Source organism: Pinus tabuliformis, chromosome J (assembly GCF_031772625.1).
Source record: "Pinus tabuliformis cultivar Carrire ecotype Pingquan chromosome J, CPIR1, whole genome shotgun sequence".
In the NCBI taxonomy this organism is placed as follows: Eukaryota; Viridiplantae; Streptophyta; class Pinopsida; order Pinales; family Pinaceae; genus Pinus; species Pinus tabuliformis.
This window is the reverse complement of record NC_142295.1, coordinates 844,896,867-844,968,955: the sequence shown is the minus strand read 5'-3', so window position 1 is coordinate 844,968,955 and position 72,089 is coordinate 844,896,867. Positions and strand designations below refer to the sequence as shown.

Below are 72,089 nucleotides of genomic sequence, written 5' to 3'. Positions count from 1 at the left end.
TGTCGTTGTGGTTGTTCAACGATCTATCTCAAGTGTCGCACTTGTCGATCGCACCTATTGGTCAGTCACACTAAGTGTATGTTGTCTTGTTGGTTCGAGGTGTCTTGTCGTCAAGTCATGTTGAGTGTGTGTTTGCAAGGTCATGCATGCACAAGTTCATTCGTTCACACACTTAGTCATTTTTCCGATGATTTGTCGACCAGACCACCCTCCACCCACAGGATGTCCACTGAGCTGCATTGCGCAGTCTCAACCCTTAGTGATCATCTACTACTACCCAGAATTGTGGAGAGCTTGAAGCTGCTTCCCAGGCAGTCTGCACTACACAATCCTGGAATCGACCTGACTGACTGTCCCCCAAAACAGACAGAATTTGACCAAGAAGTCATCTCAATTTGCGCTGCCCATAAGACAATCTATCAAGCCTCCTGCTAGTCAACCAGAGAGTTTGACTGGGTAGTGACCTTGGGCTTCACTCCTCCAAAAAATTGGGCAAAAGCTGTCAGTATGCCTGCCTTCGCTGACTGAAGAAATTTCATAGACATGAGGGACAAGCACTTGGTGCCTCTTACTGCACTGTCCTCGAAATTTGCATAGTTCTGTCAGCCAATCCCTCTGTTAGTTGGTTTGTTGCTCCTCCTGAAAACTACACATTTTTCTTGGACTGTCCTCCACCTTCCCGACACCCCGCTCAGCTTGGAAGTTGCGGAGAAATGTCCTGCATGCCTCCCTCCAAGTTCTACGCAGTTTTTGCTAGCAATCTCCTGCAGCCCACTCCCAGCCTCCCCTAAGAATCTGTGAAATTTTCACTACCAGTTTCCTCCCTGCAGCCCACCCTACCTCCCTGAAAAAATTGCGCAGGTCTGCCCCATAGTTGAGCCAGATCCCGCAAATTGTCACTGTTGTTCCGAACTACTCATCTCAGCCTCCCAGTAACCTCTGCGAAATTTTCCTTAACAGTACCCTGACGCCCACATCTTGGCCTCAAATGTGTTATGCGCAGTTTCAGAGCCTTGTCCTCTCTCCCAGTCACCTACACCCAAAAACGAAAGATGATGCATCATGGTAGACTAAGAGATTTTTGGATTTGATGTTGTCTCGTCATAAGTGATTGCAGATACAGGTACATGGATGCGACATGGCGTGACGACGAACAGGATGAACAAGGAGCACATGCTAGGAGACTTGTTTGCGAACAGATGAACACATGAAGCAAGAGAAGTACCAGCAAAGGGGATACATGCATGTGTAACATCAAGTGAACACCAAGACCATTGAAGACTCCACACACCTTTCCATGTGGAGATGAATCTATGATACACCAAGAGAACACTCATCACTAACAAGCACTAAAACTCGACATGAACACCACCATCACCATGAACATACCAGCACTGTCGTGTCGAGTCATGCCATGAGTCATCTCAACCACATCATTATTGTGGGATATACTATTGTAATCAATGTAATGTAATGTGGAAGTGTAAGAGACCCACATCTAAAGTTGAAGAGTCATGTTAGTTGAAGAGTCATGTAAGTCAAATAGCCATGAGGGAAGTCGAAGAGTCATAAGGGTCAAGTTCACCCTTGGCTAAATATACCCCTCATTTGTACATGCAAAAGACTTTTCACCTTGGCTCCTCCCAGATAGCCTTGAGAGTCTATAGTATTTTCTTAGAGGAGCGAGTAGTGGCTCCAATGCCACGCTATCAGGGTTAGTGATGTATGGTGTACAGATGTGTCTTGGAAATTTCACTTAATTCAAAAGCCTGTTAACAGGCCAGCACGTTTTCACACATGTATCGTATTCATTTGTAATACTATTCTTTGGATGCTTCTAATGCATGTTGCTTTAACCTATATTAAAACAGTTGAACTATTTCAGTTGTTCTAGTACATATGCTATTGGAAATGTGTTGTATCATTTGTTAACGTTGTCTCGCCCATGTGGACTATTCCACTAGAAACTTGATAGATTCATTCTCGTAAACTTGTTATAATGATCGTTGCACTCATGTGGACCATTTCACAGGGTGTTGTACGTGTTATATGTTTACCTTGCATTTTTTTATTGCCACATCCCTGTGGACTACTCCACTAGAAGTTGTGCATGTCATGTTGTGTTGTGTGTCCCTAATAGAGTTGGGACTATTCCATTTTGACTTGAGACTCACTCTCACCTTCTCCCTCTGTACTGAAATAATCTTGACACAACCGACACTAAGCCCTCACTCGACACACAAACATCGTTGTTCGAAGATAAAGGAAACCACTCTCATGTGCTGACAAGAAAGAGCTAAGGAAAATATTTAAGATAATGGAAATCGGGTCATCATATCGGATGGGACTCCTACACCAGACGGTGTGAAGTCTAGTTGGGACTTCATACTCAGGAGATGCCCTTAATGTTGGCAGATCCAGTACCATCAACATTTATGGCGCTAGAAGGAGGGCTGCCAGTTGTTTATGGCTGAATGTCATCTCACCCCCACTCATCAATCATTTGGTCAAGGAAATAACTTGCACTCCCTCTCACTTATGCAAAACTCTGAAGTTGGTTACTCCTCACCTCCCAGACGTGAACAAAAAATTTCGTATCAGCACCTTTGCTCTATCCGTCCCATCCCCCCACGAGAGTTGTTGTATCATCAGTGGAAGAAGTAGTTCTTTCCATGTTCAAAGATCTGGCAAAAGTTGTTGAGAATGGAGAGGAACCTCCAGTCTTCCAACAGGGAGAACATGACACCCTCATGATCTTGGGCTCAGACTCCAGTACAGGAGGTGGAGGGGAAGTCAGCGGAGGAGGTAGAGGCAGAGATGAGCCTATAGACTCAGAGACGGAACCGTCAAATTCTGAAGAAGAGAAGGAGGACAAAGAAGAAGAAGACATGGCTGACCAAAACTTGGAATGGATGACTCAGGGACCATTGGCTCTCCTGGGTGCTTTGCACGGGATGCCAAAGCGTTGACAGAGGATGTTGACAAAGTATGACCCTGACAGAACAGTTAAGGCAGAAGACCCCTTGGACAGATTCTACCTGCAACTGCAGCCACTCAAGGTACGACATGACGACGTTGCATGCAGATTGTTTCTGTGTACCTTGGATGGGCGAGCAACGTTATGGTATCACAGCCTTCCTATTAATTACATCCATGACTGGGGTATGTTCAAAAGGTTGTTGTTGGAAAAAAAATTTGATGACAAGACCCCGACCATGTTGCTCACAGAGTTGGGCAGTCTGAAGATGGAGTCGAAAGAGAAAGTAAAAGATTTTAATCAGAGGTTTTTGTGCATATTGAACAAGTTTGCAGTAGACACAAAATTGCATGACTCCATCACGATCGACTATTATTTGTCTACACTGCCAACCAGTGTTGCGCAATTCTTCAAGTGAGTTGCGAAATCAATGTTACTTGAGAACTACAAAGAGGTGATTGTTGTGTAAAAATACCTGTGCGTAATTGGAGTTATCAAGGATGATGAACCAACAAAATAATCCATAGATGCGAGTAGGAAGCCCTAGGTTGCGGTGAGCGAGGGTAAAGACAAGGAAGCAAGTGACATTGAAACCCTTACTTGTCTCATCAAGAAGTTGACAACAGAGGTCTCTGAAATAAAACAACGAGCAATTGAAACATCTGCGGGAAACCAGACTCCTAGACAACAAAAGGGGAGCATGTCGTCAACCAACAACCACTTCCTAGCTAAAACTGCACAAAGCTCCAGCTCAGTGTTCCAAACAAAATTGTGCTTGAACGAAGATTTTTTCTCATTCCATGAAGACCATCACTTGGAAGGAACTTTTCCGGAATGGAAACGAGTTGCGAACTTAGTATGAAACCGTATGCCAAACGTGGTAAACAATTCACAATACCAGTAGAGAGATGAAGAAGATGAGGAAGATGTTGCATCTGATGAGGTACCCAACAATGGGCAGGTGATCAACATGTATCAATGCTCGCAAGCAGCACATAAAAGGAACAACGAGAAGCAACCCCCAAAACAAAGTGGTTAATATAATCTCAGAAGTCAAGGGGCTCCCCCTACGATTGAGGAGATGCAAGAAAGGCTTGAATTGTTGAGGAAGGTTAATCCACTAGCTGTCCAAAAGCCGAAAACATAAAGAAAGCCTGAGAAGATAGATGCAAACAAGAGTACATGCATGAGTAGTAAACTTCAAAACACCCCGCTGGATAATACAAACACAAGTCTAACACTGGACATCTCGGTGAGTTTACCCAGTCTTGATTACAATATTGTGGAAGATATGAAGAAAACTCGTGCAAACATCTCTTGGTTCGAGTTAGCTAAAATCCACGGTCAATGGGATATTATGTTACGTGCATTGGGGAAAACATCAACACAACCTCTACGAGCAAGGGAGCAAGCACATCTCCCGGTTCACTCACAACTGTGCTCAACACACTCCAGATGGAAGAAGAAAACTTTGTCTGCCATCCATTCTTGCTTTCATTTGAAATTTTTAGTTGCAATGTTCACAACTATTTGGTTGATTCTAGCGCATCAGCCAATGTCATCCTACTCTCCATTTCCAAGCATATCAATGCGCAATGGAGTAAGACATCTGCGTAGATCATCCAAATATATCAGACGTGCATACCAACGATTGGTGAACTTCGGGATGTGATCATTCGATTATCTCATGACGACCAAGTTCACCAATGCATTAACATTGTCACTGTGGACATACCAGAATCATATGGCTTACTGCTTAGTAGAGACTGATCCAACAAGTTGAAGGGGTACTTTTCCACATACTGGTCACATTTGTGGCTTCCGAACCAGGGTAAAAGCAATCAAATTTGGGTGTTATCCGAGAGATACATGAGACACAATGTCATTCCCATCAATGGTGAGAACAAACCGTTGGGTTTCACGTAACTCATGTTCGACAACTGCCTCTTGGAAACACAACTGGGTTGTTATCTCGCACAACTAGCTCCAACCCCACCAGATACGCAATTGGGTCTCCTTCCTTGCCCAACTGATGGAAATGAAACTTGTACAGTACATTGTAACACTAGTAGCCGTAGTAGTAGCAGTAGCAATAGTACAAATGCGTCAAGCGATCCGTGTACAAACGAGTTGTGGACCATGTATTTTGATGGATCAAAGACATAGGATGGTTCTAGAACCGGCTGTGTCTTGATAGACCCAAAACACAGGAAACATTTGATCTCAAGCCGCTTGGATTTCAAGTGCATGAACAACCTTGCTGAATACGAAGCATTCATATTAGGCTTGCACAAGGCCATTAGTCTCAATGTTGTCATGCTCAAAATGGTAGGTGATTTAGAAATCATGGTACGAGAGGTACGTAACACCATACATTGTTTATCACCTCATATCAAAAGTTACCAGTAAGAGGTATGGCAACTAATTTCTAACTTCCAAGCTTTCAATATCATTGTTGTGTCTAGAATGTGTAATGCAGCTATAGATTCCTTGGCAAACACAGCTTCTAGGATGTGACCGCTTACAGATAGATTCACTATTGAAATTTTGTTTAAGCCTTCTATCTCTGATAACATAACTAATCTACGTGTTTTTTACGATGATCAACAGATGGCTAACACTGATGTCTTCAAGGACACAACAATTGATGAAGATGAGCATGAGCAGTCTTTGCAAGCCATAGCTGATGACAAGAAAGGAAACCTCATTCCTAATGGTGTGGTATTAGAACCTCTTTCAGGGGCCAAGGAATATTAGAACCCATAGTTCCACCATGATGCATGATTAGATAAACCTGGGAACATAACAAGATCCGAAGTTCGTTAATCTCGGTATGTGTTACACACACTAGGAGTGGCAAGCCTTTCTCTGCTTGTTCAAACAATAACGGGATGTGTTTGTGTGGACATACGATGATATGAAAACATACGACATGCGAATAATTCAACATGTGATTCCAATCAAACAAGGGGTCAAGCCATTTCAGCAGAAGTTGAGAAAAGTACATCCGTCACTTGAACCCCTCATATAGAAAGAACTAACTAAGCTGTTGGATGCATGGATCATTTACAAAGTTCATCATTCCACGTGGGTTTCTAACTTAGTTCATGTACGTAAGAAGTCTGGGGAGATCCCCTTATGCATTGATTTTTGGAACTTGAATTGTACCTCGGATAAAGACAACTACCCCGTGTCGTCAATGGAGCACATTTTATAGACAGTATCTCGGGAAAAACTGTTTTCCTTACTCGACAATTTTTCATTGTATATCCAGGTTTTGGTAGCGGAACCTGATATAATAAAGACTACCTTTCGTAGCAAGTGGGGTACATTTGCATACAAGAGAATCCCATTTGGGCTCATGAATGCAAACACAACCTTTCAATGTGCCATGGACATTTCCTTCCATGGACTCATCACACAAAGCATAGTGGTGTACCTTGATGACGTGACTGTCTTTTCTATAAAACAGTCAGACCACATACGCCATCTGAACAAGATATTCGAGCGATGCCGAAAATACGGGATTTCCTTGAATCCCAAAAAGAGTGTATTTACAATGTTTGAGGGGAACCTCCTTGGGAACATCATTGCCAGAAGTGACCAGACTGAGTTCAGATGATTACATAGATTCCTCACCCAACCAATAAGAAAGCAATGCATTCCTTCTTTGGAAAGATAAACTTCCTCCTAAAGTTCATATTAGATTATGTGAGATAGTGAAACCTATGCAAGATATGATCAAGAAGGATGCAGTCTATAGCTGGGGAAAGAAGGAAAAGAATTCATTCACCCATATCAAGCAGGCTATAGCAGATGCGCTTGCACTTTACAACCCATATTTTAACAAAGATTCCTGCTATACACCTTCGCCTTTGATAACTTGTTTGCTGTAGTACTCACTCAGAAGGATGAGTTGAATGACGAACGTCCCATCTCCTTCATGAGCGCAAGCATGCAAGAACTTGAACTCAACTACCTTGCCATTGAAAAAAAAGAATATGCAGTATACAAGGTGGTGAAACAATTTAGACCCTATTTTTTAAAGAACCATTGCACAATCTTTGTGCTACACCCAACAGTGTATTCACTTCTTGCACAACAAGAGCTAGGTGAAAGACACGTGAACTAGATGATAGTCTTGCGACAGTATGATCTTGACATCAAGCCAATTCACATCGTCAAGGGTCATGGTCTCTACAGACTCGTAGTTGAAGCAGTCCACGAACAGGAGGAGGAAGAAGATCTCACTGGCTGGGAACAAGAAATCGAGATGTATGATGTAGAGCGAGCACCACCCACTTCATGCAGAAACTCTTAGTACGAAGATATGTGCCAGTACCTTGATCATGGCACCATACCCTCTCACTTCTCCATGAGACAGAAGAGGGCACTTTGCCTCAAAGATTTATCTTATCAGTTGGTGCACGGAGTGCTTTACAAAAAGCACAGTAACAGAATTTTACTCAAGTTCCTGGAGGCAAATGATTCAAAGAAGGTCTTGCATGATCTACATGACGAACTAGCTGGGGGCAACTTCGCAGGAAATACCACTGCACACAAAGTTATGTGAGCCAGTTTCTACTAGCCAACATTGTTCAAGGATGCACATGATTATGTTCTCAAGTGCCCAGTCTGTCAGTGACGTGCCCACTAAACATGAAGGTTAGCAACCCCTCTACACCCTATTATAGTGACTGAACCATTCCAACAATGGGACATGGACATCATTAAGGAAATATTCCCACATTCATTGAAAAAACACCACTACATCTTGATAGCTACAGATTACTTCACGCGGTTGATAGAAGAGTTCTGCTTAAGCAAGTGAATGACCACGAAGTCATCAGCTTCCTCCAACAAAACATCATCTTAGGATTTGGCGTTCCAGTATCACTTGTGTTTGACAGTGAAACTTAATTTTCGTCTCTAAAGCTTTATGATTTTGCATTGCAGTATGGTATCGTGCTTAAACACTCATCTAACTACTACCCGTAGGTAAATGGTCTCGCAGAATCTACAAATAAAAACCTTACCCGCATTATCAAGAAGGCCTTTTTCTCTAAATAGCGTAACTAGCACTCCGCTTTGATGAATGCTTTGTGGGCTGACCGTGTGACACCCAAACCCTCTCTGAACACTTTTCCATACTTCCTAGTTTATGGGAAAGATGCCATCCTTCCACCAAAAATTTACTTGCTTGCGCTCCAAATGTCCTAAGAATCCCAAGGCAAGCCTTGTCTGCTAGTTCAGCATAGGATGGATACACTTCACAAGTTGCAGGAAGAAAGAATGAAAGAAAAAGAAAAATTCACACTCCACCAAAACCGTATCAAGAGATGGTTCGACAATAATTATGCAGATAATGCTAACTTCGAAGTGGGTGACTTAGTCTTGAAGTGGGACAAACCCATGAAGACAAAGGCAGCCACATGAAGTTCCTATCCGTGTGGATTGGTCCATACATTGTTTAGGAGAAGCTTGGCCCACACACATACCGTGTGCAATCACTTGATGGGAGGATTGACAACCTTCCTATCCACGACCAAGATCTCAAGCACTACTTTCAATAATACGGGCCGGTGACCCGTGTCATGTACATAGTTTGTTTATTGTTTGTTGTCTTTTCACTATGCTTTACTATTTTTGTTCTATTTTGTTTTGTTTGTTTAATATCATGCTATTTTTTGTTTTTTCAATAAGTGTTGCCCACTACTAATTTGTGTCTTTTGAATGAGTATGTGGCTGAGATCTAAAGAGTCTTGTGACACTGCAACACTTGGCCAGCCTTGCATTCATCTTCTTTGTGCTTGGTCATAACCTTCAGTCGATGATGTCTTGATGGGAAATACGAGTTGTCTATAAGGGAAGATCTGGTCCAACCAAGAACCTATGTCCACACTAGGGAACCCCATGCTTGGACTTAGCCTTCTACTTTGTGTGTTCAAGCTCATCCAACTAGTAGAAACAGAGCAGGGGAAAATCTAAATGAGAAAACCTATGTCAATGGTCTTACATGCTTCTCTGAAGGAACAACCTCTTCTTCTCTCAATAAGTCGGGATCCCTCTTTCACCCTAAAAATAAATAAGTTCCTATGCACAGTCCTCTTTTAAAAATACAAGGGTGAAAGAAGAGAAAGGCTTCCTACATAGAGAGGTGAACCATGGAACTTCCCCAGGGTACTGACCAGGCTCGCTGGCAGTGGATCAATGTGTGTGTTCCTGCATGAATCTGCTAGGGTACTATCCAGATCTACTGGCAGCGGAGCAACAAAAAAGATGAAAACCTATATTCTGAAAATTTTAAACTTGTGAACTAAACTACCCTTCCCAATTTTGAAACACTGTGATCAAGTTGAAACTTTTTGTTGTGTTTGACTGAGTTGGAAAAAGGTGAACCATGTTTTTCCATGGGGTAAGTGGGGAAGCCGAAGAAACCAGCACAATGATTCAATACTCCCTGATGGACCAAGGCCCTGTATTATCAAGGACTAAAATAGAGAAGGTGGTATTCAACCAGTGTTTCACCAAGTGTTGTAACGGCTGCAACACCCTGCAAAATTTTGGCCTGCATCCAATTTCAGAGCCTTCCTTGTTTTTTTCCTTGATGTTTGCAAACACTTGAGCTCATCCCATGAGCTTGTGTCGAGTCTTTACACCCTCCTCGCTTGACCATTCACCAAACATCTTTTAGCATGTTGGTCACAATGTGATTCTTGCAGTCATGTTCTGGATATGTTTAAGGTTTGTCTTCGTGTGTACAAGTTTTATTCACTATGTAAGCATTTGTCACATTCACACACGAAGTTGTATGCAATGTCTCTCAAGTGTCGTCGCGATCGTTCAATGATCTATCTCAAGTGTCGCACTTTTCGCTCACACCTGTTAGTCAATCACATTGAGCGTATGTTGTCTTGTTGGTTCGAGGTGTCTTGTTGTTGAGTCATGTTGAGTGTGTGTTTGCAAGGTCATTTATGCACGAGTTTTCTCATTCACACACAATCATTTTTCAGATGATTTTTTTACCAGACCACCCTCCACCTGCCGGACCTCCATTGAGCTACACTACGTAGTCTCATCCCTCAGTGATCATCTCCTACTTCCCAAAATTGCGCAGAGCTTGAGGCTACCTCCCAGGCAGTCTGCACTGTGTAATCTTGCAATCAGCTTAGATGATTGTCACCCAGAGAGTTTGACCAGGTAGTGACCCCAGGCTTCACTCCTCCAAAATATTGCGCATAGGTTGTCAGCATTCCCACCTCCACTGACTAAAGAAATTGCACAGACATGAGGGACATGCACCTGGTGCTTGTCACTGAATTGTCCCTGAAATTTGTGTAGTTCTATCATCTAGTTCCTCTGTGATCCGGCCTACTGCTCCTCCTAAAAACTAGGCAATTTTCTTGGATTGTCCTCGAGCTGCCCAACACCCCGCTTATCTCGAAAATTGTGTAGAAATATCCTGCATGCCTCCCTCCCAGTTCTACGCAGATTTGGCCAGCAAGGTCCCTCAGCCTACTCCCATCCTCCAATGAGAATCTGCACAGTTTTCACTGCCATTGTCCTCCCTACTACCCGCGCTCCCTCCCTTAAACAATTGTGCAGTTCTGCACCCCAGCTGAGCCAGATACTACAAATTGTCACTATTGTTTCAGACTTCTCAGTATCCCAGAGCCCACATCTCGACCTGAAATGTGCTCTGCAGAGTTTCAGAGTCGTGTCCTCTCTCCCGGTTACGTGCAACCAAAAACGAAAGATGGTAGAATAGGAGATTTCTAGATTTTATGTCCTCTCATCATGAGTGATTGTAGATACAGGTACATGGATGAGACATGGCATGACAACGAACATGATGAACAAGGAGCACATGCTAGGAGACTTGTTTGTGAATGAATGAATACATGAAGCATGCCAAGTACCAACGAAGGGGATACATGCACGTGCAACATCAAGTGAACACTAAGACCATCGAACAACTCGCACACCTTGACATGCAGAGGTGAAGCTATGATAAACCAAGAGAACACTCATCGCTTAACAGCATTGCAGCTCGACATGAACACCACCTTCTTTGATCCATAATGAACTAAGAAAAGTCTTTTGGTAGAAATCACATAAGATAGTTTTTTGGTCGACATAATATTTGGTTTTAATATATTAATAAATTAATATCATAGTTTAAATATTATTCTTCAAATATAACTGTTACTTGAAATTATTTCTCTACATTGCTCTCTATTTAAGCCTTTTCCATGGTCTGTCTCTTCATGTGGTCCTGATGATGAACCACACTTGCTGGTCTGAAATGTGTCAGCCAAAAATTTCTCTTATGCGATTTATACCAAAAGACTTTTCTTAATGAACACCACCATCAACATGAACATACCAACATTGTCGTGTCAAGTCATGTCATGAGTCATCTCAGCCACATCACTACTATGGGCCATATTGTTGTAATCAATGTAATGTAATGTGGAAGTCCAAGAGACCCACATGCAAGTTGAAGAGTCATGTAAGTCAAACAGTCATCAGGGAAGTCGAAGAGTCACAAGGGCCAAGTTTACCCTTGGCTATATATACCCCTCATTTGTACATGGAAAATACTTTTCACCTTGGCTCCTCCCACATAGCCTTGAGAGTTTGTAGTCTTTTCTTTGAGGAGTGACAAGTGGCTCCAATGCCCGGATATCGGGGTTAGTGATGTATGGTGTACCGATGTCTCTTAGAACATTCGCTTAACTCAGAAGCTTGTTAACATACCAACACATTTTCACACATGTATTGTATTCGTTTGTAAGACTATTCTATGGATGCTTGTAATGCATGTTGCTTTAATGTGTATTAAGACAGTTGAACTATTTCTAGTACATATGCTATTGGAAATGTGTTGTATCATTTGTTAGCAATGTCTCACCCGTGTGGACTATTCCACCGGACACTCAACATATTCATTCTCGTAAACTTGTTATAACGACTGTGGCACTAGTGTGGACTACTTCGCTGGGTGTTGTACGTGCTATCTATTCACCTTGTGTTTTGTGACTGCCGCATCCGTGTGTACTACTCCGCCGAAAGTTGCACATGTCCTACTATGTTGTATGTCTCTAACAAAGTTAGGACTATTCCATTTCGACTTGAGACTCACTATCACGCTCTCCCTCTATAATGAATGAACCTTGACACAAGCTACACTAAGCACTCTTAAGGAACATGAACCTTGTTGTTCAAGGACAAAGTAAACCACTCTCATGTGCCAACAAACAAGAGCTAAGGCAAATATTTAAGATAATGGAAATCGGACCATCATACCTGATGGGACTCTGACACCAAACGATGTGAGTTCTAATTGGGACTTCATACCAAGGAGATCCCCTAAATGTTGGTGAGTCCAACACCGTCAACACACATAATCATTTCATCCATTGCTTGCTGAATGAAACTCAAAGCTAAGGAATAATTAAACATAGGAGATGGTAGAAGATCCACATGACACCAATCAACCTTGATTTCTTCTTTGTCTTCCGCTAGACTTCTCAGTTCCTCGGTTGCGGCCTGAACCTCTCTCATTAGGGGAATTTTGAGGTCTAAAATCGGTCTCCTAAGAAAAATGTATAAACAAAATAAACTTTTAAACGAACCGACTTTCAAACCTTCAATGACGTCATGGCTACGACCCTTTAAAAAAATTGTTTTGAAATTTTTGTTTTTCAACTCGCCCAAGCACATATGGTCTTTGCCCATGCTAACATGCTTTGAATGGTAATGCGCTTGTGTGCTAACACCTTCTCGATGGTGAAGGCCTGTGTTAGTGATCTAAGTCTACAAACGACAAAGAAAACCCTCGTGTTTGCAAAGTGTGATAACTTTGAGACCTTGACGCTGCTCAGCACTAAGCCTTTATGCGTTATAACGTTTTGTGTACTGTTGCAAGGCACATTGTTGTTAATTAGTTTTTTAAGTTGTTTGTAACCTTGATCTTATACTAATTTGTTGGAAAAGTAGAGTAGGTAAAGCAAAAATTTAACACACAAATAAGACGAGTTGTGGCTCTTCTCTATTGATCATACAAACTTATTTTACAATGAATTCAGTGAGGGGTATTTAAACCATTTTGGACTAGCTACTTGCTCAAAATAACTCAACATGAACACACACTCTAAATTCGAATTTTCCGAAACTATAACTTAACTTAAACTCACTTAACTTGACTCAATTAAGACTCCTAAATTTAAACAACTCCTTCGGACTAGAGTAATTACAATTTCTAATCAATAAAGCCCTTTTTATTCTCATCGATGCTCTATCAATGATAAAGAACAACAATGGATTGTTTCTTCTCATGTAGTCTCGCTCATGGGACATCCCAAGTGTCAGAGAGGAGTTCTTAGATTCGTCACAGGGGTAAACCCAACCCTCGTCACCCAAGAAGGTGCAAAACCTCCTAGAAAACACAACCCTAAGCGAACAAAACAACGACAAAGCACAAGAACAAGATGGCGCTAGTGGAAGCAGTGTATGAAGTGGAGATATGGATGTCATTGTCGATGGAAGAGAGGAGGAAGAGATTGATGAGCAACTGAATAATAACAAGAATAATGAGACATTTGTGTGCTTTGTCGAAAGCCATTGTAATCCATGTTACAACCGAGCATAAGTCCAGATCTACATTCCCAAATCAAGTACAGCTGAGTCGTCTATCAGACTTCATTTCTCAGTTGTAAAGTGAAGGGAAATCTCCACCTTGATGGACTCTATGGCCATGGCATTTCATGGGCCTCGCTTGCGCAGTAACAGATATTATGTCCAAATATCTATAATTTTTCTGATGATGCAGTTCTATATCCAGATTGAATTCAATTGCCAAAGCCGAGCAACTGACCCACCGTCAACCCTCGGTTTTGTTTTGCGTTCATCCCATTTAACGTGTTTCGCCATCGCAGGCGGAAACCATTGATGTCTCTTAAAATTAAAACAAAAAAACCCAAACTCGATTCAATGACCGTATATTGACTGTAAATGAGAATGTAATTCCCAATCAAAATGGTTCAAATTCAAATAAGTGAATGGTGGGATTCAAGGTTTGTTTTGCTAGCTGGTTCTCCTCCAAATTCAATGAAATCCGCCACCCTCCATAGTGTGTCGTGTCATAATAACTCATGTACTGGCAAGAATTAAACAAACTTTTTTTCTGACCAACGAAAATTTCCAAGCGAAATGATGAGTTGACTAGAGTACTCCTTACTCCTGCATGACTTTTTTTTTTCTAAAGCAAGAGTGTTCTTTGTTTCTCATTCAAAGGTATAAAAAATTTACAAAACTATGTTACAAGTCCCGGACATAGTCAACGGGCACAGCTGGGGACCGCCAAACCCTAAACACAGGGCTGCAATCCTTAAAACAAACAACCCACTAAAAAACAAACTCTCGTACAAAAAAGGAGAATAGACTCAAAGCCCAGAAAAAAGTAGGTCCACCCTGTGGGATAAAACTCGTGCAACTAAGAGATCCGCCAGTCAGGAGCCAACAAGTAGAACTCGAAAAGCACGAAGGATAACTCCTTGAACTAGCTCAACGTACTAGAGCCGTTGATCTTCCCTCCCCTAATCCGACAACTAAGGAGAATATCGCACGGAGAAGAAGCACGAGGATAACCCACGCGATATGGGCGGTATTCTCTCTCCGCCCGCTGCCACGTGTTGATTGATGTATGGCATTGGAGGCAAACCTTGTAAAACCACTTTAGGGCTCGGATGCGTGCGATAAATCACAATACTGCTTTACCTGTAATTCCTCTGTGAACGAAAACCACTTGTACATCGCCTCCTGCCATCCAAAAGAGAGCCTTCAATACAACGCAATTGGGAGCAGAGTCTAGATGAACCCTGGTCCGCCATCCTCTTCCCTGCCCATCTTGAGAAAAATCTCATTGTCAGCGCAAGCCAAACTGTAGCATTCTTCTCTCAAATTCCCTGCAGGCATCATTTCCCATTTGTAAAAACTGTATTCATTCTTGCAGAGCATCCCTTCATTAGCCAGTCGGTCTGCTACTCTATTAGCATTTCTGTGCACATGAGAAAAACTTAGGGTTCTCAGGATTCTCAGATGTGATTGAATACACTGATAAACCTGCAACAGTCTCCAGTGGTGCAAGATTTTCTCCGGGTCTGAGCCATTAGCTATTCTTTTTAAAGAGTTGATTGTTAATTTAGAATCAACTTCTATTATGGAGTTCTTCATGTTGAGATTTCTCAGAATCTCTAGGCCCTATTCTATGGCCACAAGTTCTGCCATGTTGTTGGTAGCATTCCCTAAGTAGCTGTGGAAGATGACTATTAAATTCCCCTTGTCATGTCTGATGACACCTCCATACCCTGCTTCCCCTAGGTTACCTTTCTAGGCACCATCTATATTTAATTTTAAGTACCCAGGGGGGGATGCCAGAAGTCTTGCCTCATAGTAGCGCGAGATACAATCTGGATTGAGCCCTGGGGAACCATCTTCTATAGGCCCAAAAGAAGAAGAATTTGAGCGTCCTGATGAGAAGGCGGATTCTCAGGAGGGTGCTTCTGAATGGTATTGATAGTCTCTTTGAGCTGCCTGAGGAGCTGATTTATGATGATTTGGGGTGGGATGGATTTGTCCTTGAAAATTTGTTATTGTGTTCTTTCCAAACATTCCAGATAAAGAAGCCTAGGATCAGGGTCCAGGTTGAGTTGACAGTTTCATTCTCTGAGAGTTTTTTCTTCCAATTCTTTAAGGTTTTGGAGATGTCGTTTTCATATCTGTCAGTTTGTCTAAAGATACAGGCTGCCCAGTTCCATAGGGTAGAGGTGAAAGTGTAGAGGCTGAGAAGGTGATCCCTCGTTTCTTCCTGGATACCACATAAGTGGCATCTGGAAGATCCTGCAAAACCTTTCTTTCTGAGATTTTCCAAAGTCAAAATCTTTTTGTGATGAACCCTCCACAAACAGTTTGATTTTCATCCATTGAGGGTGCTTCCATAGGTCCTTCCAAGTGTTATCCGGATTTGAAAAATTGTAGCTAGTGACCACTTCTTTGGCTTCTTTGAGATTGAAATTGCCCTCACTACTTCTTCCCCATCTAAGTTGATCTGGAGACGACAAGATCAAAATTTTCCTTTTTTCCAGGATTTTGGCAAGAGTTTCTACTTGGGTCTTCAAAGGAGATTCTTCACTATTAATTGGTATTTTCCAAGTTCTCCACTTGCCACTATTTCTATTTTTATCCCAAAAGTCGCTTACCTTTTTTATTCCTTTGTTGACAGTTTCCTCTCTGAGAATGTCCATTCCTTCTCTACTTAAGTTGGATTATTGCTGCCAGCTATCCTCCCAAAACCAGGCGAGGTTTCCATTCCCAATCTCCCAAAAGTTGTGATTTTGAACTAAAGCTCTGTTCTCCCAAGCATTATTCCAGATGTGGGGAACCCCTAATGTGCCCTGTCATTCTGATCAAGTCCCCCTCCCTCTAGTTTTTTGCATATTTTTCCTTCTAGAGCTTGGCCCATGGGTTGCTGGATTCCTTCACCCATCTCCACCAGAGTTTGGCCCCCAAAACGTTTTTAAGAGTTTCCGGGTCATGGAGACCAAGACCCCCATGAGGTTTGGGCATGCAAAGTTTGTCCCAAGCTACCAGCACCCATTTCTTCTTTTCCTCACCTTTTCCCCATAGAAAGTCTCTTTGCATGTTCCTGATTTGCTGGGAAACTCCACCAGGGATAGGAAGAGCTGAAAACATATAAATTGGAAGAGATTGCAGGACCGCCATTGTGAGAACGAGCCTGCCAGCAAGGTTTAAAGATCTACTTGTCCACTTGCAGATTTTGTCCTTTAGTTTATTGATCAAAGTTTCCCAAACCTCCTTGCTCTGAGGTTTGTCAGTGAGAGGTATTCCCAGATATTTGGAGGGGAGTTGGTCTCTCTGAAATCCAAGAATTCTGGAGAGGTTTCTCTGAATTGCAATATTTGTATTGAAAAAAAACACTTTAGATTTTGAGAGACTTACCTCTGTACCAACCGCTAAAGCAAAATCCTGCAGGATTTGTTTGTAGGCTTTGGCTTCTTTGACCATTGGTATGCCCTGTAACATAGTGTCATCTACAAATTGCTAATGAGTTAACATGTCCCCTTCCTGTGTGAGCTTGAGACCCTGGATTGTGCCCTCCCTTTTGTGGAAGTAATCGCTTTGCCTAATCCTTCCATCATGAGAATAAATAGAAATGGAGAAAGTGGATCTCCCTGCCTGAGGCCTCTCGAGGGCCGAAAGGATTTGGAGGGAGAGTTGTTGAGGAGGATGGAAAAGCTAGCTGAAGTTACCAAGGCCATAACCCATGTTATCCAATTCTGGTCAAAGCCATAAGCTATTAGAACTTCTTTGATATATAACCAGCTCAGCTTGTCATAAGCTTTTGCTAGGTCTAGTTGAATGATCATCCCTGCTTGCTTATTATTCTTGAGAGAGTGGACAATTTCATGTGCTTGAATGATATTGTTGAGAATTTGCCTTCCCTCCACATAACCAGTTTGCTCCTTCGAAACTAGTGTTGGTAGGATGGGCTTTAGTCTATTTGCTATAACTTTGGAGATGATTTTGTATATCACATTACAAAGGGCTATGGGCCTGAACCGATCTGGAGTCATTGCCTTATCCTATTTAGGAATGAGGGCAATGAAAGAGGTATTTAGTGCTTTTAGGATTGTTTTTGAAATCCTTGAGTCCTCCACCACTTCCAGAATATCCTTTTTGACTATTTCCCAGCTTTCTTTGAAGAATTCTACGTTAAACCCATCCGGTCCAGGCACTTTCCCATTGTGCATCTCATTTATTACTTCTTTTACCTCTTCTTCTGATACTGGTCTGTTGAGGTTGAAATTGTTTTCCCTGGTCACTAGTTTCAGAATATGCTTAGTAAATTTTTTGATAGCTAGAAATCTGTTTGAGATAGGCTCCTCTGAGAAAATATTGTACCAGAGCATCCTCCATATCTTTGTGTGTGTTGAGCTCTCTTCCTAGCGGATCGATGAGCTTTGTGATCCAATTATGCCATATGGGCCCAGTGTTCCATGGTAGATTTGTGAGAAAACCTTGTGTTTCTTTCTCCTTCTTTGAGCCATTGTACTCTTGATTTTTGTTTCCAGAAGATTTCCTCTTGCTGACATCTGGTGTCCCATTCCTGTTGTAGTGAGTTTACTTGCAATTTCCTTTCCTCGGTGAAGCCTTCCTTGATAAGAGTTTGGTTAATATTCTGAAGCCTTTGTTCAACTTCTCTTTTGGATTTAAAAATATTTCCAAACTCACTTTTGTTCCAATTTTTGAGTTTAACCTTGATGTGCTTGAGTCTCTGTTGCAGTATGAACATTTTTGTTCCTTGAACCGGTAAATCTTCTTTCTACTACTTATCAATGTTGGATAAGAAATTAGGGTGAGTAAGCCAAACATTTTCAAACCTGAAGGGTTTGTTCCTCGGAGTGCCAATAAAAGAGGCTTCTAGCTGAATTGGCCAGTGGTCCGACCCTCCAAAAGGTAGGATAAAAGAATTCAGGTTAGGCCTCGAGAGGAAGAGGTTCTCCGAGATGAGGAATCTATCTAGTTTTGAAGCAACCTGTGAAGCTCCTTCCCTCTTATTGTTCCATGTGAAGGTCCCATTTGCTATTTCTAAGTCCACTAGCTTCAAGTTGATGAGGAAGTTTTGAAAGGAAATAGAATCCTTGCCCATTAGTCTAGTTCCTCCTTTTTCTTCTGTAAGGGATTTGATCATGTTGAAGTCTCCACCCAGAATCCAGGGTATTGCTGGGTGTCTTTGTCTAAGCTCCTCCAGTGAGGTGAGAAACTTGAGTTTATCTTCAGGATTTTGAGGACCATAGACATTAGTAACCATATAAATGTCCTTGTCACCTAAAGGTTGGATAACCATTGATAAATAGTTCCTAGATGCTTCCACATCCAAAATGTCAAATTTATGGGGATTCCAGAGAGTGAGAATCCCTCCTGCTATGTTATTGGCTTTTACTTCTAGGTATTCATTCTTACTGAGCCATTTGCTATGTATCTTCCGGACTTTGTCTATTGAACATTTTGTTTCTTGTATGAACACCATATCTGGGTTTTCTTCTTTTAATCTGCTGCTAAGATTCCTCTGTTTCCTTTTACTTCCTAGACCCCTGATACTCCAAGTTGTGAGCTTCATGATGATGGGTTTTTGAAAGAGTAATCAGTAAGATCTTTCATCTTACCTGAGTTGATCATAAGCTTTCCACACTCTATTAGCAGTTCATTTTGTCTCTTTCTGCCTCTTTTCCTACCTGGGTTCTTAGCTGATTGTCTTGATATTTCCTCCATTGATTTGACTCCTCCCTAGTCCTGGCTTTTATGGCTTCTTTTGTTTCCGGAGGTTTTTGTCTGAGATCGCCAGAGGAAAAGTTGTTGAACTCTGTCAAACTTCTCTTGTGGTAGGGAATCTATCCCTTTGCTGGTTCCCTGGTTTAAGAATTTCTCTAGATCAAGATTCTCCCTCTCAAGAATCTCATGTAGTTCTTGGTCCTCAGTCCCAACTTCACTAGGGGTCATCTCTTGATCCCTGCTTTGCTCCATGTTGTTTGGGATGGTTTCCTGTAGTTTGTTGTTGTCCTGTACTATTTCCATGTTGTCTTCCTTTTCTGTTTCTTTAGGATGATTGTCTAGAGTAACATATTTTCCACTTTTCCCCTCTTCTTCCTCTAAGATTTCAAAACTATTGCGACTTGTTGTCTTGTTATCACTATGTTTTTTCTGATACCTTCTTCCTCTGCCCTTCCCTCTGCCTCCTATCTTGGTGAATCCTTTGAGATCTTTGTGTATGTTGGTCCTTAGATTCTCCTCCTGCTTGTTTTGTGGGCAATCTCTGAAAAGGTGTCCGTGTTCATAACATTTCTGGCATCTAAAAGGGATATGTTAATAGTCCACCGCCTATACCCATTCCTCATCATAAACTTCTAAGACCATTTCACCCGGGAGTGCTCTCGATAAATCCATTTCCACACATATTCGTGCGAAGGAAGTATATTTCCCTCTCAAAGTTGCCTCTGAAATTTTTAGAAAATGCCCTAATTTATTTCCTATAGCTTTCAAGGATTCAAGCAACCAATAATCTAGAGGTAGGGAGTAAAGTCTTATCCATACCGGGACCGAAGTGAATGTCTCCCGCTCCGGGACAAAGTTCATTACCCAAGGTCGCATATAGAGTCCTGTAGCAGCATAGAAATAAGGTCCTCCTTCGAAAACTCTATCTTTATCCTCTAGGCTGTTGAAAACCACTGTGAAGAAGCCCTTGGACCCTAGATGTAGAGTTATATCCCCCTTTGGTTTCCAGTTGTTTCTAATCCAAGTATACAGATTCTTCTCTGTGGGCCATAAGCCCATAAACTTACAGATAATAGCATAAGTCGTCATGTGCTCTCTGTGCTCCTGCAGTGCAGGATCATTCAGAACTACCCTAGGTTTGGTGGCAGTCTTGGGCTTACAGGGTCCCTCTGCCGAGTTGTACCCTTTTTTTTCTGATTGTTGTCCTCTGGTATCTTCTCCCTTCTGACCATCCCATGAGTTTCTTCTTGAACATCATCTTTAATACTTTTTGGTTATGTTGAGTTTTCCGCCTCCCAAGGTCTCCTAAATCCGTTCGAACTCATTTCTCTACTTTTATCCAATACAACGTTGTTGTAGGAGGGAGTAGAACTCCCTCCTCCTGGTACCTTCATGGTTCTCAGCTCGCTCCTCCTGTTACTCCTTGCTCCGAACCCTAGCTAGCGCCCCCTCGATCCGCTTTTCCTTAACCAATTATCATCTACTCCTGCATGACTTATTACTCTAACCCTATAAAATGTATTTCTCAATATTTAAAATAAAAAATATAAAATACACTTTTAAATATATAAACAACCAATTTAATATCTTAACACATTTTTGAAACATTATTTTTTTACCAACATTATTTTTTTACCATTATTAAATTTAAGATTCTAACTTAAAAAAAAAAAACGGAAATGACTTAAAAAACAAATACGCACCGAAAATTTGTATTTAGTAGTTCTATTTAATATATATATACCTTCGAGGTATTCAATTCTTCAATGTATATCACTTTTAATAATGTGGTCAGCCACGACCTTTTCTCAGCCATGATCATTCCATCTAGTAGGTCACTGCCTCGAAGTTGAAGCTAAGGAAATTTTTCAAAGAGCATAACAAGGTATATCATTTTTTTAATTAATGTGGTGTGTTGTCAAGTTATATTGTTTACGTGTAAGAAGATTTTGTTCTTATTATTCAATTTAGAAATTATGTTATAAGAAAATATATCAATTTTTTTTTATCAATGTGGTGTTGTCAAGTTATATTGTTTACGTGTAAGAAGATTTTGTTCATATTGTTTAATTTAGAAATTATGTTATAAGAACATTTGTATAAAAAAATATAATTTATAATTATTAATAAGTATATCAAGTTTTGTAGTATTGTTTTAGTAGGAATTAATAAATTGAAATGGATAAAGTAATTTTTTTCATATAACTTCCATAAATTTTGATAGGTAATAATTATGAGTAACTTTATTTACAATTTTACTCTTACATAAGTGCTAGAAAAACATAAATAAAGATGGGAAGTAATTTGTGATAAGTGTATTTATTTACATCTTATTCCTATCCAATTTTGATGCAAAGACTTGCTTAAAATGGTGGGAAGTAACTTAATGGAAATATGTTATTTACCTAAGTATGAGTTATTTTCAATTATTTTATTTTTGAATAGTTTTCCTATAAAAGTTAAGAATAAAAATTGATTACACAAATAATCTAAAAACATCCATGACTATTGTAACAATATCCACAAGTAACTTATGGAAGATATGTTATTTACCTAAGTATGATCTATTTCAATTATTTTATTTTTGAATAGTTTTCCTATAAAAGTTAAGAATAAAAATTGATTACACAAATATCTAAAAATCATTCATGAATATTGTAACAATATCCATAAATTATGGCATGAATATTATATCCACATGCATAAATTATAGCATAAAATATGTGAAGTAGTTATCCACATGAAATTATAGTATGCAAAAGATGCAATACATTTAATTTTCAAAGTTAAACATTATAAGTTGCTTTGGTCAATGCTAAACTAATAGTGATTAATAGGCATATCTTTTTTTTCCAATGAAAATTTCGTACATTTTCTATTCAAATAAAAAGATTGCATAGAAACATGTTACATAGGAAGCATAGCTAGAAATTTTCTATTCAAATAAAAGGATTGCATAGAAACATGTTACATAGGAAGCATAGCTTCAAACTTGGTCTGCGCAAGTAGAAAACCAAGAAATCTTCCAAATGTAAAAAACAAAATTATAGTACATGTATACAAGAGATTTTAGAAAACTACAATATCACTAAATGAAACTTAATAATCACAACAATGTCAAAAACAAAATTATAGTACATGTCAAAGAGATTTTAGAAAACTACAATATCACTGAATGAAACTTAATAATCACAACAGGTGATGCGCTGAGAAAAGATGACAAAAAGTAAGAAAACCTATCACTATACCAATTTCTCTCAATAAATTGAGAGATCATTTTCCAAGACAAAATATATAGGTTGTTTAAATAGAATTTCAAATGGAAAGGCCTTATTGTGTGCCTGGTCTTGTCTATGTCAAAATAATATCCTAAAAGAAGGTAAATTATTCCTCTTTTCAACAAAAGTGTACATTGCCATTCTTCAAAAATATATATCTTTCTTCCATAGAAAGAGCCCTCTTTGATAAAGTCTCTGCCTCAATATTTCAATCCCCGTGTATGTGTTGAAAAGAGAGATTGAATTTTTTTTTGGAATTTTTTCTTCATGTCTGTTATCTTGTCCTTCTAGTAAGAAAAATTTAGTACTTGTAAGTCTATGGAGTGTGATAACTAGTCAATTATGCATTTAGAGTCACCACAAACTTGTAAAAAAATAAACTTTTTGAAGGAAACAAATATAGGAGTGCCCAACAAGCAATAATTTCAGCCTTAGTGTTTGTTCTAGATCAAATGTTCATCCAAATATGGAACAAGAGAAGACTTAGAAGCATGATAAAGCTACCCCCACCACATTGGCATTCTTTGGATGCACCATCATAAAATCCAACATTGGAGAATTGAGATACGAAAGGGTAACAAAATTTCTTGATATTTTTGGGATTCAAAGGCCTCATATATCCTTAAAAAACCAATAATATGAGGCAGTATCTGATCAATTTTGATGGTCAAATCTTTTGTAATGCCCTACTTAATCTTAACATGCAAATTTTATTAGTGTTTAAATTACCTAAAAATATTGACTTATAATTATCAAGAAATATTGGTACATACCTACATTTGTGAAACTGTAAATTTATTTACTGATATAAATTTTATTGTTGTTATTATTCAATTCCCAACTTGTCTCTCAAATTTAATTTTTGATAGGATATGTTCCATTTATTCCAATTTAAATATTCATATCCCAAGGTGTATTCTCAAAATCTACTTGGGAGAAGATATGGTCTCCTCCAATTAATTTCCAAATTAAATATCCATATCTTATCCCCAAAATGTCTTCTCAAAATCTACTTGGGAGAAGATATGGTCTTCCCCAATTAATTTCCAAATTAAATATCCATATCTTATCCCCAAAATGTCTTCTCAAATCTACTTGGGAGAAGATATGGTAAGAAAAGTCAAGGATACTAAATGAAAGGATGAGGGGGTAGTCATGACATTAGTGATAGGTGGTTGAGGTGGATTGGAGGAAGAGGCATAAAAGGGGAAGGATGATGAGAGGAGGAGGGGATCCTTGGTCTTGGTTTTATTTGGAAGATTTTGTTTTGGAGGAGGGATGTGGAGAAAGAGGAGGGAGATCAAACTTGGATATGGAGAGTGCTTGTTAAACTTGGACACACTACATCTGGTTGGACTTGGGCTCGGAGGGCTAGGAAACTTGTGGAGGTTCCCTAGGCTAGGAAATACTTCCTAGTTGGCTTGAAGGCAAATCTAGTTGGGTAGTTAGGAGGAGCATTCCAACAGAGTCATGAGCTCAGGAGCATCTCAACTAAGCTATTGGAACATATATTCCTCCATTTATTGATTACTTATGTAAATGGTTGCAATGAAATTCTTACTTATTTAAATTGTGGTAAATAAATTTTAATGGTATATTATCATCAAATATGGACCTTGAAGCCTACATACTAGAAAAATAAAAATAATAAAAAAATATTGCAAATTCAAATTCAAAATTTGGAGCCAAACCAGCTGACTTAATCATAATGAATTAATAATTTTTTACTACATTAATATATACATTTTATTACTCATCTAATAGCTGATATTTTGAAAGCCTTCTGAAGTTTCTCAATCCGTTTATTCTTTCCTCCAGCTAGAATCATTCATGTAAGGCAGCAACTACTGCTGCAACCTGTGACACAAACACCCTGCTCTCCAAATTGTGCACATTTGCACACCCAACTTTGTCTCAAAAGTCATACGCTTATGTTTTACATTCTTTGAGCAGACAATTCCCTTAATGATCTTGATGTCACTTCAACGCCCTGAAGCTATGCATTTGCCCTGTATATCCAAAGATTGTCCAATTCAAGCTTGAGACCCAAATACAACCTATTCCATTCCTCTGCCTCTCGCTCTCTACTACTAACGTCATCTGTGTAACGCCACGAAGGATTCTTAGCCCTGGACAACTCCATTTCCTTAGCTCCAACCTCAGCTTGAACTGAATCTTTGACTCCAGCGGCATCCTTCTCAAATATTTGAGATAGTATAAAAGCATCCTTTTCCTCTATCTTCCTTTGAAGTCTCATCATTTCTTCCGTAACGCTTCTAAGGGTAGCTTCCACATGTTTCTTCTCTTGGGCTTTTAATTTCCACTCTTCCATCTTTGCTAGAGAATTTCTAAGCATACACTACGCCTTATTTTTTTTACGTTTAGGCTCTGCTACATACCTGCTATGGCTAATTACTTTCCAGTTGGTTTCTGCAACGGATTCATCCTTGATATGAATATCTTCATTATTGTTAAAGTGTTGAAAGTCAAGTTGATTTACCAGTTGTTTTTTTCTTGCATCTCCATTCCTCCTCCTTTGAAGCAAAAACTGCAAGTGCCCTGTCGCTGGCCTTGAGATCCTTTAGTCTTTTCCTATACATTTCCTTTATTTTAGATTCCAGCTCTTTAATCCTTTGCTGAAATGATTTTTTCTCAGCTTCCTAACTACTGGACCCCTCAATAATAACATTTTTTTTCGTGGGCCTCCTCCCCCATTATGAAGTTTCTCTGCAAATATCACAGACTCATTACCAAGAGAAGAAGAAGACTCCTCCTTTGCTTGTGTCTGGATTTACAAAAGTCGTTGCTTGCCATGACAATGAAGTGACTATTTCAAGCTAGCTCTCATTATAATTCTCCTCAACAATAGTTGATGCATGCTCCACTTAGAAATGAAAAGATCTTGTTTCCATCCTTCTACAATGAAACTCCATTAGAAAAAAGTCCATTATAAATCTAGGTGCACCTTCAAATGGTGCAGCAATGGCTATCCATGTGTTCACATAGTTCTCAAATACTTCATTATAGAGTGAGAGAAAACATTTATTTAGAAGACCTCCCATTGAATGGCTTATGATGGTTACTTTCTTTCCTCCAGACGATTTATGTATGAATTCTAACTTTGATCTTAAACGATTAATTGTTTCTTGAAGCCTGTTACTTTGTCGAAAGTCATAACCAAAACCAAAGAGAGTAGGACCCTCTTGATATCCCTAACCTAGCATCTTTCCTATCATGTCGTGGAAGTAGTAAATAATATTCATCCGAATAATCAAATTAGAATGTAAGGAATGTCACCTATGGAAAACTGATTCACGTTTCCAAATCATCAGATATAGTTGAAGGTATGCAATGTGTTGCAAGAATATCAGGAGTTGCTTCCTTCGATTTTTTTTGTTGCCAAAACAACAATTTGTTGATACTCGAGGTCAAATCTCAAAAATTCATCCTCATAGTTTTCCACCATTTCTGCAAGATGCTTGAGTTTTTTTTCACATGCACTCCATTGGAAGCTAGGACCTGTGTATTGACAATATCCTCATAACCAATATTTATATCTGCAACCAGAACCTGAGAAATCACCACCAACTATTCATCTTTTGTTTGTGCCATAGAATGCAGTAGCTTGTCCAACAGTTTTACTAGAGCATCGTAGTCATAATATTTTCCATATTCAAAATGAAGGTATGGCACAAATAGAGCTGAAAATACAAATCCAACTATGATGTAATAAGATGGAGGCTTCCCCTTTATATGTGCAAGGACTAGGCATTTGTGAGTAGAAAGCTTGATATCAAATTCATGATACTCAGAATCACGTAGAATTTTGACTCTGGCATGCTCTCCTGTGTACTTCTTTGAAACAAGGTAGCTAAAACCTATGCGCTCACCACACCTGAAAGGAACAATTCCATCATTAGCAATATCAATTCCATCAAAACTTAGAAGAATATCTGACAATGTTAATAATTTCACTGCTAGAGCTATTGGTTCTACCCTTCTTACACAAACACCTTTCTTTTTAGACATCATTCCCATTGCAATACGCAAATCAAGATTCTCCATTTTCTGCCATTCTATTCCAAGTATGGGAAATCCTACGTAGTCTCCCGAGCATTCATAATCCGTGATAAAGTGTGTAATAACTGGAGTTGGTATAACATATCCAATATTTTCTGCATCTTCATGTTTAAGTGATTGAAATGCAATTCCCACACACTAGCCCTTGTCATTGAAAGCAGGTCCCCCAAAATTTCCAGCATTTATAGCAACATCAATCTGGACTCCAAGAATAATCAGATCAGGGTCCAGAATGTCACAAGAATATAGTCCAAATCTGTCTTTCAGGACTTCAATCATTGTTTTTGGATCCAAGGACATAGTTTTTCTAGTGCTAGGATCATAAAGGGACCAAAGCTTTGTTCGAAATTCATGATCAACAGCAAAAAGACGAACCCAAACTCGCTCTTTGTGGCCCTTTTCATTCATGGCTGTTAATATCGAACCCCTATGCCAGGCACAAGTAAAACTGGGTCCAAATCAAGATTCACGTATGGTTGCTTTTTCTCAGCCAAGTGAAGCCACTCTTCAATTTTTTTTCAAGTATTTCCTGCCATACTGTGGCCATTTTCACTTTACCAATGTCAAAGTAGATTCTGTATCACAGGAGAGAAAGGGAGTTTTTCTACTTAAAGACGTTATGCATGATGTTTCCAGGATAAAACCCTTTCTGAAAGATAATACATTTTTTCACTTGCCAAGTTTTTACCAAGCTTCTCCTTAGATGAGTCAAACTCTCAACACTCTTCTGCCTTGTTGAGTCTTTATCAAGCCAAGTCTGCTAATCTGTTTAGCTTTAGAGTACGATAGCCATGAAATAAGTCTAAACAAATTCAACTGTAAAGATCCCAACCATTCATGGAGTTTTAATTCTGTTATCAAGCCCTTTAGGACATCAGATTTATAACCAATGATTATGTCAAAAGATAAAATTTATTTTGCTGCTATTAAACCAAACTTAAACCACATAAAATATTCCAAAAAATGAATGGCTAAAAGTATGTTAAAAGGAGAATATCGCCTACCCTTTTCCAGTGTCGATTTATCTTATGAATATATTTTAAGCATGAATTGACTTCCAATTTGAGAAACTCAAGAAAAATCAGACTTGAAACCTTCATCCATATAGTAAATTCTAGCAGGTGTAAATTGCATTTAAGGTGAAACGTTAAGTTCTTTAAGCAAGTCATTGAGGATTATTTACCATCGATTAGGTGTATATTTGGTGTAGAGCACAAAACAAGTGAACGTTAAAGAGAATAGGTGCCAAATATGTCAAACCAATTCTCGAACCCTCAAAAGTTGACAAACCAAAAAGAGGAAATTCATTAAGCATTCTTGGTTATCGATTTAATGCATGTGGGTCATGAGATCATGAATTATATAGAATTTTCAAGATACAATGTCAAGTTTTTCAAACCCCTAATCAATAATGAAGCTATGAAATAAACTTAAAACCACAAGATTGTTTCGTTAATTATATCATTTCTTTAGTCTTCTTGGTCAATCTATTGTTTAGATCGACAAGAGTTTTTGAAGTTAAGCCATTATAGATCTAAGATATATGCAAAATGTTTAAGTGATTCAAGCATGGGTGTCATGCGGAAAGAGTCGACAGTGCGGACACAACCGACCTCCCTAGAAGCAAAAGCTTTCTAGTGACAAACAAGACAAATAAATCCTACCTTTCTCTAAACATGCATTGAAAATACAAGTAATCAGGAGATTTTTAACATACCTTTAGTCCAACGCTTTGTAGTAGTCCAGCCTCGCTGATCCGGGTGAGCTCCTCCTTCTCTTTGAAACCTGCATTCACTAACAAGCCAAAAGATTAAATAGCACCTGATAAACTCATAAAACAATACATATCCATCATACAGACCAAGGAGTATATGAAACAAACCATGAATAACAATCTATTGAGAAAAATAAGTTCATTTGCATTAAAAGGTAACAAAAGGAACCATTACAACCTGAGCCTTGGTGTTGCGCAAGTCCCTCCTAGGGTCCAGCAAGAGTTTTCCTTTACTTTGATCAGCTCACCCACTCTCAAATAAGGCTAGGAAAGGATGGGAATCTCTCCTCTCAAGCTTTACAAGGGAGTCCTAATTCTAGCAGCATCTACCCTTAGGAATGTTCAGCTTTCAACCTCCCCTCCCTCTGGCCCAATGCCTGTATTTATAGTGCTATAGAGGAAGTTATTCAGGTCCACCATCAATGGGATAAGCCCCTCTTTGGATGGGATAGCTCCCCTCTTGATGGGATAAGTTCCTCTATGGTAGGGATACATGAACCATCTGGAGGCGCTTCATACACGTCAAACAAGTTTCTAGAAGGCTCTAGAAATGACTACAAGTAACATTTTTGGAGTGAAACTTGCGCCTTTTGACCTTTACAGGAGTACGCACCCATTGCTTTACAGACAGAGCGTACATGTACGCAGGTATTGTGAACTTGGGGTGCGTACACGCAGGTAAGGCTAAGAGAAACTGCATACCCAGAGATATATAGATTTTTAATGACTTTCTCTCTTTTTTGGAGTTTGACATGGAGAGCAGAGGCATGAGGCTTGCCAAGGAGGATAGTATGACAGTTGATGGAGCCATACTAACTGCAAATAGTCATGGTGACATTTTTTAGTGTAACAGATTGCCCCCTAAAGTGCGAAGCCTGTAGTAGATTAGGGTTTTATATCATCTAGGAAGGGTGAAGTACTTTATCATTTCAAGGATTATCTTGTGGAGAGCCCGGTCAGAACCTGCAAGTATTCAACACAAAATACATATATAAGATCATATCATCGCTGAGGTAGGCATTCCCATACTCAGATTGAAAACTTTAAATAATTGACTATCTACTGCTCTGATACAGGAATGATTCTGCAGTACATCATAATCATAGACTTTTGTAGACACAGTATGGACGCAGCCATCTGTTTATAATTAGTCTACTGTTATAATGAATACAAAACTCCTCGTAGCCTGGATGGTGGAAACTAGATCCAGGGTCTTCATTTCTACTTCCCGAACAGGTACGATTCTATCCATGCGAATAAATGAGTTGATGTCGAACATGGTAGAATCCACTTGATTACCAGTCAATGATGTAAACTGTTAACAAGCGTGAGAGAGAACACCAGTGATGTCAATGGTTCTCAAAGTACCCAGTACAATCCATGAGATGTGAATGAATGAGTTGATGTCGAACATGTCACGGAATCCTTCGATCGAAAGTCAATGATGTAAACTGTCGTCGAAGGCGAGAAACCTGCCATTGATGCATGCAGACTCCAAGGTACTGACGATTCCTAGGTCATCTTTCTAGATAAGGTGCTGATGTCGATAGAAAGCGACCTGTTGCAGGCAAGCCCACAACACGAAATCATAGATCAAGTTGAAGAAATGTAGCTGTAAGGACTGACTCAGGGATGGTCAAAATGGATGACGAGTATTTTGCAGATGAATGTTTATTGCAGAGACCTCTTGAACACATAACGACACGACAAATGGCTTGGTGACATTTGACCCAAAGTTAATACTCAGCTAAAGACTTTCGATGTGGTTTGATCAACTGTGAGGCAAAGGATTTCCCAACCCAGGTGAATGAAAAGTGTCATGTTCAAGAGTGGTAATAAGGCTTCTTCTGAGACAAAGGATAACAAATGGGCTCATTTTTCTCTCTTTTCCCCCACCATTTCTGGCAAGTACCTCTTTATTTTTTACAAGCTTGAGGAGGATAACATATGCTTGATTATAAGCTCATCCTTCGGATGAGTCCAACTTAGTTTTAATTCGAACCCTAAGAAGGAGTGGTCCGTTCTTGTTTGTAATCGAACAGGTCCTTTACTGTGAAATTTTAACGAGTCCAGTATAGGAGAAACTCGGCGTTTTTCAATTTTAGAGAGTCTGAAAAAACTTAAGAAGACTCCAGGGTTGAACTTTTTCGTAAATTTGTGTCTCCCAAGCCCGAAAAAGTATAAAATAATACCTGAGAGAACCGCTTGATCTTGCGACCAAGGAGTATTTTCATGATTAGTGCCTTTGACCTGAAAAGTAAAAAGTGATCAAGGACACGTCGTTTTATTTCCAGTATCGAGTTTGAAATGACAAAAACCCGGCGATCTTTTCTTGTTTTTATGGTCAGAAAAGGGCTATAAGGGGACCGTCTTTTAATTCCGTTTTAACGAGTGTAAATGAAACGCTCGGCAATCTTTTCATGTTTTAGGAGTCAGAAAAGGGCTTAAAAGATGACTCTGATGTTTTGGTTCGTGAAAAATGATAATTTACCCTAAAGTCCTTTTGTCCTGCACAAAAACAACACATTACTCATACCTGTTTAAGATAGGCAAAAATACATTGAAAAATATCCTTTCACGGTGAAAAATAAACAAACTTAGCATTCATTTATCCAAAAAACCTATAAAAAGACTTTTTACCATGTCATTTTTACCATTTTACTGTTGAGGGAGAGAAAAGGGCTTTTGACAAGAAACTTCCCGTGGACTTTGCGGAGAATCCGACCGTCGGAATCGAGCGCCGTCTCTTTCAGGTATTTCACAACATCCTCCTCTTTGTTTTCATCCATTTAGAATTTCATTTTAAGCCCTAGTTTGATTTTTTGGGGGCTTTGGGGTTTCAAGATGCGCTTTTCGGGGTACGCAGGTGCCCCATGGGTGACCTGCATACCCCGACATTTTCTCCATTGGGAAAATGGTCGGGGTACACAGCCCACCTTCAGAATAGCTGCGTACCCACGCTCTGTTTTCTGAACGTGGGGTGCGTACTCCGCGCAAAGTGATTTTCAAAACCCCAAACTCAAAACCTAATCATCAATTCTTGATTTAATGAATTCTAATGAATGTTTTTTGGTGTGTAGATTGCCCACCATGCTTGATTGGCGCGAAAGAGAACACGAAGATGTCGATTTCGCCACAATAGATCATCAACCTTCCATTGATGCTTTGAAGGCATGCGGTCTCTACAAATACTGGGCCATACCTGGCATGAGGGCCCAGGTGCGATTCTTAGAATGGCTGGTTGAAAGGTGGAATGTTCAGGATCAATGCTTCTACATCGGAGGGCACCAGCTCGAGATAGATCCCTCTGACATATATTTTCTCACTGGTTTGCCTAATAGGGGCGAGCAACTGACTCTGTCCAGGACTAGGCCGGGTGGCCAATCCCTTGCTAGCCTCCGGCTAGAGTGGTGCAACAATCAAAACCAGGAGAAAGGGATAGAAATCAAATACATATCCCTGCCTGAACTTATGGTAATTGCCTTTACAGTTACCAGACTCTGCGGCGCAGCCGCTTTGCATATTGCCACCGGGTCCCAAATGCGGATGGCGATTGATTGCTACCAAGGCACCATTTTCAACTGGTGCGACGCTGTGTTGGCCAATATGAAGGGCCAACTGACTAGGGCAAAGAACGGGCAATTAAAGACCTTTGGGTATGGGCCTCTAGTTGTGAGCTTTGCCCTAGAGAGGGTTCCGATGCTGATCCCACAGCATCTCACTGTTGCAGTTGGGCCTCCTCGGGAGCCAAAGTTGATGCGATGGGTTGCGGTGATGGCCCGGCATCCTGATGAGGGAGTGGGAGTTGTCCGATTTCCTGCGGGTTATTTTCACTGGTTGGAGGGCCAGGTCTTTGCGATCCAGGACTTTCCTTATGCCGGAGTGGATTTTCGCGGTGATCCGGACATGGTTCTTCCACAGGGAGAACAATGGGACGACAGAGGTACTTCATTTTTCACAAGTTTTTAAATTATCTATATTTTTTTTGTTTTTTATATCGTCCCAAAACTGACAGTGACAATTTTCAAAATGCAGATGTAGGTCCACAACGTCCGGCCAATCTCCGGCCATTCGAGAGAAGAGTACCAGTTGCACCAGCACCAGCCCCATAGGATGCGGATGCAGAGACCTTAGCCGAGTTGGAACAGGACCTAGAGCGTCTTACGGCGGACATACCAGAGACGACTATAGACGATATTCCTATCCGACTTCAGCGCTATGTGGTCGCAGTCCCAGGACCTTTCAGGAGGTTCCTGTGTAGGGTAGCGCGGGCAGTAGTCTCGTATAGAGAGCACCACCAATGATTGGCTAGTCACTTTTTGTAGACACATGTGACATTTTGGTTTTTTTTACTTATCATTTTTGCCGATCATAAGGTGTTTTTCAACCTATGATCGAAGACGATGTATATTTTGACACACTCTTATATATATATCATTATTACCGGCTTATCTTGTTGAACATGTGTGATGAAATGTTTTTAAATTTACATTTACGATTATCGCAAATGTCTGTCTAACATTCGAGAAGCAATTGCATCTGCTAACGTATTTGATGACCTTGGAATATGTTGATATTCAATGTAATCAAATTCACGTTCCAAGAGGCGCACTCTCAAAAATAACCTTAATAACACTGGATTTCTAATGGCATATACTCTTTTAAGCTGTAATACAACGAGTTCAGAATCTAACCTCACTATCAAACTCCGAATCCCAAATGAAACAGATTCAGATAATAACTCAATCACTGCACTGTATTCTACAATGTTGTTTGTTGTTTGACCGAGGCTCACCCCATGCATAGAAACTAACTCGTCAGAGGGAGAATAGATAACCCAAGCTGCGGAAGAGATATTCTGTGTACTACGACAAGCACCATCAACAAATCCAATGTACGTTTGGAGAGGCGTCGACATCTGCAATATCAAGAGTAAAACCAAGATAAGCCAGAATAACGACGAAAAACACACTCTCTAAGCTAAGCACACTGTCTATACTAACAAACACACCAGCTAGAAAGAAAAACTAACCTAACTAAATCTCCATACCCATCATTTAAGCATAATACCTCTTTAGGTAAAGTCCATTTCTGGGCTTACCCAAAGAGTCCCCATCAAAATCTACCAGCTCATAGGCCCCTTTTGCTAGCTTTCGCTTAACAATGTAGGGCCCATGCCACATGGGAACGAATTTGCCAGCACCTAATTTATCGTTAGCTTGATCATATAATAGCACTAGGTCTCCTTCCGAAAAATTACGAGGGGTCACGTTGCGATCATACTGAGCTTTCATTCTTTTTGCGTGAGTCTCGTTTGCCAATGCAGCGTCACGTCGAGTCTCATCTAATTTAGCTAAGTATAATAGACGCTTCTCCTCTTCGGAAGTAGCTGGAAGTAATTCGATAGCCATTTGAAGTGATGGGATTTCACATTCAATGGGCAACACTGCTCCCAAACCATAAAATAGTTGGAAAGGAGTGAACCCTGTTGATGTTTTCACTGAGGTTCGGTACGCCCAAAGCGCTGAAAATAACATGTTGTGCCAATTCGACCGATGAATACCAATTATTCGTCGGGTCATGATAACTAGAACTTTGTTGATGGACTCAACCAAACCGTTTGCTTGGGGATAATAAGGAGTAGAACTATCATGACGCAAACCAAGCTGGCTTGTAAGTTCTGTCATCATAATGTTTCGAAAATGGCGCCCATGGTCAGTGATTATCGCTTGTGGGACACCAAACCTAGCAATAATATGATTGAATATGAAAATCGCAGCTGTCTTGCCGTCTGCCTCGAATGTAGGCATCGCCTCGGCCCACTTAGTAAAATAATCAACCGCAAGGATGATATACGCATGCCCCCCGGCCGAGTGAGGGTTACATGTAATAAAGTCGATACCCCATTTAGCAAAAGGACCAACGGCAATTATAGGGTGGAGAGGAGCAGGTGGTGCGCGCATCTTGCGATCAAACACTTGACAGTTGTGGCATTTTCGGACCGCAATGATACAATCTTTAAACATGGACGGCCAGAAGTAGCCAGCACACAACACCTTCTGAGCTGTGGCATACCCAGACATATGACCGCCACACGCTCCAGAATGACAGTCATTCATAACCCTTTCTGCCTCTTCATGAGTTAAGCAACGACGAAAAACCAAATCTGCCCCACGACGATAAAGAGTATCTCCAATAATTTTGTACTATTGGGACTGGAATCGAATTTTCCGACGTTCCGACTTTGAAGCTTCGGGCCGAAAGGATTGGGTTTGGAGATAGACAATTATATCCCCATACCACGGATCTAAAGTGCTGATGAGAAACAGAGATTCGTCCGCAATGGGTTCCTCTGCCACAGTTTCCGTGTCAGCACGCGGGAAGTCACACATCAATTCCGCAAAAACTAAAGATTTCTTAGACTTAGATTTTTCAAACTCCAAGTCGAACTCTTGCAAGATAACAATCCATTTAGAGTACTTGCCCCCTAGCAATTGTTTAGTCAAAATGTAAATCATAGGGTTGCAATCCGAAATGACTGTAGTTTTACGGAGAAGAATGTAATGACGAAAACGCTGGACAGCTTGAACAGCTGCCAGGGCCAATTTCTCCACATGCGAATATTTTAGCTCAGTGGGATTTAACGTCCTACTAAGATAATATATCACATGTTCCGTTTCGAATTCATCTTCCTGTACTAAGACCATTCCAATGGTGGAATGAGCAGCGGCGAGGTACAAAAAGTAATCCTGGTTGTAGTTGGGAGGATGCAGCAACGGTGCATGGGTTAACGCGTGCTTTAGCGCATCAAAAGATTTCTGAGCTATCTCATCCCAAGAGAATTGAGCATTTTGTTTCAACAACCGGGTAAAACCCTTGGTAATCTCGGCGTAGTTAGGAATGAATCGGCGTAAAAAGTTTGCTTTCCCTTGCAAAATTTGGAGTTGGCGCAGACTCGAAGGAGGAGGCAATTTGATGATAGCTTCGACCTTCGAGGGATCGACGCGAATGCTGGCTTTTGAAACTACAAATCCCAGCAATCGTCCCACTTCGATGCAGAAGACACATTTGTGTGGGTTCAACCGTATACGATAATGCCTACACCTCATAAAAATTGCTCGTAAATGGACAAGGTGATCAGCTCGACGTAAGGAGTGAGCGGGCAAATCATCGAGATACGGTTGCACAATGTGCTTGATGTCATGAAATGCATAAGACATCGCCCTTTGAAAAGTGGCTCCAGCATTCTTAAGCCCAAAAGGTAATTTGCAATAAGCAAATGTCCCCCATGGACAAATGAAAGCCATTTTTGGTTGATCGGCAGGTAGAATATTGATTTGGTTGTAACCGGAAAAACCGTCCATAAAGGAAAATATTTCACTGCCAGCACAATCATCAATTATTTGATCGATATAGGGCGTGGGATAGTTGTCCTTGGGACAAGCACGATTGATATCCCTATAGTCGATACATATTCTTATTGTTCCCTGCTTTTTGTTAACTGGAACAATATTCGATACCCAATCCGTTAACGGGATCGGATAAATGAAACCTGCTTTCAACAGCTTCTCAACTTCTGCTTTAATTGCAGCTGCTTTCCGAGGGTGTATCTGACGCAGACGTTGCCGAACGGGTTTAGCGTCCGGGTAAGTCTTGATCTCATGAACAACAATGGAGGGATCAATTCCTGGCATTTCCTCATAGGACCAGGCAAACACGTCGCAGAATTCTTGAAATAGGGCCTTGTATATTTGAATTTCGTCATCTGAACACGAGGCACCTATATGAATGTGTTCAACAATTCCGGGCTTCACTGAAATGTCAATGGGAATAGTGCGAGAAACATTTCCCAAATTCAGCTCTGAATCAGGATGTTTCATTGGACTCTGAGCGTCTTTGACATATTCAGCTGTAAAAATTGATGAGAAATCGTTTTCAAAACGATCATCCTCAGGTAAAAATGAGGATCTATGATGGAGATCTTCCCATGGTAAATCGTCTACACACAGGACTTCACAAAGTTGTTCGTCAGATGACACAACTTCGAGAAACGTTATTAACTCCGAGGTTGACGCGAAAAGGGATTCCTCACGGACCACATTCATTTGGTCGATTTGGGTTGAACTTGGGTCGGAAAAAGACTGCACGGCTTCATAGGCAATTTCATATGGACTCAAAGGCATTGCATCACCGAATGAGTCTATCTCAGATTCAGATGAGACAATCCAAGGATCATCGTAAATTATAGTATCTGACGTAATCATATGAATGAATGCGAATGAAGGGTCTGTGTTGATTGGAGGAAAAGGAAAAGTTCCCAGTAAACTGGAATCTTTAACTAATCCTACGCCAACATCCTTATAAGGGATAGTCGTTTTACCGACATGCTGGATACTCTCTGAAGAGGCTGGGTCAGATGAAAAATAAGCCAGCTGGTCTATTGTCACGATCTTGCCATTATGTGGAAACTTTATGACTCTGAAGACCGATGAAACGACCGCTGTCATAGCGTAAGACCAACTTCGACCCAAAAGAAGGTTGTAGTCTAGAGGGGCATCAACCACCTCCACATCTAGACTAACGGTTTTTCCTTCAACCCCTATAGGCAAATCCTGTAAAATGCCAAATGGATGGAACCCACGGCCATCAAAGGCCTTAAGAATTGTCGGGGATTGGTTCAGCGAAGGAGAACCAAGTGATCTCCAACACTGAATCGACATAATACACGTGGAAGCGCCCTCATCAATTACAGTCCGATGAATAGGCCTGTTTTTGACTATCACTGGAATCTGGAAAGCCATTTGATGAGGGAGACGCGGTGTACTATTTTCTAAATCAAAGATTATCAGGTTCGGGTCCTGAACATCAACAGCTCCTATAGCCGACAAAAGTAATTTTCGTTGTGCTGGGCATGATTGCAGCACTTCTAAAGCCGACATTGCTGAGGGTGAAATAGCTAAATCCTCAACAATGTTGTAATTCTGGGCCGCTCTCGCATGTGGATTGAAAGCAGACCTTCGAAGTACACCCTTGGCGGGCGGTTTTATTACTAAGTCAGGGTTAGGTTTCTCGATCTGTAGTGGATCGGAACCGGGAGCTGAGGTTGATGGATTTGATTAAGAAGATTCTGATTCTTTCGATCCATCAACAGGACTTTTACTACCATAATCGTGAGATCGAGTCGCAATCCGTACATGACACATCATCAATATGGGTTCTTCACTGGCACTCGAGGAAGAACCTATCATCTTACTCTCCTGCTTTGGAAATGGATCTTTCAAAACAGCAGGAGTTGAGGAACCTTTGACAATTTTCACAACCTCGGCCCGATGGGGGCAATCTCTCGTAAAATGATCCTCTTCACAAATTAGACAAGGATATCGAGGTTTGCGCTTTTCGTCATTGGTTTCCGACTTTTCTGTTTTCTCCTTTGGAGTCTTGTCTGCTTTACCCTTCTTCTTCCCACCGTTTTTTGATTTAGCCGTAGATGACTCTACAGCGTGAATATCGGTGGAAATTTCAAGAGAAGACTCTCCTGTCAGGGAATCTGGTAAGGTTATAATGGGTGAAAAATTCTTTGAAGATTTCTTCTTGCTTTTAGTATTTACCGTACCAATCATGCCATCAGCAGCATGAGATCCCGAAGGAGCAGCAGCGATTTGATTTGACTTTGGAAGATCTGGGATCTTTTCATGTAACGTACCTGACTGAGTGTAAACTAAGTCAAGGTACTGCGCTTGAGCAATTACTTGCTCTTCAGTAACTACTCCGGCCTTAGCTACATCTTCAGTAATCTTCGGTAATAATGATTTAACAAACCATTCAGCTAAGATTTGGTCCGAAATAAAAACTTTCACTAATCGCTGTCGACGTCTCCATTCATGGATATGATCGGAAATATAAGTGGACGTCGACTGTTTTAGTGAAGTTAGCAGTTCCGTGCCATTATCATATCTGACCGGCAACTGAAAATGAGTTAGGAACGAGGTAGCTAACTGACTAAAATTGTAAAAAGAGGCCCGTGGTAACTCAATGTACCACTTGGCCGTGAGACCAATGAGCGTACACTGGAAAAGACGTAAGCGGATCGAATCATCCGAGATGGAATTTGAAGCACACCAGAGGTGGTAAGTCATCACATGATTGGACGGATCCTCTCCAGACTTACCTTCGAACTTGGGTATATCGCTGGGCAACTTATTTGGCATTGGCGGCCAGAACGGAAGATATTGTATTAGATCGTTCGTTAGGCGCGACAAGTCTGGGAAATCCAAAGTTGCGATAAACGGTAACTACCGATTAGGATCCCTAAAACTCTGGGTCACAAGACCAGTCCCAGGAGGAGCATATCCAGGATAACTTGGAATAGGAATCGCATTCGGGATATTATATCCTCCTGGAAAACCAGGATTAACCGGACCGTACTGGGGTTGTTGAGGTTTTTGATAAGTGTACCCAGGATACGGTTGATACTGGTAAACCGACTGTTAGACAGCAGGCACGTATTGGTACTGTCCCTGGTACGGTTGATAAGCGAATTGTGGTTGACTAGTGACAACCGTACTTAAACCAGGTTGTCCTACAGGCATCTGAACCGTAGTTTGAATCGTAGATCCAGACAATGGTAAAGATGTCTGAGGAGTAGTTGCAGAGACAGTAGAAACCGGAGCTGTCGATACTCCAGAAGCAAGTGTGGTGGAAGGAGCAGATGTTGCGGTAGTTGCAGCAGCCGTTTGAGATGGAGTACTAGGTGCAATTGGCGGCCGAGTAACTACCGAAGTTACAGAAGTTGGAACATTAGATTGGACCGGTTGTTGGGATGGACCAGCAACTAAGAGTTGTCCAACTTGAGATGACAACTGTATACTTGGCTACAATACCTGTTGAACTTGCGATGGATCCCACACTATGTTCATTCCGAGGTATTGACCCATGACAGGTTGAGGATATTGAGATCCATAACCGGATTGAGGATAGGATTGATAATTGAAAGGCACAGTTCCCGTACCTTGAACATATGATTGACCTTGAGGTGGTTGATAACCTTGACTCGAGTATTGACCTTGAGGTTGATAACCTTGAGGTAAATACTGATACGGGGGTTGACCTTGACCTTGAGGTTGATACCCTTGAGGTAAATACTGATACTGAGGTTGACCCTAGGGTACATATTGAGGCTGGGGTTGACCTTGAGGAATGTATTGTACTATGGGTACATACTGTCCTTGAGGTTGCCCCCCAGACGCAATTTGTGTACCTTGAGGTTGCCCCCCAGGCGTTAATTGAGACTGCCCCCCAGGCGGTAATTGACCACCTTGAGGTTGAGAACCGGGAACTGAACTTGACATCATGTAAATGTCCCCTACGCCCAACGGTTTATTACCATTGTTTCCATCTAATAACCCATGTTCAACGGGTTGAGGAGATGCTCCCGCAAAAGTACCAGAAAGTGACTGATACCCAGAGGGAACAAAAGGACCGCCGTACAAGAAAGATTCAGGAGATTGAGTGAACACGGACGACTGACCAGACATATTTACAGGAGTATAAATACCTCTAGGAGGAAAAGGAGTACGAGGTGGAGAAAAACTTATCCCTGAGTTGTCTAAATAATTGGTTAACGAAAGGTACCAAGTAGTACTTCTAGGAGGACTGTAAAAGATAGATTCACGCTCCCTTAGATCAATAGTAGGTTGATCTTCAAGGATAGATACGCCTAATTCTTCCTCTGGAGCAAGTTCTTCAATAGCTATCAAACCAGCAGGAAGATTTTCGGTAATGACTCTTTCTACCCTAGGTGAATCCGGTGCACTAGAAGTTGGAGTAACAGGTTCAGATACTTCAGGTTCTTCGCCTATATCACTAGTAGATGAAAAACTACCAGCAAGCTCGGAAACTGCAACTGCTTCGGGATTATAACCTGTTTCTAGACCTTGGTAATCTGGATGGACTACCAACGACGATTCTCCTTCTTCAGGTGAACCTACTTTACTGCCACTAGGAGGAGTTACAAGGACTTTCAAACCTTCGTAATGACTCGGGACGTCTTCAGGAGGTTCGCCCCGCAATCTACGGGACTTCCTCAACAAATCGGCCACGGTAACAATCTCAGGAGACTTGCCCCGAAGTCTACGGGACTGTCTCGGTAATTCCGCCACAGTTAAAACTTTTAACTACTGCACACACAAACAAAGTAAAATTTCAAAGCAAACCACCTAAAGTCTCTAAAGAACCAAACAAATTTGAATCATACGCCTAAAGAATCTAGGGCGTCAAACCATACACAAACAGTAGCCTTCCGGACCGAAAACACTAGTTGGTGATGAAGCCCAACATCGCCGAATTCAGTACAGAAGTGGAGGGTGGAACAGTTACCCCGGCAACCTGCTTAATGAATAGACCGGCACAAGTTCCTCCACTTTAACCGTCTCGAGTGAAGTGAACCCCCCGGAAAATCCAAGTGAGTCTAGCCGACGTCTGCTCCAGGTACAGTGGGATCTTCCCTCCACCGTCACCTCCGGTAGAATCCTAAAGATAATGGTCACTAAGGTTACCAACAGCAACAAATACACCTAGGGGAACAGTCTACACTCCGACAGCACGCAAGGGCAGAGTATCAAGCTCAATCCCCTTGCCGGCTCCTTGACAATAATCCAAGGTTTACCGACAAGTGACCCCTGGCTCCTCGACAATGGTTAATCCGAGGTTTACCGTTTGTAATACGTGCGTGTCTGGCGTCGTTCCCAACGAGGGAGGATTGATCCCCTCACTGGTTTGGACATGAGCTCGTGCTTCTCCTTTAAGAGGAGCTTTCCCAGAGTATAAATGCAACAGTTGGATTTATCCTACCACAAGATAAGCTACTTGTTTGGTTTTGCTGTCTTGGAGAGTTAATTATTCTCCTACTCCAAGACACTAGCCTGATCTATATTGGTGTTTCAGAGCCCTAGTAAATAAAAAGTTACTAAGTTGATTTTACTTTAAGCGTTAATTTTATGGCTTTCTTTAAGACAAAAGGTAGTGGAGATGAAACTGATGGTGTGTAGACTCCACCGAAATCCACTAAAAAGATGCACTTAGGATGATTTATACTAATTTTTCCTTTTTCAATGAATTCCCTAGCTAAGAGAGTTGGAGAATGCAAACTTGATATAAAAACAACTTTCTTGGCAATGAAAACAAAGAAACAAACTCTTTATCTTTTCAAAACATACGAGACATGACCACTAATCACTTCACGAAAATTCCTTTTTCTTTCAAAGACACAAATGCTACCAAAGAAAACTTTCCTTCAAAAGATATTTTTGTATTTTTTCCTAATTAATCAAGCATGTAAGTTCATTTGCATTAAAAGGTAACAAAAGGAACCATTACAACCTGAGCCTTGGTGTTGCGCAAGTCCCTCCTAGGGTCCAGCAAGAGTTTTCCTTTACTTTGATCAGCTCACCCACTCTCAAATAAGGCTAGGAAAGGATGGGAATCTCTCCTCTCAAGCTTTACAAGGGAGTCCTAATTCCAGCAGCATCTACCCTTAGGAATGTTCAGATTTCAACCTCCCCTCCCTCTAGCCCAATGCCCATATTTATAGTGCTCTAGAGGAAGTTATTCAGGTCCACCATCAATGGGATAAGCCCCTCTTTGGATGGGATAGCTCCCCTCTTGATGGGATAAGTTCCTCTATGGTAGGGATACATGAACCATTTGGAGGCGCTTCATACACGTCAAACAAGTTTCTAGAATGCTCTAGAAATTACTACAAGTAACTTTTTTGGAGTGAAACTTGCGCCTTTTGACCTTTACAGGAGTACGCACCCATTGCTTTACAGACAGAGCGTACATGTACGCAGGTATTGTGAACTTGGGGTGCGTACGCGCAGGTAAGGCTAAGAGAAACTGCGTACCCAGAGATATATAGATTTTTAATGACTTTCTCTCTTTTTTGGAGTTTGACATGGAGAGCAGAGGCATGAGGCTTGCCAAGGAGGATAGTATGACAGTTGATGGAGCCATACTAACTGCAAATAGTCATGGTGACATTTTTTAGTGTAACAGATTGCCCCCTAAAGTGCGAAGCCTGTAGTAGATTAGGGTTTTATATCATCTAGGAAGGGTGAAGTACTTTATCATTTCAAGGATTATCTTGTGGAGAGCCCAGTCGGAACCTGCAAGTATTCAACACAAAATACATATATAAGATCATATCATCGCTGAGGTAGGCATTCCCATACTCAGATTGAAAACTTTAACTAATTGACTATCTACTGCTCTGATACAGGAATGATTCTGCAGTACATCATAATCATAGACTTTTGTAGACACAGTATGGATGCAGCCATCTGTTTATAATTAGTCTACTGTTATAATGAATACAAAACTCCTCGCAGCCTGGATGGTGGAAACTAGATCCAGGGTCTTCATTTCTACTTCCCAAACATGTACGATTCTATCCATGCGAATAAATGAGTTGATGTCGAACATGGTAGAATCCACTTGATTACCAGTCAATGATGTAAACTGTTAACAAGCGTGAGAGAGACCACCAGTGATTTCAATGGTTCTCAAAGTACCCAGTACAATCCATGAGATGTGAATGAATGAGTTGATGTCGAACATGTCACGGAATCCTTCGATCGAAAGTCAATGATGTAAACTGTCGTCGAAGGCGAGAAACCTGCCATTGATGCATGCAGACTCCAAGGTACTGACGATTCCTAGGTCATCTTTCTAGATAAGGTGCTGATGTCGATAGAAAGCGACCTGTTGCAGGCAAGCCCACAACACGATATCATAGATAAAGTTGGAGAAATGTAGCTGTAAGGACTGACTCAGGGATGGTCAAAATGGATGACGAGTATTTTGCAGATGAATGTTTATTGCAGAGACCTCTTGAACACATAACGACACGACAGATGGCTTGGTGACATTTGACCCAAAGTTAATACTCGACTAAAGACTTTCGATGTGGTTTGATCAACTGTGAGGCAAAGGATTTCCCAACCCAGGTGAACGAAAAATGTCGTGTTCAAGAGTGGTAATAAGGCTTCTTCTGAGACAAAGGATAACAAATGGGCTCATTTTTCTCTCTTTTCCCCCACCATTTCTGGCAAGTACCTCTTTATTTTTTACAAGCTTGAGGAGGATAACATATGCTTGATTATAAGCTCATCCTTCGGATGAGTCCAACTTAGTTTTAATTCGAACCCTAAGAAGGAGTGGTCCGTTCCTGTTTGTAATCGAACAGGTCCTTTACTGTGAAATTTTAACGAGTCCAGTATAGGAGAAACTCGGCGTTTTTCAATTTTAGAGAGTCTGAAAAAACTTAAGAAGACTCCAGGGTTGAACTTTTTCGTAAATTTGTGTCTCCCAAGCCCGAAAAAGTATAAAATAATACCTGAGAGAACCGCTTGATCTTGCGACCAAGGAGTATTTTCATGATTAGTGCCTTTGACCTGAAAAGTAAAAAGCGATCAAGGACACGTCGTTTTATTTCCAGTATCGAGTTTGAAACGACAAAAACCCGGCGATCTTTTCTTGTTTTTATGGTCAGAAAAGGGCTATAAGGGGACCGTCTTTTAATTCCGTTTTAACGAGTGTAAAAGAAACGCTCGGCAATCTTTTCATGTTTTAGGAGTCAGAAAAGGGCTTAAAAGATGACTCTGATGTTTTGGTTCGTGAAAAATGATAATTTACCCTAAAGTCCTTTTGTCCTGCACAAAAACAACACATTACTCATACCTGTTTAAGATAGGCAAAAATACATTGAAAAATATCCTTTCACGGTGAAAAATAAACAAACTTAGCATTCATTTATCCAAAAAACCTATAAAAAGACTTTTTACCATGTCATTTTTACCATTTTACTGTTGAGGGAGAGAAAAGGGCTTTTGACAAGAAACTTCCCGTGGACTTTGCAGAGAATCTGACCGTCGGAATCGAGCGCTGTCTCTTTCAGGTATTTCACAACATCCTCCTCTTTGTTTTCATCCGTTTAGAATTTCATTTTAAGCCCTAGTTTGATTTTTTGGGGGCTTTGGGGTTTCAAGATGCGCTTTTCGGGGTACGCAGGTGCCCCATGGGTGACCTGCGTACCCCGACATTTTCTCCATTGGGAAAATGGTCGGGGTACGCAGCCCACCTTCAGAACAGCTGCGTACCCACGCTCTGTTTTCTGAACGCGGGGTGCGTACTCCGCGCAAAGTGATTTTCAAAACCCCAAACTCAAAACCTAACCATCAATTCTTGATTTAATGAATTCTAATGAATGTTTTTTGGTGTGTAGATTGCCCACCATGCTTGATTGGCGCGAAAGAGAACACGAAGATGTCGATTTGGCCGCAATAGATCATCAACCTTCCATTGATGCTTTGAAGGCATGCGGTCTCTACAAATACTGGGCCATACCTGGCATGAGGGCCCAGGTGCGATTCTTAGAATGGCTGGTTGAAAGGTGGAATGTTCAGGATCAATGCTTCTACATCGGAGGGCACCAGCTCGAGATAGATCCCTCTGACATATATTTTCTCACTGGTTTGCCTAATAGGGGCGAGCAACTGACTCTGTCCGGGACTAGGCCGGGTGGCCAATCCCTTGCTAGCCTCCGCCTAGAGAGGTGCAACAATCAAAACCAGGAGAAAGGGATAGAAATCAAATACATATCCCTGCCTGAACTTATGGTAATTGCCTTTACAGTTACCAGACTCTGCGGCGCAGCCGCTTTGCATATTGCCACCGGGTCCCAAATGCGGATGGCGATTGATTGCTACCGAGGCACCATTTTCAACTGGTGCGACGCTGTGTTGGCCAATATGAAGGGCCAACTGACTAGGGCAAAGAACAGGCAATTAAAGACATTTGGGTATGGGCCTCTAGTTGTGAGCTTTGCCCTAGAGAGGGTTCCGATGCTGATCCCACAGCATCTCACTGTTGCAGTTGGGCCTCCTCGGGAGCCAAAGTTGATGCGATGGGTTGCGGTGATGGCCCGGCATCCTGATGAGGGAGCGGGAGTTGTCCGATTTCCTGCGGGTTATTTTCACTGGTTGGAGGGCCAGGTCTTTGCGATCCAGGACTTTCCTTATGCCGGAGTGGATTTTCGCGGTGATCCGGACATGGTTCTTCCACAGGGAGAACAATGGGACGACAGAGGTACTTCATTTTTCACAAGTTTTTAAATTATCTATATTTTTTATATCGTCTCAAAACTGACAGTGACAATTTTCAAAATGCAGATGTAGGTCCACAACGTCCGGCCAATCTCCGGCCATTCGAGAGAAGAGTACCAGTTGCACCAGCACCAGCCCCACAGGATGCGGCCGCAGAGACCTTAGCCGAGTTGGAACAGGACCTAGAGCGTCTTACGGCGGACATACCAGAGACGACTATAGACGATATTCCTATCCGACTTCAGCGCTATGTGGTCGCAGTCCCAGGACCTTTCAGGAGGTTCCTGTGTAGGGTAGCGCGGGCAGTGGTCTCGTATAGAGAGCACCACCAGTGATTGGCTAGTCACTTTTTGTAGACACATGTGACATTTTGGTTTTTTGTACTTATCATTTTTGCCGATCATAAGGTTTTTTTCAACCTATGATCGAAGACGATGTATATTTTGACACACTCTTATATATATATCATTATTACCGGCTTATCTTGTTGAACATGTGTGATGAAATGTTTTTAAGTTTACATTTACGATTATCGCAAATGTCTGTCTAACATTCGAGAAGCAATTGCATCTGCTAACGTATTTAATGACCTTGGAATATGTTGATATTCAATGTAATCAAATTCACGTTCCAAGAGGCGCACTCTCAAAAATAACCTTAATAACACTGGATTTCTAATGGCATATACTCTATTAAGCTGTAATACAACGAGTTCAGAATCTAACCTCACTATCAAACTCTGAATCCCAAATGAAGCAGATTCAGATAATAACTCAATCACTGCACTGTATTCTGCAATGTTGTTTGTTGTTTGACCGAGGCTCACCCCATGCATAGAAACTAACTCGTCAGAGGGCGAATAGATAACCCAAGCTGCGGAAGAGATATTCCGTGTACTACGACAAGCACCATCAGCAAATCCAATGTACGTTTGGAGAGGCGTCGACATCTGCAATATCAAGAGTAAAACCAAGATAAGCCAGAATAACGACGAAAAACACACTCTCTAAGCTAAGCACACTGTCTATACTAACAAACACACCAGCTAGAAAGAAAAACTAACCTAACTAAATCTCCATACCCATCATTTAAGCATAATACCTCTTTAGGTAAAGTCCATTTCTGGGCTTACCCAAAGAGTCCCCATCAAAATCTACCAGCTCATAGGCCCCTTTTGCTAGCTTTCGCTTAACAATGTAGGGCCCATGCCACATGGGAACGAATTTGCCAGCACCTAATTTATCGTTAGCTTGATCATATAATAGCACTAGGTCTCCTTCCGAAAAATTACGAGGGGTCACGTTGCGATCATACTGAGCTTTCATTCTTTTTGCGTGAGTCTCGATTGCCAATGCAGCGTCACGTCGAGTCTCATCTAATTTAGCTAAGTATAATAGACGCTTCTCCTCTTCGGAAGTAGCTGGAAGTAATTCGATAGCCATTTGAAGTGATGGGATTTCGCATTCAATGGGCAACACTGCTTCCAAACCATAAACTAGTTGGAAAGGAGTGAACCCTGTTGATGTTTTCACTGAGGTTCGGTACGCCCAAAGCGCTGAAAATAACATGTTGTGCCAATTCGACCGATGAATACCAATGATTCGTCGGATCGTGATAACTAGAAATTTGTTGATGGACTCAACCAAACCGTTTGCTTGGGGATAATAAGGAGTAGAACTATCATGACGCAAACCAAGCTGGCTTGTAAGTTCTGTCATCATAATGTTTCAAAAATGGCGCCCATGGTCAGTGATTATCGCTTGTGGGACACCAAACCTAGCAATAATATGATTGAATACGAAAATCGCAGCTGTCTTGCCGTCTGCCTCGAATGTAGGCATCGCCTCGGCCCACTTAGTAAAATAATCAACCGCAAGGATGATATACGCATGCCCCCCGGCCGAGTGAGGGTTACATGTAATAAAGTCGATACCCCATTTAGCAAAAGGACCAACGGCAATTATAGGGTGGAGAGGAGCAGGTGGTGCGCGCATCTTGCGATCAAACACTTGACAGTTGTGGCATTTTCGGACCGCAATGATACAATCTTTAAACATGGACGGCCAGAAGTAGCCAGCACACAACACCTTCTGAGCTGTGGCATACCCAGACATATGACCGCCACACGCTCCAGAATGACAGTCATTCATAACCCTTTCTGCCTCTTCATGAGTTAAGCAACGACGAAAAACCAAATCTGCCCCACGACGATAAAGAGTATCTCCAATAATTTTGTACTATTGGGACTGGAATCGAATTTTCCGACGTTCCGACTTTGAAGCTTCGGGCCGAAAGGATTGGGTTTGGAGATAGACAATTATATCCCCATACCACGGATCTAAAGTGCTGATGAGAAACAGAGATTCGTCCGCAATGGGTTCCTCTGCCACAGTTTCCGTGTCAGCACGCGGGAAGTCACACATCAATTCCGCAAAAACTAAAGATTTCTTAGACTTAGATTTTTCAAACTCCAAGTCGAACTCTTGCAAGATAACAATCCATTTAGAGTACTTGCCCCCTAGCAATTGTTTAGTCAAAATGTAAATCATAGGGTTGCAATCCGAAATGACTGTAGTTTTACGGAGAAGAATGTAATGACGAAAACGCTGGACAGCTTGAACAGCTGCCAGGGCCAATTTCTCCACATGCGAATATTTTAGCTCAGTGGGATTTAACGTCCTACTAAGATAATATATCACATGTTCCGTTTCGAATTCATCTTCCTGTACTAAGACCATTCCAATGGTGGAATGAGCAGCGGCGAGGTACAAAAAGTAATCCTGGTTGTAGTTGGGAGGATGCAGCAACGGTGCATGGGTTAACGCGTGCTTTAGCGCATCAAAAGATTTCTGAGCTATCTCATCCCAAGAGAATTGAGCATTTTGTTTCAACAACCGGGTAAAACCCTTGGTAATCTCGGCGTAGTTAGGAATGAATCGGCGTAAAAAGTTTGCTTTCCCTTGCAAAATTTGGAGTTGGCGCAGACTCGAAGGAGGAGGCAATTTGATGATAGCTTCGACCTTCGAGGGATCGACGCGAATGCTGGCTTTTGAAACTACAAATCCCAGCAATCGTCCCACTTCGATGCAGAAGACACATTTGTGTGGGTTCAACCGTATACGATAATGCCTACCCCTCATAAAAATTGCTCGTAAATGGACAAGGTGATCAGATCGACGTAAGGAGTGAGCGGGCAAATCATCGAGATACGGTTGCACAATGTGCTTGATGTCATGAAATGAATAAGACATCGCCCTTTGAAAAGTGGCTCCAGCATTCTTAAGCCCAAAAGGTAATTTGCAATAAGCAAATGTCCCCCATGGACAAATGAAAGCCATTTTTGGTTGATCGGCAGGTAGAATATTGATTTGGTTGTAACCGGAAAAACCGTCCATAAAGGAAAATATTTCACTGCCAGCACAATCATCAATTATTTGATCGATATAGGGCGTGGGATAGTTGTCCTTGGGACAAGCACGATTGATATCCCTATAGTCGATACATATTCTTATTGTTCCCTGCTTTTTGTTAACTGGAACAATATTCGATACCCAATCCGTTAACGGGATCGGATAAATGAAACCTGCTTTCAACAGCTTCTCAACTTCTGCTTTAATTGCAACTGCTTTCCGAGGGTGTATCTGACGCAGACGTTGCCGAACGGGTTTAGCGTCCGAGTAAGTCTTGATCTCATGAACAACAATGGAGGGATCAATTCCTGGTATTTCCTCATAGGACCAGGCAAACACGTCGCGGAATTCTTGAAATAGGGCCTTGTATATTTGAATTTCTTCATCTGAACACGAGGCACCTATATGAATGTGTTCAACAATTCCGGGCTTCACTGAAATGTCAATGGGAATAGTGCGAGAAACATTTCCCAAATTCAGCTCTGAATCAGGATGTTTCATTGGACTCTGAGCGTCTTTGACATATTCAGCTGTAAAAATTGATGAGAAATCGTTTTCAAAACGATCATCCTCAGGTAAAAACGAGGATCTATGATGGAGATCTTCCCATGGTAAATCGTCTACACATAGGACTTCACAAAGTTGTTCGTCAGATGACACAACTTCGGGAAACGTTATTAACTCCGAGGTTGACGCGAAAAGGGATTCCTCACGGACCACATTCATTTGGTCGATTTGGGTTGAACTTGGGTCGGAAAAAGACTGCACGGCTTCATAGGCAATTTCATATGGACTCAAAGGCATTGCATCACCGAATGAGTCTATCTCAGATTCAGATGAGAAAATCCAAGGATCATCGTAAATTATAGTATCTGACGTAATCATATGAATGAATGCGAATGAAGGGTCTGCGTTGATTGGAGGAAAAGGAAAAGTTCCCAGTAAACCGGAATCTTTAACTAATCCTACGCCAACATCCTTATAAGGGATAGTCGTTTTACCGACATGCTGGATACTCTCTGAAGAGGCTGGGTCGGATGAAAAATAAGCCAGCTGGTCTATTGTCACGATCTTGCCATTATGTGGAAACTTTATGACTCTGAAGACCGATGAAATGACCGCTGTCATAGCGTAAGACCAACTTCGACCCAAAAGAAGGTTGTAGTCTAGAGGGGCATCAACCACCTCCACATCTAGACTAACGGTTTTTCCTTCAACCCCTATAGGCAAATCCTGTAAAATGCCAAATGGATGGAACCCACGGCCATCAAAGGCCTTAAGAATTGTCGGGGATTGGTTCAGCGAAGGAGAACCAAGTGATCTCCAACATTGAATCGCATAATACATGTGGAAGCGCCCTCATCAATTACAGTCCGATGAATAGGCTTGTTTTTTACTATCACTGGAATCTGGAAAGCCATTTGATGAGGGAGACACGGTGTACTATTTTCTAAATCAAAGATTATCGGGTTCGGGTCCTGAACATCAACAGCTCCTATAGCCGACAAAAGTAATTTTCGCTGTGGTGGGCATGATTGCAGCACTTCTAAAGCCGACATTGTTGAGGGTGAAACAGCTAAATCCTCAACAATGCTGTAATTCTGGGCCACTCTCGCATGTGGATTGAAAGCAGACCTTCGAAGTACACCCTTGGCGGGCGGTTTTATTACTAAGTCAGGGTTAGGTTTCTCGATCTGTAGTGGATCGGAACCGGGAGCTGAGGTTGATGGATTTGATTGAGAAGATTCTGCTTCTTTCGATCCATCAACAGGACTTTTACTACCATAATCGTGAGATCGAGTCGCAATCCGTACATGAGACATCATCAATATGGGTTCTTCACTGGCACTCGAGGAAGAACCTATCATCGTACTCTCCTGCTTTGGAAATGGATCTTTCAAAACAGCAGGAGTTGAGGAACCTTTGACAATTTTCACAACCTCGGCCCGATGGGGGCAATCTCTCGTAAAATGATCCTCTTCACAAATTAGACAAGGATATCGAGGTTTGCGCTTTTCGTCATTGGTTTCCGACTTTTCTGTTTTCTCCTTTGGAGTCTTGTCTGCTTTACCCTTCTTCTTACCCTTCTTCTTCCCACCGTTTTTTGATTTAGCTGTAGATGACTCTACAGCGTGAATATCGGCGGAAATTTCAGGAGAAGACTCTCCTGTCGGGGAATCTGGTAATGTTATAATGGGCGAAGAATTCTTTGAAGATTTCTTCTTGCTTTTAGTATTTACCGTACCAATCATGCCATCAGTAGCATGAGATCCCGAAGGAGCAGCAGCGATTTGATTTGACTTTGGAAGATCTGGGATCTTTTCATGTAACGTACCTGACTGAGTGTAAACTAAGTCAAGGTACTGCGTTTGAGCAATTACTTGCTCTTCAGTAACTACTCCGACCTTAGCTACATCTTCAGTAATCTTCGGTAATAATGATTTAACAAACCATTTAGCTAAGATTTGGTCCGGAATAAAAACTTTCACTAATCGTCGTCGACGTCTCCATTCATGGATATGATCGGAAATATAAGTGGACGTCGACTGTTTTAGTGAAGGTAGCAGTTCCGTGCCATTATCATATCTGACCGGCAACTGAAAATGAGTTAGGAACGAGGTAGCTAACTGACTAAAATTGTAAAAAGAGGCCCGTGGTAACTCAATGTACCACTTGGCCGCGAGACCAATAAGCGTACGCTGGAAAAGACGTAAGCGGATCGAATCATCCGAGATGGAATTTGAAGCACACTAGAGGTGGTAAGTCATCACATGATTGGACGGATCCTCTCCAGACTTACCTTCGAACTTGGGTATATCGCTGGGCAACTTATTTGGCATTGGCGGCCAGAACGGAAGATATTGTATTGGATCGTTCGTTAGGCGCGACAAGTCTGGTAAATCCAAAGTTGCGATAAATGGTAACTTCCGATTAGGATCCCTAAAACTCTGGGTCACAAGACCAGTCCCAGGAGGAGCATATCCAGGATAACTTGGAATGGGAATCGCATTCGGGATATTATATCCTCCTGGAAAACCAGGATTAACCGGACCTACTGGGGTTGCTGAGGTTGTTAATAAGTGTACCCAGGATACGGTTGATACTGGTAAACCGGCTGTTGGACAGCAGGCCCGTATTGGTACTGTCCCTGGTACGGTTGATAAGCGAATTGTGGTTGACTAGTGACAACCGTACTTAAACCAAGTTGTCCTACAGGCATCTGAACCGTAGTTTGAATCGTAGATCCAGACAATGGTAAAGATGTCTGAGGAGTAGTTGCAGAGACAGTAGAAACCGGAGCTGTCGATACTCCAGAAGCAAGTGTGGTGGAAGGAGCAGATGTTGCGGTAGTTGCAGCAGCCGTTTGAGATGGAGTACTAGGTGCAATTGGCGGCTGAGTAACTACCGAAGTTACAGAAGTTTGAACATTAGACTGGACCGGTTGTTGGGATGGACCAGCAACTAAGGGTTGTCCAGCTTGAGATGACAACTGTATACTTGGCTGCAATACCTGTTGAACTTTCGATGGATCCCACACTATGTTCATTCCGGGGTATTTAACCATGACAGGTTGAGGATATTGAGATCCATAACCGGATTGAGGATAGGATTGATAATTGGAAGGCACAGTTCCCGTACCTTGAACATATGATTGACCTTGAGGTGGTTGATAACCTTGACTCGAGTATTGACCTTGAGGTTGATAACCTTGAGGTAAATACTAATACGGGGGTTGACCTTGACCTTGAGGTTGATACCCTTGAGGTAAATACTGATACTGAGGTTGACCCTGGGGTACATATTGAGGCTGGGGTTAACCTTGAGGAATGTATTGTACTATGGGTACATACTGTCCTTGAGGTTGCCCCCCAGATGCAATTTGTGTACCTTGAGGTTGCCCCCCTGGCGTTAATTGAGACTGCCCCCCAGGTGGTAATTGACCACCTTGAGGTTGAGAACCGGGAATTGAACCTGACATCATGTAAATGTCCCCTACGCCCAACAGTTTATTACCATTGTTTCCAGCTAATGACCCATGTTCAATGGGTTGAGGAGATGCTCCCGCAAAAGTACCAGAAAGTGACTGATACCCAGAGGGAACAGAAGGACCGTCGTACAAGAAAGATTCAGGAGATTGAGTGAACACGGACGACTGACCAGACATATTTACAGGAGTATAAATACCTCCAGGAGGAAAAGGAGTACGAGGTGGAGAAAAACTTATCCCTGAGTTGTCTAAATAATTGGTTAACGAAAGGTACCAAGTAGTACTTCTAGGAGGACTGTAAAAGATAGATTCACGCTCCCTTAGATCAATAGTAGGTTGATCTTCAAGGATAGATACGCCTAATTCTTCCTCTGGAGCAAGTTCTTCAATAGCTATCAAACCAGCAAGAAGATTTTCGGTAATGACTCTTTCTACCCTAGGTGAATCCGGTGCACTAGAAGTTGGAGTAACAGGTTCAGATACTTCAGGTTCTTCGCCTATATCACTAGTAGATGAAAAACTACCAGCAAGCTCGGAAACTGCAACTGCTTCGGGATTATAACCTGTTTCTAGACCTTGGTAATCTGGATGGACTACCAACGACAATTCTCCTTCTTCAGGTGAACCTACTTTACTGCCACTAGGAGGAGTTACAAGGACTTTCAAACCTTTGTAATGACTCGGGGCGTCTTCAGGAGGTTCGCCGCGCAATCTACGGGACTTCCTCAACAAATCGGCCACGATAACAATCTCAGGAGACTTGCCCCGAAGTCTACGGGACTGTCTCGGTAATTCCGCCACAGTTAAAACTTTTAACTACTGCACACACAAACAAAGTAAAATCTCAAAGAAAACCACCTGAAGTCTCTAAAGAACCAAACAAATTTGAATCATACGCCTAAAGAATCTAGGGCGTCAAACCATACACAAACAGTAGCCTTCCGGACTGAAAACACTAGTTGGTGATGAAGCCCAACATCGCTGAATTCAGTACAGAAGTGGAGGGTGGAACAGTTACCCCGGCAACCTGCTTAATGAATAGACCGGCACAAGTTCCTCCACTTAAACCGTCTCAAGTGAAGTGAACCCCCTGGAAAATCCAAGTGAGTCTAGCCGACGTCTACTCCAAGTACAGTGGGATCTTCCCTCCACCGTCACCTCGGGTAGAATCCTAAAGATAATGGTCACTAAGGTTACCAACAGCAACAAATACACCTGGGGGAACAGTCTACACTCCGACAGCATGCAAGGGCAGAGTATCAAGCTCAATACCCTTGCCGGCTCCTTGACAATAATCCAAGGTTTACTGACAAGTGACCCCTGGCTCCTCGACAATGGTTAATCCGAGGTTTACCGTTTGTAATACGTGCGTGTCTGGCGTCGTTCCCAACGAGGGAGGATTGATCCCCTCACTGGTTCGGACACAAGCTCGTGCTTCTCCTTTAAGAGGAGCTTTCCCAGAGTATAAATGCAACAGTTGGATTTATCCTACCACAAGATAAGCTACTTGTTTGGTTTTGCTGTCTTGGAGAGTTAATTACTCTCCTACTCCAAGACACTAGCCTGATCTATATTGGTGTTTCAGAGCCCTAGTAAATAAAAAGTTACTAAGTTGATTTTACTTTAAGCGTTAATTTTATGGCTTTCTTTAAGACAAAAGGTAGTGGAGATGAAACTGATGGTGTGTAGACTCCACCGAAATCCACTAAAAAGATGCACTTAGGATGATTTATACTAATTTTTCCTTTTTCCATGAATTCCCTAGCTAAGAGAGTTGGAGAATGCAAACTTGATATAAAAACAACTTTCTTGGCAATGAAAACAAAGAAACAAACTCTTTATCTTTTCAAAACATACGAGACATGACCACTAATCACTTCACGAAAATTCCTTTTTCTTTCAAAGACACAAATGCTACCAAAGCAAACTTTCCTTCAAAAGATATTTTTGTATTTTTTCCTAATTAATGAAGCATGTAAGTTCATTTGCATTAAAAGGTAACAAAAGGAACCATTACAACCTGAGCCTTGGTGTTGCGCAAGTCCCTCCTAGGGTCCAGCAAGAGTTTTCCTTTACTTTGATCAGCTCACCCACTCTCAAATAAGGCTAGGAAAGGATGGGAATCTCTCCTCTCAAGCTTTACAAGGGAGTCCTAATTCCAGCAGCATCTACCCTTAGGAATGTTCAGCTTTCAACCTCCCCTCCCTCTGACCCAATGCCCGTATTTATAGTGCTCTAGAGGAAGTTATTCAGGTCCACCATCAATGGGATAAGCCCCTCTTTGGATGGGATAGCTCCCCTCTTGATGGGATAAGTTCCTCTATGGTAGGGATACATGAACCATCTGGAGGCGCTTCATACACGTCAAACAAGTTTCTAGAATGCTCTAGAAATGACTACAAGTAACGTTTTTGGAGTGAAACTTGCGCCTTTTGACCTTTACAGGAGTACGCACCCATTGCTTTACAGACAGAGCGTACATGTACGCAGGTATTGTGAACTTGGGGTGTGTACACGCAGGTAAGGCTAAGAGAAACTGCGTACCCAGAGATATATAGATTTTTAATGACTTTCTCTCTTTTTTGGAGTTTGACATGGAGAGCAGAGGCATGAGGCTTGCCAAGGAGGATAGTATGACAGTTGATGGAGCCATACTAACTGCAAATAGTCATGGTGACATTTTTTAGTGTAACAATGGGAAATGAAACAATTTGAAAATGAAATACTCTTTCTAAACATTAGGCTGGAAGACTTGAAGAACCAATCTAGATTTAGAAATAAAATCAATTTAACCCTAGGTTGCAAGAAAAATGAAAAAAAAATGGAAGGGGAAATTTAAAAGTCTTTGGTTGAAAAGTAAAGGGATTAAACCAATGAATATCCCACTTGGTCTATGGGAAACACTTAGTCTACTTGAAGTCACATGCACCTTTTAAGGATTGCCTTAAAAAAAAAAATGTCTCTATCGAAATTGAGTCATAAATATTGACCAAAAAGCTTCTCTCAATTCCATTAGTTTCAATGAGTTAAGAAGTTATGAAAATTATATGTTAAATATATTTTGAAATTAAGATTTATGTGTTTGGTCTAATGCAAGTATATAGATGATATTAACTTTCATTCTCCATTCTATTAATATCACAAAAATGGCATTCTTTCATCCCACAATATTTTAGACTTTATCTATGAAGCTCATAAGAATTCACATTTATTTTAGCAATGCTATTTTTCTTCTTAGAAACCTTTCTTCAAGGACACTGCCACTTCAAGAGGTGAGACCAATTGTTTATATGTCCTATAGGAGATCCCAAGATTCATAAAATGGACATAAATGATTTTAAAACATTATATAAAGGGTGGGAAGGAACAACTAATGGCCATATAAGGAAGACATGATTAAAAAGGGTATTATTCACATTAGTATTTAACTTAATTATTTGAATATATTAAACCAAGTTATAAATTAGCTTAATATTAAATTATAACTAGGGTACTAAAGAAAAACAATTTTGTGTTAGAGCGTGACTTACAAAGTACATTACACCAGTACCCTAGCGAGTATCAAGAGAAAATTTGAAAGTTATGTAGAACTCACACATAAGAGGATTTGGTAGATCCTTGGGAATCTTCTCACTATTAATAATGCTTGTTTACGAGCATAGTAAAAGAAAAACTTATGACTATCATTATACACATGTATGTGAGTCAGCTAAGAGTGGACAAGTCCTAAGTTGGATTAATGAGTCTTGCGTATCATACAAATATTTGAGAAATTCAAAATGGTGAGGACGGAAGAAATCAAGGTCAAGGAGGGTCATCACAAGGACCTCCTACAAATAACCTATTACCTTCACCGAAGTTGGCTCTCATCTTGCGTTCCCTAGAAGCAATTAATGAGATTTTAAGAAGGCGCCAAACAATTGAAGTGGAAGTAGAGCACCCTCCATCAGGGTTAGGAAATCACGAGGGATCAAGGGACTTTGATAGAGGACCTCCAATCAAGGACATTACTAGGGAGCTACAAAAGATTACTCCCAGAGTTTGTTGAAGGTCGTGCCAGCGAATGTGCAGAAGCCTGGTTAGAAGGAATGAGAAGGTGCTTCGCACTAAGAGATTATACTTCCAATTCAAAAGATAAAATAATGATATTCCAACTCAGAAATAGTGTGTTGAATTGGTGGGGTAACATAGAGTGTCAACTACACCTCACTCCGGACACAGTTACTTGGTAGTTATTTGAGGGGAGATTCATGAAAAAGTACCTACCAGGATATTATGAAGAACAGTAGGGAGGAGCCTTCCATGCCTTAGTACAGGGAAATCGTACAATAGAAGAATATGAGATTAGATTCATGGAATTGGTCAAGTATGTCTCCTACATGAACATTGACCATCGCCAAGCGGATCGTTTCATTTATGGATTGAACCCTAAGATTAGGGAAATGGTGTATATGTGGAAACCATCCTTAGTTGCAGAGGCTATGGAACATGATCGTTATGTTGAAGAACAATTAGAATTAAAGGGTGGAAACAAAACCATTTTTCCACAACAACCAAGGTTTATGGGGAAGGCCCCTCATACCTTCCCCAGGGGAGGAAGTTTAAGGCCACCGCCATATGGAAACAAGGTTGTACCTAGAGCACCGACACTGGGGATTTCAATGGTTACTAGTGCAACTTCACCCGCAGCTTCAAGGATGCGTGCAAATCAAGGTCATACACGAGGAGAAACAAGTAGGGGTAGGGGTCCCAAGGGAAGGAACTCTTTCCGAATAACTCCACAACATTTTGTTTGAAGTCTACGACACATCACTTGTTGGGGATGCAGGGGACCTCATTACCAATGTGACTGTCCTGATTTACAAACTGGTAACAACCATAGAGAAGGAAAAACACCAATGGGGGGAGCAAGTAGCCACCATCGAATCTATGCAGCAATTGATAACCAACAAGTTGAACACCAGTCTGCCGTGGTAGAAACCTCAGGTATGATAAACAAAGTAAAAGTTAAAATTTTGTTTGATTCAGGTGCTACACATAGTTTCATTTCACTAGTTGCATTAGAAAAATGTGGGTTGGCAGCTTATGAGCATGATGACTTTAAGCAAGTTGATATGGCTTCATGGATAAAACAAGCAGTAGGACCTAGTGTTGAACAATGTCAGGTAAACCTCGAGGTGTGTATAACTAAATTGAAGGCATACATCATAGCATTAGGGACGTACGATGTAATTATTGGAATGGACAGGGTAGAAGCTCATCGAGCTTTGGTAGACTATTTCAAGAAGAAGGTGATTTGTTTAGATGATGAAGGTAGGCCAATTGAGATTTGTGGAATCAAGAGAGGAGTGTCGCTACGATTCATATCCATGATGAAGGTAAAACGTTGTCTCTGACAAGGTTGCAAACTATATGTGGTCGAGGCTGTAAGTGACCAAAAAGGACCCTCCCTAGATCAACACCCAATTTTGTTAGAATTCAAGGATGTTTTTCCTAAGGAATTGCCTGGATTACCTCCTGTAAGGGAGATTGATTTCACAATCGACCTAAAACCTGGTGCAGAACCAATATCTAAGACACCCTATAGGATGAAAACTCCAAAACTTTGTGAGTTGCAGATGCAGTTAAAAGAGCTCTTAGACTTGGGATTTATCAGACCTAGTATTTCACCTTGGGGTGCACCAGCGATTTTTGTTAAGAAGAGGGATGGTTCCTTAAGGCTATGCATAGATTATAGGGACTTGAATAGAGCCACAATAAAGAATAGGTACACGATACCTAGAATAGATGACCTATTTGATAAAGTGAAGGGAGCAACGGTTTTCTCAAAGATCAATCTACGATCTGAATACCACCAATTGAGGATTAAGGAAGGTGACATCGCAAAAACTGCATTTTGAACTCAGTTTGGGCACTATGAGCTTGTAGTTGTTCCATTTGGTTTGACCAATGCACCAACAATATTGATGAGCCTCATGGATGGTGTGTTTAGGAAGTATTTGGCCCAATTTGTGCAAGTCTTTCTGGACGACATTCTTGTGTATTCCAAGAATGAAAAGGAGCAAGAAAAGCACCTAAGGGTTGTATTGCCTTGCTTAAGGGAAAATCAATTGTATGGAAAATTGTCAAAATGTTCCTTCTTTCAGAAGAAAGTTCATTACCTTGGGCACATCATTTCAAGAGAAGGAATTTTGGTTGACTCGAAAAAGGTAAATACCATAATGGATTGGCGAGTATTGAAAAATTCTCATAAGGTGCGTAGTTTTATGGGGCTAGCAAGGTATTATCGTAGGTTTGTGGAAGGATTTTTGAGGATTTCAAAACCCATCACCACATTATAGTGAAAGGGGGTCATGTATGAATGGACATATGAATGTGACACTACATCCACAGAACTAAAGAGGTTACTAATTAGTGCACCGATCCTTCGAGTACCAGACATGGAAAAAGACTTCACTGTCTGCATCGAAGCTTCGAAGCAAGGATTGGGAGCAGTATTGATGCAAGAAGGCGGAGTAATAGCTTACGCATCTAGAAAATTGAAGAAACATGAAGAGTTGTATGCTACTCATGACTTAGAGTTAGCAGCAGTGATGTTAGCTTTGAAATTGTGGAGACACTACCTTGTTGGGAGAAGATTTTAGTTAAGAACATATAATCAAAGCCTGAAGCACCTCTTCACTCAAAGGGATTTGAATGCTAGACAAAGGCGGTGGAGCGAATTCATGAGTGAGTATGATTTTGAGATCTCATACATTAAGGGAAAGGAGAATGTGGTGGCTGATGCACTAAGCAGGAGGCCACGAACCTTCTCCCTAGTATCCTTAAAGGTAAATTTGAGGGAACGTGTGTTGGAGAAACTCTTTGAAGATAGTTGGTATCTAAAGGTTATATCAGTACTCCAAACATGGTTACCGATCAAACAAGAAAATGAATTGGTACCTGTTTTTTTGAGATAGCAAAAAAATCACCTGATTTTGAAAAGTGGTGATGCTAGAATACACTTTTTTTTTAGCATATTTTTGGCACTTTAAATTTTCCTATGTATCAAGTATGAACATTTTTTCTTTTTTTATGTTAGTGATTTTCATGCTAATTTTGAAAAGTGTTGATGAACCATCAACACATTTTTTTAAATGTTAGTGATTTTCATGCTGATTTTGAAAAGTGTTGATGCATCATCAACACATTTTTTTAGAGGGCTTATTTTTTACACTTTAATTTTTAAATTTAATTTAATTTAATTTAATATAATTAATTAATTTATTTATTTTTTATGTATTGAGTGTGAACAATTTTATTTTTGTTAGTGATTTTCATCTTGATTTTGAAAAGCACTGATGAGCATCAACCCTTTCTGTTTAAAGGGCTTAGTTTTTACACTTTAAAACTTCTAATGAATTAAGTGTAGATACTTTTTTTAAATGTTGGTGATTTTCATGTTAATAATAAAACATAAAAGTAAAAATTAAAAAACATGACAAAAAAATCAAATACAAAAAATATATATAAAATAAGAAAAAACAAAAAACTTATAAAAATATAAAAGAAAAACATTAAGAAAAAAACATAAAACATAAAGCATGACAAAAATAAAAATAATAAAAACATGTTATTAATAAAACATAAAATATATATAAAAAATAAAAAAAACATAACAAAAATAAAAATAAAAACATAAGAATAAAAATAAAAATAAAAATAAATAAAACATAAAACATAAAACATAAAACATATTAGTAATAAAACATAAAAACAAAAATAAAAATAAAAAAAACATGAAAAAAAAATAAATACAAAAAAATATATAAAAATAAATTAAAAAAACCTATAAAAATGTTAAAAAAAAAACCAAAATTAACTCATAAAAATAAAAAAAATTAATAAAAGATTAACGAAAAAATAGAAAATAAATAAATAAAATATCAAAAAATAAATTAAAAAATGAAAATTTAAAAAAATATATATATAATTTAAAGAAAAACAAATTGAACCAAAAAAATCTAAAAACATTTTTTAAGTTAAAAAAACAAATAAAAAATAAAAACCTCATTAGAAAAGAAATAAATAAAAACTTAAAATAATTAACCAAAAAAACATTAAGAAAAAAAAACAATCAAAATTAAAAAGTATTTAAATTATATAATTTAAATAAGCAAAATTAAAAATAAAAACTTAAGAATTATTTTTTTAAATTAAAATTATAAAAATAAAGAAATAACAAAAAATTATATATATAATTAAAAAAAAACATTAAATATCAAAAATTCAAAACAAATTAAAAAAAAAAAAAAAAATTGATAAAAACGATTTTAAAAAAAAACAATTAAAAAAACATCAAGCCTAAGCCTACCTCGCCCGCCCGCCCTTCCCACACCACCCTCCCTGCCCCTTCCCACACTACCCTCCCCCTTCGCCCTGCTTCCCAACGCCACCTTCCTCCTCCACCCCTCCCTTCCCCCATCCTCCCCCCTCTCCTCCCTCCCTTCCTCCCCCCTCTCCCTCTCCCTCCCTCCCCTCGCCCCGACCCTGCACCCCTCCCTCCCCCTCCATCCCTCAACCTCGTCCCACCTCCCTCCCCCCTCTACCCCCCACCTCCACCTCCACTCCAAGCACCCCAGTTCCCTCCACCCTCTCCCCTCCCTGCTCGGGCCCCCAGCCAGCGGCCAAAAGGCTGCAGGCTAGGGGCCCAGGCGAAGAGGGGAGGGGGGTGAGGGAGGTGGGCGGGGGGTCGGGGTGGTGGTGGGGGATGGAGGGGGATGGGAGGGGCTGGGGTGGGGGTGGTGGGTGGAGAGGGGAGGAAGGTGGGGTGAGGGGGGAGAGAGGGGTGCGCTGTCGAGGGGAGGGGAGGTAGGGAGAGGGGAGGTCTGAGGTTGGGGAGGGTAGTGGGGTGAGGGAGAAGTGCAGTAGTGCGGTGGGCGGTGGAGAGGGAGGGTGTGGTGCGGGGTTGGGGGGAGAAGAAGGGAGGGATGGGCGAGATGGGTTAATGTTTTATTTTTTGTTTAAATTGTTTTATTTTTATTTTTATTTTTTTCAATTGTTTTTCTTATTGTAATTTGTTTTTTTAATTGTTTTTATTTTTTATTTTTTTTATTGTTTTTTTTTATTTTTAATTTTTTTAAATTGTTTTTTTAATTGGTTTTTTTTAAATATCTTTATTTTTAATTTTTATTTGAATTTTTTTTATGTGTTTTTTAATTTTATTTTTTTTATTTGTTTTGATTTATTTTTTTAATTTTTTTTTTTATAATTTAAATTTTATAATATAGTTTTTTTTTTTAATTTAAATAATTTCTTTTTTAAGATTTTAATTTTTAATGTTATTTTTTTAATTGTTTTGAATTTTATTTTTATTTTTTCTTGGGTAATTAGTTAACGTTTTTTTTAAATGATGTTTTTTTATTTTTAACCTAAGAAATAGTTTTTCTTTTTAATTTTTATTTATTTTTAGTTATATATATATATATATATATATATGTTTTTGTTTTTTTTAATATTTTTTATTTTTTTATTTGTACAAGTTAATTCTGATTTTTTTTTACATTTATTTATTTATTTATTTTTTATGAAATTTAATTTATTTTTTGTCATGAATCGTCCCCTTGCCACTCCTGACCGGTTGGGCCTCGGGGTGGTTGGGGAATTTTTGGTTTTTTTTTTTTTTTTTTAGTTTTAAATTTTTTTAATGTTGTATTTTATTTTTTGTAATTTTTAAATTGTTTTTTATTTGGATTTTATTTTATTTTACTCTTTTTTTTTTCTTTTTTTAATTTTACATGGTATGGTTTTTTTTTTTACATTTTATAGTTTTTTTGTCATTACTATATATTTTTTATATTTGATTTTTTTGTCATGTTTTTTTATCTTTTATTACTTGTTATTATTTTTTATTTTTTTATTTTTTTCAATATGTAAATTTTTGTTTTCTTTTGTATTTTTGTGTTTTTTTTTAATATTTGAATTTTTGCATTTCTATATATTTTTTATATTTGAATTTTTTTTATGTTTTTTTATGTTTTATATTATTTTTAATTTTTTTTTTTCAATATTTGAATTTTTTTTTCTTTTGTATTTTTGTGTTTTTTCAATATTCGAATTTTTATTTTCTTATGTATCTTTCATATATATATATATATATATATATATATATATATATATTTTTGTAGGGTCTGTGTCGATGCTTGTCTAGCAACCCGATCCCATTATGTGCAATTTGATAGTTGATTTTAAATTTTTCGTTATAATGAATAGAGTCTGCCCCACAATGTGTTAATTTCTTGGTTGGTCTTTAAGTTTTCATTACAATTGGTTGAGCTCACCTACCTTGCGTGTCAATTCAATAGTTGATTTTTAATTTTATTTTTTTTGCAATATATCAAGTTGTCTTAGGCTACAAAATCACTATGCATTTAGCATTTTAAAAACTTCACTCTTGGTATAATAACTCTTTCATTCACGTGTTCATTTTTAAAGGTTTTTTAGTCATAAATTTTTTCCATAATGTCATGTTTGAAATATTTTGAAAATTTATGAATGTTTTGTAGTCATAATCTTTGGTTTTAATTCCATGGTTGAGAAATTGTCAAGATTTTAATGTTTTTCTAAGTTGTGATATTCTATCTTTAATGTTATGGATGAAAACAACTATAACTAATTTTTCTTAGCACCATGCTTGAAAATTGTTGGAATTTTAAGGTTTTTCAAAGAAGTGATATTTTAAATTTAATGTCATGCTTAAAAATTGTTGGAATTTTAAGGGTTTTCAAAGACGTGATATTTTATTGTTAATGTCATGCTTGAAAATCATTGGAAATTTAAAATTTTTCAGAGTCACGATATTTTGTTTTTAACGTCATTACTAAAAAGTGTTGAAAATGTACCCTTAAAAAAATGTTATTTTGGCATCAACACTTTTTGATTTCAAGGTGTTTTTTGCACCAAACAAAATGGCTTTTATTGATTTTTACTATTATTTTTAAAAAATAATGGAAATTTACTCTGAATTTTTTTTTATCCCGACATCAACACTTTTCGGTTTAAGGTGTTTTTCATGTTTTTTTGGGATTTTTGGGCACGAGTACCCATTTTGAGGTAATAGTTCTTGTTTGATCGGTAACTATGTTTCTAGAGTGGGAAGCAGATAGAACCAAAGTTTGAGGGATATGTCCCTGAACCAGATGAACTACTGAGATTTCAAGGGAGAATTTACATACCTAAGGAAGGGGGTATAAGAAGGACCATCCTCGAAGAGTCACATAGAGCACTCTATTGTGCACATCCTGGAGTGAAGAAGATGTATGCGGACATGAAGAACCTCTTCTTTTGGGCAAGCATGAAGCATGACATAGTCTAGTTTGTTGCCAAATGTCTTGAATGTCAAGGAGTGAAGGTTGATCATCTCCATCCAGCAGGACTCCTACAACCTCATGATATCCCTATGTCTAAATGGGAAGTAATTTCTATGGATTTTGTGGTGGGTTTTCCACTCACGTCATAGAGGCACAATGCTATATTGGTTATAGTTGATAAATTGACCAAAAGTGACCATTTCATCCCAGTAAGAGACACTTACGATGTTACTGATGTGGCATGGGTTTTTATAAGTGAAGTTATTTGACTACATGGGTTACCCACAAAGATCATTTATGATAGAGACTCTCGATTTAAATCTAGGTTTTGGACAAGTTTGCAGTTAGCATTAGGGACTCAATTAAACCTGAGCATTGCTTATCATCCAGAAACAGATGGGCAGACTGAAAGAGTAAATCAGGTTATGGAATACATGCTTAGAATGTACATCACGGATAATCAGACTAAGTGGGAAAGGTACTTACCATTGGTAGAGTTTTCCTATAATAACAATTACCACAGTTCAATCGGGATGCCTCCTTATCAAGAGCTATATGGGAGGCCATGTAGGATGCCATTGAGTTGGGAAAAGTTGGAGGACCGAGTAATATTTGGGCCAGAATTAGTTCAAGAAATGGAGGAACATGTAAGATAGATTCGACAAAGGTTAAAGGAAGCACAAGATAGATAGAAGAGTTACGCTGATACACATAGGATTGATTGCAGTTATGAAGTAAGGGACTAAGTTTTTATTCGTATCTGACCTAACAAAAGCACCATTCGGTTTGGGAAAGGGATGAAGTTGTCACCTCGGTTTGTAGGACCTTTTAGGATCAAGGAGAAGATTGGACTAGTTGCCTATCGTCTTTTACTACTACCCCATTTCCATAAAACACATGTTTTTTCTCATGTATCTATTTTACGACATTATGTTTCCGATGAATCTCACAAACTGGATTGGAGGGAATTGCAGGTCTCATACATGGGAACCATAGTGGTCGAACCATTACACATATTGGACCGTAGGGTTCAACAGCTCAAATGTCGCATGGTGGACTAGGTTAAGGTCAAATGGGACAAGTATAGCCCAGGATCTACTACCTCGGAGGATGCAGAGACTATACATCATGACTACCCCTCACTTTTTGAGCATCTGTGATGCCCATTTTGACTTAGATAGCTACCTATGCTAAGGCTCTATTTTGCAGTTCCATGTTATTTATTTATGAATGCTATATAGTATTGATGCATTTAGTTGGACATGTGAAAGTACTTATATAAATCATTAGATGGATTAGGTATTGATGATGGAATTTTTTTATGTATGATCTAATGTATGACTTACTTGGTAATGATTTATCTAGTGCATGACTTATTAGAGTTATTTTTGTTTCATGTATGGCTTAAGTGGATATGATTTATCTAATGAATGACTTAGTGAAATTATGATTTATCTAATGTAAGATTTATTTCGAGTATGAACTACCAAATTGACACGTGGATACTCAACTTAATAACATGATGTTTAAGATCACTTATCTACATATATTTTGTTATATATATGCATGAATGAGAACTAACCTGCAGATTGGAAAGAACTATATGATAGCCAAGATCTACTCTTCCATTGGGGAAGGTCGAGACATCTAATGAGGAAAGGTATGATGTATATTGTTCTATTACATTTTGTATCTACTTGATATGCACTCTTATGACATGGGTAGAATGTAAATGGCAGGTGAAAAGACTACTTGACTGGATTATTCGATGACAAGTATCCAACCAGCATTGTAGTGTGGTCCATATTAGGGTGTTGACCCTAGTTGTAAGGAGGGGTGGAGGTATTTCCCACCGTGTAACCTCCAAACTTGGAATCGTGGGAGGGCAGTGATGGACATGCTCCCCTAGACGTGTGATGACGATTGCCAGTTGCCTGCTGGGGAAGTTAGGTTGATATAGTCGACGATTCCACCATATTTGTTTTATCAGTGGTTAGATTGGTATAGCCGATGCCATAGTATATAGCAGCAGAGGATGGATAGGGTGGGAACAAAAGTAGGTTAGGAAGGATAGGAGAATATACATTAGTGGGAGACTCTTGATGGGAAGTGGTATCATTGCCTGAGTTATTAAATTTTACTACTATAACTCTCTCTCTATTCTGTTATGCCTTATTGTCAAATTGCTTTCAAACTCCTTGTATCTTTTTCACTCTAACTTCGGGACGAAGTTTTCTGAAGGAGGGGTGTATGTAATTCCCTACTTAATCTTATCATGCAAATTTTATTAGTGTTTAAATTACCTGAAAATATTGACTTATAATTATCAAAAAATATTAGTACATACCTACATTTGCGAAACTGTAAATTTATTTACTAATATAAATTTTATTATTGTTATTATTCAATTCCCAACTTGTCTTCTCAAATTTAATTTTTGATAGGATATGGTCTCCTTCCATTTATTCCAATTTAAATATCCATATCCCAAGATGTCTTCTCAAAATCTACTTGGGAGAAGATATGGTCTACTCCAATTAATTTCCAAATTAAATATCCATATCTTATCCCCAAAATGTCTTCTCAAAATCAACTTGGGAGAAGATATGGTCTTCCCCATTTAATTTCCAAATTAAATATCCATATCTTATCCCCAAAATTTCTTCTCAAATCTACTTGGGAGAAGATATGGTAAGAAAAGTCAAGGATACTAAATGAAAGGATGAGGGGTAGTCACGACATTAATGATAGGTGGTTGAGGTGGATGGGAGGAAGAGCATAAAAGTGGAAGGGTGATGAGAGGAGGGGGGGTCCTTGGTGTTGGTTTTGGTTTGGTTTTGTTTTAGAAATTTTGTTTAAGAGGAGGGATGTGGAGAAAGAGGAAGGAGATATGTGGAGAAAGAGGAGGGAGATCAAACTTGGATATGGAGTGTTAGGATATTCCGACACATAGGAAATAGTTAAGTACAACTTGGTCTAGTATAGAGTTAGGTCTAGAGTTAGGTAAAGTGTGTTTCTTTACTATGTACATTTTGTAACTTACAATCTGACGATCATGATATGTAGTGATCCGACGGTTCATTCTCTCCTCAGTATTACCGACACTTGATCTGTGGCTTAACACCCGATTGGTCCATGATTTCTATTTAAAGCGCATGGAGGGTCATTTGTAGAGTAATCCGTCTATGAGAGAAGCATATGTAAATTTTCATTCTTTTATTAATAAATTGCCTGAAGTGGCCGCGTTGGCTTAGGCCGTGGACTGTTTCCCTCTTTGAGGGTTTTAAACACGTCAAAATACTGGTGTATTGATCTGTGATCTGTTTGTGAGCGGTGTCCTTTGGTGTTCTGTCTGAGGAACTTACCCTGTAAATTCCTACATGGTATCAGAGCTATTTGAGGGCCGCGTTCGTTGGTGATCTGAATCTGAAGCCGGTAGAATTGCATCTGACTGCCGTTTCCTAGATCTACTATTTCTGACTGCTTTCGGGCCGAGAGGACTGCTCTGTTGTGTTGAGAGCATCTGTTCCAGTGAGGAACCCCTTTCGTTTCACGCGAAAAGGTTTCCGGTAGCCCTAACTGTGTCATTTTTAAGATCTAGAGGTATACAGTGTTTATTTGCAGTTTACAGTTATTTTCTCTCTGTTTATTTCGGTTTTAGTTTATTTATCTTTTTTATTACCGGATCTATACCTTTCATTTCTGTGTATGCTTTTTTCCCTGCGACTCTGTGCGATCTGGGCAAATCAGAAACAGAAAGGAAGGATTTTTCTCATGCGTATGCTCTTTTCCGCTGCGCCTTAGTGTGATTTCGGAAAATCAGAAACATTGAGGAAAATATTTAGTTTCCGGCTAAAGCTAACTTCGAGCTGCAAGGTTCGTTTTTGAAAATGTTTAGTTTCTGGCTAAAGCTAACTTCGAGCCGCAAGGTTCGTTTTTTTTGTATGTCCGTGTTGGGTTTTGTGTTTTTTTTTTGTAGGGAAAAAAAGCTTTCTCAAAGCAAGCACGCAACCCAAAGCATCCACCCCCCCTCTCTCTCTCTCTCTCTCAAACTTTTTGTATAGCTCACTTGGTGCAAAGCTAATTTATGAGAGTAGAGGTCTTGGGTTCAAGTCTCCATTTTGTGGGGGCGGATTTTTTCATTTCCGCACATTCCCGCACTTCGTCGGCGACTTCGTTAATTTTTTTTCAAAAAGCCATAACTTCTTCATCCGGAAGCCGTTTTCAGAACCGTTTTTTTGAAACGGCCTAATTTTTCGAGATCTTTCCATTGGTACACTTAGTTTTAGCATCTACAGCTTCAGTTTTTGTTAAAAATGGAAATTCCATGCCAAGTCATTCTTGATAGCACTAACTACTTCCAATGGTGGTCCTACATTGTGGATTTACTTAGAAGTAAAGGTCTTTATAGAATAGCCACAGGCCAAGAGACCAAACCGAAAGATGAAGATAAGGCAGCTAAATGGGAAAATAGGCAAGACCAAGCACGTGGGTTGATAGGGATGTCTATTTCTCCAGATCTTAGATTCCATATTGCAGAACTTGATACTCTTGATGAAGCACTGCAACAAATTACTAAAGTCTTTGGAATTAAAAATGAACGTAAAACCCATCAACTTGAAAATGAATTGCTTACATTGGACTCCAATAATTTTTCTTGCATTGAAGATTTTTTGTCCAAGTTCAAGACCCTTAGACTTCTCTTGGAAGGTGTTAAGGTTAAGAAAGAAGATAGTGGCCTTATCTACTCCATTCTTACTAAGTTGGGACCAGCCTATTCGGTGTTTGTTTCCACCTTCCATTCTACAAGAGAAGCCTTCATTTCTCAAGGACAAACCTACAAGTCCCCTTCCTTTGATTCCTTTTATGATTCTTTAATAAGAGAACAAGAAAAACTCTTACACCTTGGTCTTCTTCATCTTGGAAACTCTTCTAAGAAAGCATTAGCCGCCCAGCAGCAACCAAATCCAAAGAATCCTAAGAAGTTGTATCCTAAAAAGAATGGTCCTAAACCAAACAAGGGTCCTAAGCAATTTCAGCCTCAAAATGAAAAATCATTTCAACAAAATGATAAGACAAATAAAAACAAAGGGAAGAAGACTGATAGACATTGCAACTTTTGTAATCGAGATGGCCACTTAGAATCCAAATGCTTCAAGAAGATGGAAGCCTTGGAAGCAGCAATGAAGAAGCATAACATCCATTTGGAGCAATCTTCAACTTCAACTTCATCTTCAGGAATGGCACTTTCTGCATGTGGTTGTCAAGCATCTCGGTCTGGCTATGCACTAAATGTATCTTCTTATTCTCATTCTCATGAGTGGCTCATTGATTCTAGAGCTTCTTATCACATGGCCAAAAACAAAGCCATGTTTTCTTCTATAATGATTGTAACACCAAAAATATATATGTTGGTGATGATAGATCTCTTAGTGTTGTAGGGACCGGAACTGTTCATCTAGACAATGGTCAGTTTAATGATGTATTATGTGTTCCAACCTTATCTTGCAACCTTCTATCTGTATATCAGATAACCCATTCAGGTGAAGGTAAAATCGTTGAATTTTCACCTCACGATGTTGTAATTAAGGACCTAAGAGATCCTAGACAGATTTTAGCTACTGGCATTGCTGATGATTCTACAAGGTTGTATAAGTTTCACAACTTTGGGTCATCAAATCTTCCCTCAATATTTGTTGCTCATAATGATGAAGTGAGAAAAATTTGGCATGAGCGATTTGGTCACTTAAACTATCGCTCTCTTCAGAATCTATGTAAAGAAAATATGGTGACAGGTCTTCCAATGGTATCTTGCAGAGATCGTGTTTGTTCCAGATGTGTACTCGGAAAACATCATCGGGACAGTTTTGAAAAACGTGCCTCTTGGCACGCCTCAGCCCCTTTACAGCTCGTGCATAGTGATTTATGTGGTCCACTTCTAGTTGCTTCATTCTCTGGCTACAAGTATTTCTTAACTTTCATTGATGATTTCTCCAGACGCACTTGGGTATACTTCTTAAAACTCAAGAGTGAAGTATTTAACATGTTCTTGGCCTTTAAGGCCTTTGTTGAAAAACAATCTGGACATCAAATTCTTAAGCTAAGATCCAATAATGGCGGAGAATATGTTAAAAACACATTCATCAACTTTTGCACTGAGAATGGAATTCAAATGCAACATACTGTTCCATATACTCCACAACAAAATGGTGTATCTGAAAGGAAGAATCACACCTTAAAGGAAATGGCTAATTGTATGCTTCAATCTAATGGACTTAGTCTTAATTATTGGGCAGAAGCAATTAACTATGCAAATTACATAATAAATCGCACTCCTACTAAGGTTTTAAAGAATATCACTCCAGAAGAAGCATGGAGCTCAAACAAACCAGATGTAAGTCACTTTCGTGTTTTTGGATGTGAAGCATGGGCCCATATTCCAGATGAGAAACATAAAGCTTTAGAACCAAAGAGTGAAAAATGTATTTTTGCTGGATATTCTGAAGATGTCGAAGGATATAGACTTATTCCACTTAAGTCCAAAAATGTTATCATTAGAAGAGATGTAAAGTTTGATGAAAATATATCGGCCTGCGAGCCTAGTTCAGCGGATGTGCCACCTCTCCCTATCTCTTCTACTTTTGAAAATATTTCTTCTTCAGATGATGAAAGCGAGGATGAAAATCCTCCCCCACCTTCTCAGGATCCTCCTTCAGCTCCTCAGCTTCCAAAATGGGTCCGTGCTACTCGGGATGTAGCAGGTGATCTTGCCGGTGATCCTACAGATCAACGACGTACATGTTCTCAGTTTGAGAGAGCCTCTTCTTTACTAGCTCAAGCTTCAGTGAATTATGATCCTGACACCTTTGCAGAAGCTTCAGGCCATCCAGATTGGGAAGCAGCTATGAATGAAGAATATCATTCATTATTGGCAAATGATACATGGGATCTTGTTCCTCTACCAAAGGGACAAAAACTTGTTAGATGCAAATGGGTTTACAAAACCAAGTATGGACCAGATGGGAAAGTTGATAAACATAAAGCTCATCTTGTTGCCAAGGGTTTTTCACAAGTTGAAGGCATTGACTATACTGAAACCTTCTCCCCTGTTGCCAAAATGAACTCTATCCGCCTTGTTCTTTCCCTTGCTGCCTCTTTCAAATGGGAAGTCCATCAGATGGATGTTAAATCCGCCTTCTTGCATGGGGACTTGCATGAAGAATCTATATGGAACAACCTATTGGCTTTATACAAACAGACTCCAGCCTTGTATGTCAGCTTAAGAAATCCCTTTATGGTCTCAAGAAAGCTCCTCGAGCTTGGTATGCCAAAATGGATAACTTTCTTTTAGAATCTGGCTTCTCTAGGTGTCATTCTGACAATACTGTCTACACCAAGAAAGTGGGCAAGTCTCTTATCATTCTTGTTCTTTATGTTGATGATCTTATCCTGACTGGTAGTGATCCCAACCTTATAAACCATGTGAAGTCTAGCCTTAAAAGGAAGTTTGAAATGACAGACTTTGGACACTTACATTATTTTCTTGGTCTTCAAGTCTTGCAATCCAAGGAAGGTATTTCCCTTTCTCAGTCCAAGTATGCCTGTGATATTCTACGCCACTTTCACATGGAAGACTGTAAGCCAGCCCCTTCTCCCTTTCAGTCTGGAGTCAAACTTTCAGTCACTTATACTTCTCCTGAAGTTGATGCTACCTTATAC

The 72,089-nt window shown here is 40.0% G+C and overlaps 2 pseudogenes; both read right to left on the bottom strand.

The window, feature by feature from the left end:
* Positions 1-25,438: 25,438 nt before the first annotated feature.
* LOC149229340 (lecithin-cholesterol acyltransferase-like 4 pseudogene) lies at positions 25,439-56,892 on the bottom strand (annotated as a pseudogene).
* Positions 25,914-26,904, bottom strand: LOC149229341 (protease Do-like 9 pseudogene; annotated as a pseudogene).
* Positions 56,893-72,089: the final 15,197 nt, after the last annotated feature.